Source organism: Delphinapterus leucas, chromosome 17 (assembly GCF_059928025.1).
Source record: "Delphinapterus leucas isolate spDelLeu-1000000601 "Yukka" chromosome 17, BTC_Dleu_Yukka2, whole genome shotgun sequence".
Classification (NCBI taxonomy): Eukaryota; Metazoa; Chordata; class Mammalia; order Artiodactyla; family Monodontidae; genus Delphinapterus; species Delphinapterus leucas.
The window spans coordinates 41,694,159-41,766,247 of NC_143145.1; the positions used below are offsets into that span (position 1 = coordinate 41,694,159).

The following is a 72,089-nucleotide window of genomic DNA, read 5'->3' on the forward strand; positions in this document are numbered from 1 at the left end:
CAATTTTTCTTATTATTACTTTGGCCACAGAGAGTTTTACACTCTGGGACAATCCACCAGAGTAAGGGCATACTGAGGGATAAACAGGAGTGTAAGTGAGTTCTCAGGGAGTGTTAGAAGAAAACAAATACAAGTGGAAGGAAAGCAGGGATTAGAAATTGACTTCCTTATACAAAAATAAACTCAAAATGGATTAAAGACCTAAATGTAAGACTGGAAATCATAAAAGTCCTAGAAGAAAACACAGGCAGCATACCCTTTAATATAAATCAGAGCAATATTTTTTTGGATCTGCCTCTCAAGGCAAAGGAAAAGCAAAGATAAACAAATGGGACCTAAAACAGCTTTTTCACAGCAAAGGAAACCATTGACAAAATGAAAAGACAACCTAGTTCATGGGAGGCAATATTCACAAATGATATGATGGATAAAGGGTTGACATCCAAAATACATAAATAGCTCATACAATTCAATATCAAAAAAAAAATTTAATAATAAGCAGAAAACCTAAATAGACATTTTTCCAAAGCAGACAGACAGATGGCCAACAGGCATGTGAAAAGCTGCGCAACATCGCTAGTCATCAGAGAAATGCAAATCAAAATTACAATGAGATATCACCTCATACCTGTCAGAATGGCTATCGTCAAAAACACAAGAAATAACAAATGTTGGTGAGGATGTAGAGAAAAGTGAACCCTAGTACACTTTTGGTAGGAATGTAAAATGGTGCAGTCACTATGAAAAATAGTATGGAGGTTCCTAAAAAAACTAAAAATAGAACTACCATAAGATCTAGCAATTCCACTTCTGGGTATATATATTTGAAGAAAATGAAAACACTAATTCAAAAAGATACATGCACTCAATGTTCATTGTAGCATTATTTACAATAGCCAAGATATGGGTTAAGTATTCAATAAATGGAAGCTATTATTATTATTCGGAAGACCTACTTTAAAATCCTATCTTTTCTACTGAGCAGCTCATTAGGTGTAACCTCTCTTGAACCTCCATCAAGTACCCTTTAAGAAAAGTACAGTATACACTTATTATCTGATCAAGCATTTCTATTCGTAGGTATTTAACCAAATAAATTGTTTGAGTAATTTGTACACAAATCTTCATAGAACTTTTATTCATAATAGCCAAAACCTTTGCATTGTTTCTACAATGCAAATGCCCACTGACAGGTAAGCAGATAAACTATGGTAGTCCAGTGCAAAGGAATACTATTCAACAACAGCAAGGAACAGACTACTGACATATGTACCAACATGGATGAATCTCCAAATATTAAGCTGACAAAAAGAAGCCAGACAGAAAGCGAGTAAATACTGTATGATTTCATTTACAGGAAATTCTAAAAGAGACAAATCTAGTCTACGGTGAAAAAATGCAGTTGGTTGCCCAGGGCCTGGAGTGGGAGGGCATGAGGAAAATTTGGGGGCGGTGATAGAAATGGTCTGTATCTTGCTTGTGAGTGAGTATATATGTCAAAACTCATCAAACTGTACCTGTAAAATGCATACTTCCTACCAGTAAAATGGATACTTCCTACCAGTATGTACGTTACACCTCAACAAAGTTGATTTTTAAAAGTCCACATGCCATTATCCAAGATGTCAAAATCCAAAAGCTGTGAAAATCAAAAGATTTGGTGAGTGCAAAATGTGACCTAGCCAAACATGAAGCTCTTCATAGTCTGCATTTATCCTATTGAGTCATGATATTCATGCATTAAAGTGAAAGTAATCACAGAGTGCTTCCTCAGACCTTGCAGGGGGTATACATACTACACAATATATACACTGAATTACCTTTCTAAAATCTGAAATATTCTGAATTCTAAAACAGGCCTTGACTCAGACTTTTGGATAAAGAATTGTGGATTGCTTTCTTTGTCCTAGGAAAAAGAAGAAGAATGGAAGAAAGAAAAAGGAGGGAAAGAAGAGAAAGGAAGGAAGAAAGGACAGAAGAAGGGTGGGAGGGAGGGAGTGAGGAAAGGGCATCTTCCTGGTACAAACCCTTCCTAACCAACCTTCTTGCCGAAGTGTTTCTATCTCTGCCCTCTGCAGGCACAGCACCTGCTCTGGTCCTGGTGACAGCGATCTGATGACTCCCCCAGCCTCGTCCTCACTGCCTGAGCCACTAAAATCGATCTAATTGATCAAGTGTTTTTAAAAGATTCTGAACACTCACATTTTAGAATTTGGTTCCAAGAGCAGGCGCTGTGGGCCCCTTTATCATTCCTGTCTCAGAATTAAGAACCTGGGAGAGAAGGAAAAAAAAGATGAAAGAAAAACTACCTTGAGAATTTGCCAAATAGTGAATTATTTCGCACCCCTCTCCCTCAGCCTTTCCACGGAGGGTTGGTTTGAATGGAAACACTTCAAAGTTCTTTTGATATGTTTTCCTCTGGTCCATATACCCACCACACCCACCACAGAGAAATGGAGAAAAGATCCATACTTCATTGTGGGGACTTGGAATTAATTTAAAGCAAATATTTCCCCTAAAATGCTTCAATCCACAAACTGAGATTGTTTTTCAAGTTTTTATTTTACTTATTCTGTTTCCAACATGTTCTAGTTGCAGCCTCATGTGTAAACTATTGTGAACATGTTAAATTAGAAACACATTTTTTACTGTTATCTTTACCTCTCCAACTTTTAGTCTTCCCTAAAACATCTTGTGACCTCTGTGGTGTCACAACCCTGTCACATGAATTTTATGTCCCTTCCTCCTTAATTAGTCATGGTTACAGAGCAGCAATTATGTACAGAATAGGGAAAATGCAGTATTTCCTCTAAGAAAGGGTTAAATAGACAAATGTTTGGATCAGGTTCCCCTAACACCTTTGGAATTAATTGGATTTGAGGCTAAAAATAAATTACCCAATAGGTTAAAATGAGGTAATGTTGAAAGAATTGCTTGGAAAAGAACTGCAAAAATGCAAGAATGTCACCATGAATGGTTAAGAGCACCTTGCAAAAGCAGAAGAAAGCAGGTATGTTTCTCAACTAGATAAGGACACTTCAGGATGTAGGCCAGGTTATCCCTAAGACACTGATTCAAGACAGTAATGCTATTATCTATCCCTCAGTGCTGATGGGGAAAGTAGGTTGACAAAACAGAAAAGTGTTCCTATTCTTGAGGAATTTGCCATCCTCTTTAGCATTCTACTCCAAATCTAGAGTTGCCTTTCTTCCTGTGAGATGTCCTCAGCAAATAAAATAAGTGTGTGTTGAGGCAGGGAGGAGATTGATTCTGTGGTCCAATCAGTTTGTCAGAAGATTCCTGTCCTATCTTCCTCTTGGAGATTCACTATGCCTACTTGCATGTCAAAGGCTCTCAAAAGTCCTTCAGCGAAGAAACCTATTTACATCTATTTAAAGTGTAATTTCCAAAATTTATTTGACCGTGAAATTCTCTGTACATCCACCAATAGCTTGCAGAACTAGGATTCCTTGGAATGTATTTGGAGAAATATGGTTCTAGAATCACTGTGCTCCCATGTTTTGGTGTTGCTACTCCACAGATGAAAATAAATCTTCCAGGTTTGGTCCACAAGTTTAAAATCATAGGGAAGTGTACATGATTTTGTTCCTCCAGTTCCTGTAGTTTTTTGGAAGGGGGACTCTTTCTAAAAAGGGAAGCATTTGTCCCCTTAGCACTCTTGAAGCATGTTTGCTGGTAACATATCTTGGCTACATCTGAGCACAAATAACAGACCCTGTTTAGAGTTCTGGACTTGCGGGGAATATACACTTCATGTCCAACAAAAGGAAATGAAGCAGTACTTTATTAATAGCAGAGCAAGCACACGATGGGTTCTCTGGTAAACTAGGCTAGAATCTAGGCTTCAACACCTAAGAAGAGCTTCTTCCTCTTTTTCTCATGGCCCTAAAATGACTCGGTCTATAAAGTAGAGAGAGGGACTTAGCCAGACTTACGCAGGGGGCCAAGCCCTAATCAGACCTACTTACCCATGGAGGAGATAAGACAAGAAAAATACCACAGAAATATGAAAGAGATACCACATGGATGAGAGACAGAGTAGATCAAGTGTGTGCCCTGTCCCCCGGACTCTAGCTTGGGACTCGCACAGTAGAATATCTACTATAAGGAGAATTTGTGAACATTTAATCTACAATCTCTCTAAATAATCTATAAAAATACTACAAAGATGTTTACCAATTTACCAATATTTTGAGAACAAAAATATAATTCTATAGATTACCTTTCAAAACTGGAAAGGTACTCAAATTCCCGTTATTGACATAGCCATGCCAATATTCCTCACTGCCTGGGCAGTGGGTGGGAGGGGAGCGGAATGGGAGGTGAGGAGTTCTCAGATGATGAGTGGCTCTAGGTCCCCTGCTGGAGCTGCTGCTGGGCTCTGCCTCCACCATGGCAACAGTCAACTCACTCCCTTACCCCTCAGAGAGGTGGATCTCTCTTCTTCCCTGAACCATCTTTTCCCAGTGCCCTGGTTACTGCCTTCTTACATTCTTTGAGGCACTGTCTTCAGCTTTGGTCTATACAGCTCATAGGAGTGACATGGTAGGGGAGGGGGAAGAAGTGGGGATTAAGGAACAGAAGTATAAATGTCTATGGCATGTGGGCAGGAGAGTCACTTCTCATGTTGCTGGTAAAATCACTACCATCCCTCTTTTTCCTCTCCATCCACAGCTGGTTTTGAGGCTGTTTCATGCCCACTTATCTGTGTATTACCAATCACAACTCACAAACAGAAAATTGCTACATCTTTCCAGAACCATTGAGTGGATTCTCAGGAATATTTGCTCTAATGACTAAGGATCATCTTCAGTAGTGTGACAGGGTGGGGTTCTAAATGCAATGACGCAACTTTGATTGTTCTTTTCTTGTTTACATTAACAGTTGCCTGAAAGAATCTGGAAATACAGAAAATCCGTGCCTTCATTTCCGAGAGTCACCATGAGGTCCCTGTATACATCTTCTGTCCGCAGAATGTACACGCTCAAGTCCCTGATGTGCCAATAAGAGCCAAGTCTATAGTTGAGCCCGTGGCCCTCAGACCCCCACCATGTACAAGGGATCTGCCAGCCAGTACCCAGGGTAGCTCAGTTCTTCCTTGAGAGTACCTCTGTACCATCTACTGGATAAGAGCCAGTCAGCTCCCCTCAAGTGATGCTAAGGTGCCTTACCCTAGCCCTTCTAGATGACTTCAAGGTCACTTGCCTTTCTTTCAGAATGTACACTTAGAGATTCCATAGTGATATATCTTCCTATACAGTGAAGCAGCTGGAATTGCCCTCACTGAAAAAAGGAAAAACCAAAATTAATATCTGAGAGGCTCCCTCTCTCCCATTCTAGTGTAATACCCTACTATAAAAGGTTTTTTGAGCCCTTCCCCTTTCTAATTGTGTGGCCAAGTAATTTTGACAGGGTAGAACAGCCATAAGCATCTCAGCTGACCTTGTTGCCTCTTGCTGAAAGGTAACGTTATACTCGGAGCTATATCTCTAGCCCCTAGTGCAGCGACTGGCACATATGAGGTGCTATATGAATATTTTGCAAATGAACTAAAGCAATGTTATTTTTTCTTATTTGACAGTTTTTTTATTCAGATCCTGTTTAACATTGAGGATAAACTGTTTTGCCTAAATTTTCATATTCCTTTTGCCAAGGTTCCTGCAGATTCTCTGCATATCTAAGTTTGATTGATAGTCTTCTGAATTCTAATTAATTGATCATGTTAATTACTGACTCCTGCCTCTTCCTTAGCCACCATCTCCAATTAATCAATCTGTCCTATAGTCTTAAATAAGACTTCTCATCCAGTCTCAGATATGTCACTTTTTTCCGTCTGCTGTGCCAACATCATAGTCCAAACCACCTTCATTTCCCTCCTGGACCCCTGCAACAAGCTCCTAACTAGCTCCCCTGCCTCCAGTGTTACAATCCTGTTCAAATGCAAATCTGGCCATGTCACTTCTATGCTTAAAATCCTTCAATAAGAGACACATACCAGGGGTTCTGGGAACATGTGGCCTGAGTGAAGTCCCCATCTCAGCACTCCCAGAACAAACGACTCGTTTCTCCAACAGGCAGGTGCTGAGACCTGTGAGTGAGAGTCTGGGTTCCTTACAGTCCCTTCAGAGAGAGCTAGTGAAGGATTCCCTCTTCCACTGGACTGGGCAATCAACAGCAGGGTACAGCTGGTAGCCAGGACTTATGGGTGTTGGTACACAAAACGAAGAGCTTGTCCATCAGGGCTTTGTGGATCCCAATTACGCCCTCCACTTCCTCAAAGTTGACATCAACCTAGTAGGCATGTGCAGGTCGTTCAAACCCTTCCAAAGCCAAGAGAGGGAAGACTAGGTGAATAAACCCTCCCTTCTCCTGAGTTGAGTGAGTAAAGGTTTCTCGAAGTTTCTTCCAGGTGTCTCAGCAGAATGCTGGCATCTGTCTTTGCACTACAGGCCTACAGGACCATAAATCCATTTTCTTTTCACCTCCTGTAGGATTCCCACCGTTAAGGACACTTCAACAACCAGGCCTGAGTCCTAAAGAGTAGATGGGGAAAACTAACTACCCATTTAAGAAACCCCAGCAACCAGACAGAGGAAGATCAGGCAGAACAATCAAAACAAGTTCTCAGTGAGACAGAACTGTTGGAGAAAATAGACAAAAACCTGAATAGAAAATAAGGTTAATAAGAGTTCTGAAAGCAGTTTTAAAAGACTTTACTTGCATAAAAATAAGATCTCTCAGTGGAAAATTTATTAGTTAAATTAAAGGAGAAGATGATCATTAAGATCCTAAGTCATGCTCTACAAGAGCAAATGCAAGATATACTTCAAAGTACTGAGCAAAATGATAAAAGAAATTAAAGTATCCAAGAGAAAAAGGAGAAACTGGAGGGATCAGGAGTTAATATAAAAATAATAAGTGTTTCTAAAAGAGGAAAAGGAACAGATGAAGGAAAGGCAATCATTCAATAAAGAGTAAGAGAAAATTTCCCTGAACTGAAGAAAGATCCAAATCCTCAGATTGGAAGCATATGTATGGAGTTTCAGGCTGGACTGACAAGAAAGAAAAATCACAGACAAGCAGGTTAGAATTCCTGAGCTTTAAGGAGAAAGAGGAAATCTCATAAGCATACAGACAGTTAAAAATCAACCTACCTGCTATCATGGGGGGAAAAAAAATCCAAGTTGTCACACAGAACCTAGAAAGCTAGGAGTTAAGGAAAACCATCTACAAACAACTGAAAGTAAGGACTATGAACCAAGAATTCTATACCCAGCCAAGACACTATTCTGTTGTCAGATGAGTGAAAGATACTAGAAAACAGGCAAGGACCAAAACAGGATATTACTCAAGTTCCCTTTATAAGGAAAATACTTGAGAAAAAAAAAAATGAACACTTTCATAAATGAATCAAAACAGAGACTCCAAGATGGGAGAAGATAAAAAGGAACAAAAATTACTGAGCAATAATACTTGATATGCGTGTATATGTATGTAAACTAAAATCTTAAAGAAAATGCATAGCTATTTGTGTAGTATATAGTGTATAATTTATGATAAGTAAGGACGGTTGAAAGAAGGGATATATTTTAAGAAGAAGCACTATCTCAAAAAGTAGGATTTGGAGGTGGAGGGTGGAGAGAGGAGGAAGGCAAAAGTGCTCCCAAGAGAGTAGAGAAAGGAGGAAAAATAAGCAGAAATTTAAAGCATTCGACAGAAGGAAAGGTGAATGAATAGTAGCTGTGGCAGCCATAGACGTGCCACATCTTCCTTCAAGAGAAAAATGCCATGAGGAATACAGTTTGCTGACAGCCTCCAGAGGCTGGGGGTGGGAAAAGTGACTTAAAAATCTCTTAATGGCAATGATATGACTAAATATTTGAAACAGAATTAAAAGACAATTTGGAAATGGACATAAGCTGAATATTTTAAAAACCGATGACTTTATTCTAGAATAAACTCTTAGGAATGAAATAGGGAAAATATTTCATTTTAAGAGGAATAAAAATTGTGAAATACTTAGGAATAAATTTAACAGGAAATGCATGAGAACTGTATAAAGAAAAAAAAGAGATATTATTAAAGGCAAACAAGATAACCACTCTCTTGGATGGGAAGACCTATTATCATCAAATGTCAATTCTCCCAAAATGAATATTCAGGTTATGGGGAACAGAGCACTCTCATACATTGCTAGTAGAAAGAGGAGGTTTCCTAGCATTTGTGGAAAGAAATCTTACAACATATGTTAAAATAAACAGTATCCTTTGACTCAGTAATTCCAGTCCTGTGATATACAGCACTAATGCCTGAGGACATATGTACACGATACTTATTGCAGAATAGTTTGCGGTTGCAAAAAGCTTTATAAACAAAATGAATGTTCACAAATGGGAAACTGGCTAAATATATTGTGATACGTCTACATCATAAAATAGTATATGTCTACCTAAAAGAATAAAAAAGAGCTATGCCAAGTGAGTTGGAGGGAGTTCTATGCAGTATTGAATGAGAAAAGCAAAATGCGGGAAAATGTGTATAATATAATGCCATCTTGGTAAAAAGAAAAAAGCAACCACACTACTCAAAACACATCTGTGTGTGCATATGTGTGTATAAAATATATGTTTGTACTTCCTTGATTCTGAAATGCCTATTTTTTTCACACTATAACATCTCTGAAATGAGGATGCATCTTTCAGTCACCAAATGACATATGGCAATCATTACAGTGTTGTCCTTGCCTACAAATGCACGTCAGAGCATGTGTACCCACATGTAATGGGTGTCGGGGGCTTCAAGGAACAGTCCAAATGCAACAGTGGAGCAATGTTGCATTACAGGCAATGCTACATCATTAATGCTCTTGATGGCACAGATGACAGCAGTGTGCAGAAAATCACAGACCCAAAGTCTGTGAATTGAAAAGAGATTCCAAAGAGTCAAATTCTGAATATGAAGAAGTTTTAGGACTATCTAGCCCACTTTATTTCACTTACAGTTTTCCTTTCATGTGTACAAATGAGTGATATCTAAAAAAGGCCTAAAAGAAATAATTCAATAAGTTTTAAAGTAAAAGTCACAAGGGTTAAGAAAGCATTGTGTCATGGTTTAATTGGCAGCATTTTTGTTTGTTTCAACATAGAACATAATTGTGTGTCTTTAACTGTAGCATCTTAAATTAAGTGAAATTTGCAGTATAGATATATGTTTATTAATATTAGAGCTGTACAGGACTATATGAGCAAGGAGGAAATTATGGATGAATACAATGCAGGATAGTAATATGAATGTATTAGTCTGTTAGGGCTGCCACAACAAAATTCCACAAACTGAGTGGCTTAAATAACAGAAATTTATTTTCTCTGGAAGCCAGAGATCAAGGTGTCAGCAGGTTTGGTTTCTCCTGAGGCCTCTCTCCTTGGCTTGTAGATGGCCACCTTCCCACTGTGTCCTCACATGGCCCCTCCCCTGTGTGTGCAGCTCTGGGGTCTCTCCCCATTCTAATAAGGATACCAGCCATATTGGATTAGGGCCCTACCATTATGATCTTATTCAATCTTAATTCTCTCTTTAAAAGCTCTAGCTCCAAATACAGTCACATTCTGAGGTACTGGGGTTTAAGGCTTCACCTATAAATTTGAGGTGGGAGGGGACACAGCTCAGTCCATAACAATAGGTTCCTTGGGGAGACTAGGGGAGAGAGAATAAGAGAGACCATGTAATGAAAGAAAAGAAAAAGGACCACACTTTTTTAAAAAGGTCATGCATATATAGGCACTTACACAAAATCACTCACATGTCACCCCAAAGATCACAGCAACACTATTTACAGTAGCCAAGACATGGAAGCAACCTGAATGTCCATCGACAGGCAAATGGATAAAGAAGATGTGATATATATATACACATACACACACACATATACACACAATGGAATATTGCTTAGTCATAAAAAAGAATGAAATAACGCCATTTGCAGCAACAGGTATGTACCTACAGATTATCATATTAAGTGGAGTAAGTCAAACAGAGAAAGACAAATATCATATGATATCATTAATACATGGAATCTTAAAAAATGATACAAATGAACTTATTTATGGTTACCAAAGGGAATAGCAGGGGAGGGATAAATTAGGAGTTTGGGATTAACATATACACACTACTATATACAAAATAGGTAAACAACAAGGACCTACTGTATATATAGCACAGGGAACTATACTCAATATCTTGTAGTATACTATAATGGAAAAGAATCTGAAAAAGAACATATGCATATGTATGTATAACTGAATCACTTTGCTGTGCACTTGAAACTAATGCAACATTGTAAACTACTTCAATTAAAAAAATTTTTAAGTAAAATCTTAAAAAATGAAATAAAATCATGAATGTAGAAAACAAACTTATAGTTATCAGGGGATAAGGAGGGGAGGGATAAATTGGGAGCTTGGGATTGACATATACATACTACTATATATAAAATAGATAACTAACAAGAACCTGCTATATAGCACAGGGAACTCTACTCAATACTCTGTAATGGCCTATATGGAAAAAAGAATCTGAAAAAAAAAAAATAGTGGATATATGTATGTGTATAACTGACTCACTTTGCTGTACACCTGAAACTAACACAACATTGTAAATCAACTGCACTCCAATAAAAAATTTTAAAAAGAGACAATAAAAATGAAAAAATAAAATCACGCATCTGTGTATATAAATATATAAAGATGCAAATATAAAATAATTATTTTAAAAGCATTTATTCAGTGGTTTCTCATTGTCCTTGGGATCAAGTCCAAACACTATAACACGGCTGATAGACCTTTTAGGAGTGAAACTCCCGACTCCTTCCCCAGTCTCCTCTGTCTCTTGCAGTGTTTACTTCACTCTCTCTGCTCCAGAAACCCCTAACTTCTTTCACTTCCTCTGAAACTCCTGCCCCTGTCCACTGTTCCTTCTCTTCAGAACACTCTTCTCCAAACTGCCCACTTTTGCTCTATTCAGTCTTTAAGTCTCAGTTTAGATTTTACTTCCTTGGAGAGGCCTTGTCCCACCCCACACCAACTTTCTCATGGTAGTCCAAACTTCAAGAGAATCATCCAGATCCTCGTTTAAAATGCAGATCCCTTGCTTCCACTCAGAGCTGCTGAATCAGACTACTGTGGCAGGGTGGGTGAGAATTCTTCTGCATTCTCCAAAGAAGATATACAGATGGCCAACAAACACATGAAAGGATGCTCATCACTAATCATCAGAGAAATGCAAATCAAAACCACAATGTGGTATCACCTCACATGGGTCAGAATGGCCATCCTCAAAAAATCTACAAACAATAAATGCTGGAGAGGATGTGGAGAAAAGGGAATCCTCTTGCACTGTTGGTGGGAATGTAAATTGATACAACCACTATGGAGAACAGTATGGAGGTTCTTAAAAAACTAAAAATAGAACTACCATACGACCCAGCAATCCCACTACTGGGCATATACCCTGAGAAAACCATAATTCAAAAAGAGACATGTACCACAATGTTCACTGCAGCTTTATTTACAATAGCCAGGACATGGAAGCAACCTAAGTGTCCATCGACAGATGAATGGATAAAGAAGATGTGGCACATATATACAATGGCATACTACTCAGCCATAAAAAGAAATGAAATTGAGTTATTTGTAGTGAGGTGGATGGACCTGGAGTCTGTCATACAGAGTGTAGTAAGTCAGAAAGAGAAAAACAAATACTGTATGCTAATGCATATATATGGAATATTAAAAAAAAGAATGGTTCTGACGAACCTAGTGGCAGGGCAGGAATAAAGACGCAGACATAGAGAATAGACTTGAGGACACAGGGAGGGGAAGGGTAAGCTGGGACGAAGTGAGAGAGTGGCATGGACATATATACACTACCAAATGTAAGTTAGATAGCTAGTGGGAAGCAGCTGCATAGCACAGGGAGATCAGCTCGGTGCTTTGTGACCACCGAGAGGGGTGGGATAGGGAGGGTGGGAGGGAGACACAAGAGGGAGGGGATATGGGGATATATGTATGCATATAGCTGACTCACTTTGTTATACAGCAGAAACTAACACAACATTGTAAAGCAATTATATACCAATAAAGATGTTAAAAAATTTTTTAAAATTAAAAAATAAAGTGTGCGAACCTGTGCCACGGGCTAGTTAAATCTCCATAACACACTGAACTTTCTCCTTTAAGATCCATCACAAGTGTTACTGTTTATTTAATGCAGGGATGGGCAACCAGGTAGAATATATTTTAGGCTTTACACACCAAGAGGCAAAATCAAGGATATTAACATAGGTACTTATATAACAGGATAGGAAACAAATTTTCACAAACTTTTAAATAAAATTTTTAACAAAATCAAAAACACAATGGAATATAATTTTTTGTAATACAAGTCTACTAATGAAGAAAACAGAATTTTTTTTGTTGGGATGACATTTTGCTTAATTAGGGTCGAAGTTAGTGTTTTCTAATAGTATAGTAGAAACACGGCCTTGTTCTTCTACAAAGCTTTCCCTTGCTTCTCTGCAACACAGTGTGTGAGTGGTCATAAGTCAATATCTTTTTGAAAAAAAAGGTGCTACACAGCACCTCTTTGGATCATCACACATGCACACACACACACACACACACACATTCACCAAAGATGAACAAAAGTGCCAATAAATCTACTCAAATCAGCCTCTAGAATTTCACTACTCCTTTACTTACATGCCTTCTCTGTTCTGGCAATCAATTCACTTCCCTATCCTTTACTGAGTAAAACAAAGGCAACTGCCTGTAGTCAATATATATATTTTTTAACATCTTTATTGGAGCATAATTGCTTTACAATGGTGTGTTAGTTTCCACTGTATAACAAAGTGAATCAGCTATACATATACATATATCCCCATATCCCCTCCCTCTTGCATCTCCCTCCCACCCTCCCTATCCCACCCCTCTAGGTGGTCACAAAGCCCTGAGCTGATCTCCCTGTGCTATGCAGCTGCTTCCCACTAGCTATCTATTTTACATTTGGTAGTGTATATATGTCAATGCTACTCTCTCATTTCATCCCAGCTTACCCTTCCCCGTCCCCATGTCCTCAAGTCCATTCTCTACATCTACGTCTTTATTCCTGTCCTGCCCCTAGGTTCTTCAGACCTTTTTTTTTTTTTTTTAGATTCCATATATATGTGTTAGCATATGGTATTTGTTTTTCTCTTTCTGACTTACTTCACTCTGTATGACAGACTCTATGTCCATCCACCTCACTACAAATAACTCAATTTCGTTTCTTTTTATGGCTGAGTAATATTCCATTGTATATATGTGCCACATCTTCTTTATCCATTCATCTGTCAATGGACAAGTAGTCAATATATTTTAAAGCCAACTTTCCAGGTAGAAATGGGCACTTCTTATAGTCAGAACTAGAAGCCAAATATAAAAGATGACTGACTATATGTCCATAGGAAAATGCTCAAAGTCATTCTAGGTCCTGACACTTCAAGGAAAGGAGTTGTATTCTTGCCTTCCAAATTTCACATGATTTTTCTCTTATTGTCTTCTTCAGTTTCTTGACATAGAGAGACATGGCAAAGTCAAAAGTGCATTAAGGGCTTCCCTGGTGGCGCAGTGGTTAAGAGTCCGCCTGCCGATGCAGGGGACGTGGGTTCGTGCCCCAGTCCGGGAAGATGGCACATGCCACAGAGCGGCTGGGCCCGTGAGCCATGGCTGCTGAGCCTTCACGTACGGAGCCTGTGCTCCGTGCATTAAAGGAAAATACAGATTAATAGAGTAGGGAAAATTTTCCTAACTCTGTGGTTCAAAATCCAAAAAGCTTCACCAAATTAAAAGTGAAAGAATTTGCATAGCAAAGAAAAAATACACCAACATAATATGCAACTAAAAAGACAAATGACCATCTGGACGGCTGTTTGGAAATATATATTTATATTTTTCAAAAAGACAAATGACAAGCTGGAAAAATATTTATAATTTACATATAAAGAGCCTTTAAAAATGGAGAGGAAAAAGACCAAAAACCCTATAGAAATTTTCGCTAGAGATATAATCAGACAATTCATTGAAAAATAAATGCAAATTACTCTTACTCATATGAAAAAATGCTCAACCTCTTTCATGATAAGAGGAATACAAATTAAAACTGCAGTCAGATGCAATTTCTCACCTGCCATATCGGCACAACCCCAAAACTCTGACATCATACTTTGTTGGCAAGAGTTTGGGAAACAGACACTCTCATAATTTGATGATGGGAATGTAAAATGGTATAACTCCTATGCAGGGGAATTTGGCAGTATCCAGCAAAATGTCATACGCATTTACCCTTTGACCCAGCCATCCCACTTCTAGGAATCTCTCCCACAGAAACATTGGCAAAGATACAAAAAGACACATGCACAAGGCTATTCATCGTAGCATTACTTGAAATAGCTAAAAGCTGGAAATAACCCAAAGGTCCACCAATAGGGGTCTGGTGGAATTAACTATAGTATATCCACCCTAAGGGGTTCTAGGCAGCAGTAAAAAGAAATGAAGATTCTCCTTATAGACTATACATAATATATATACACTACATGACTCAAACTTTCTCAATCCATAGTCCCCTTAGTGTCTCAATAATTTTTCATGGTATCCCTAAGCCAAAAGAAATGCCTAGTAGTTTCACTTGTTAATGGCCTTAAATCACCCACAAGTAATAACGGATGAGAGAGGGAAAGGAGGACCAGAGAGGATGATGCTGAAGAAAGAAAGGCAGGAGATGGTATCAAGAAGAGAGAAGCGAACAGTTTCTAGGGACACAGAAAGGGCAATAAAATAAAGAAAGAAAAGGGTCCCCTGTAGTTGGCAAATAGTGAATTCAGTCAGGGTGAATTTAGCGCAGAAATGAGGGCAGAAGAAAAATAGGGAGATGTGTATCCTGCATCAGAGGGAAATAACCAGATGATCAGATGATGTCAATATGACAGAGGAGTGTGGGGAATAGCCAGAAAGCATGATCCCAAATAGAGGAAAGGACTTTACCAGCGGGTTAAAAGCCATGGTTTAGAAGCACGGGTCTACAATCCCTTACGCAAAATCCCTTGGGGCAAGATTTGTTTCTGGATTCAGAATTTTTAAGATTTTAGAAAATTAATCATGGAACGCATACAGTTAATACGTAATACCTGGGAAGCACTTCATAACCGAACACACTAATATTTCTTCAGACAAAAGTATGAATATTAAGAGTAAAGAGGATGAATAGATTCCCATCAGTTTACATCTATTTTTGTCACCATATAAATATAAAAAGCTTTCAGTTCTCAATGCATTTCTTTATTTCAGAATCACAAGTAAGGAATTGTGGGCTGGTAGCAGAGAAATGCTAAGAGCAGGTCTACAACAGGTTTCTTCTGAGCAGACGGTGAAAGGGACATTCACTAAGAAGATAAGGATACAGAATCAAGCAAAAGGAGGATCAGCCAGGAGGGCAACATGGAAGAGGAGTAGAGGACTCTGCATAGAGGATTGGCATTGGGGGCAAGGATCAAGGTGCCAAGGAAATGGGGCTCAGCTGAATTGACGGTGGGCTTGAGTAAGTTAAGTTCCCAGAGATATCAGAAAGATAATAAGATTAAAAGACTGCCTCTTTGGGGACTTCCCTGGTAGTGCAGTGGATAAGAATCCACCTGCCAACGCAGGGGACACAGGTTCAATCCCTGGTCTGGGAAGATCCCACATGCCGCAGAGAAACTAAGACCATGCGCCACAACTACTGAGCCTGCGCTCTAGAGGCCGCACCCCTAGAGCCTGTTGCTCCGCAACAAGAGAAGCCCCCACTCAACTAGAGTCAAGACTGTGTTCAGCAATAACGACCCAATGCAGCCAAAAATCAATAAAATTAAGTCTTTTAAAAAAATAAAAGACTACATCCTTTGCTATTTTCCAAATGGAAAACTGAAGAGAGGCTCTTTTGGAGTCTTTTGAAGAGAAGTCTTACCAAAGAAGCTAAGGGGTGGGGAAGGCTTTCAAAACACACCCTCTCTGTGGAATCACAGCTTCTAGGGTTGACCAGGGTGCTTAAGGCTTTGGGTTTACAGCGCAGGATGCCTCCTCAAGTGCTCAGGCAAGAGAAGGCCCGTGTATCTCACAGGGCAGGGCATAGAGCTCTGCTATCCCTTTCCTGGGAACCTGTGGGGAAAAAAATTCCCCCGGGTTTCTTGCCTTCCTCCCTAATGAAGGTCATTCCTGAGGACCAGAGGTTAATGCTTTTCATGTTCTTGGAACATCCTAGATAAAAGGCATGTCTTAGGGCTTCCCTGGTGGCGCAGTGGTTGAGAGTCCGCCTGCCGATGCAGGGGACATGGGTTCGTGCCCCGGTCCGGGAAGATGCCACATGCCGCGGAGCGGCTGGGCCCGTGAGCCATGGCCGCTGAGCCTGCGCGTCCGGAGCCTGTGCTCTGCAACGGGAGAGGCCACAGCAGTGAGAAGCCCGCGTACCGCAAAAAAAAAGGCATGTCTTAAAGCAAACATGTAATTTTACATGCCTATGGAATGCCTTTTGTACCATGCAGTCGAGGTTTAACAGTATGTGTAGAGATTATGTTTGGTTTGTTCTAATAAAATTTAATACGTTCCCATCAGGCTGGAAAGACTCTTCAGCTTCAGCCAAAGTTTTTCCTTAAAGTCTCACGTGCAATGAACCCAGTGAAGGTAAGTCCCTGCCATGGAGACATGGTCAGGAGCGGAGGGGGAGACCACGCACAACAGAGGATTCATGCCAGAGTTTGAAGGCAGAACCAGACCCCAGGTACAGTCATTCCTGCATCATGCACTTCAGCTGAGTGGGCAGAGATTACTAAACATCACATTAAACCATCCAGCTCCCTTTCACAGAAGTCACAGATGGAGTGAGGGAAACACCAGGTCTCGGTGCTGGCCAGGGTCCCAGGGGAAGGCAGCGGGTCTATGAACACCTGAGAGCAGGCATGTGAGTTGCTGTTTAAACAGTTCCAACATATCATCAAGGACTTCAGCCAAGTTAATGAGAACCAGAGCTCCAGACCAAAACGCTTATTTTGAAAATACCTATTTTTCAAAGATTTTGCATTTTAAATTAAACCATATGAGTAATTGTATCCTCGCTTCATACTCCATTCTGTAAAAGAAAATTCTTGTTCCCTAACTTGGGAAAGAACGTCATGATTTTGCAAAAGGGGAAGTAAGCTCGTGGGGACGGGGGTAGAGAATAGAGCCCTGGGCTGTCCACAGCTAAGCCCAAGCAGCCGTCAAGCAACTTTGACCAACAGGTAGGCAAAGGCCGCTGGGAAGAGTTTCCAGATCACTACCTTGCCCTCCCCCAGAAATCCAAATTCACCTTGCAGGCTGATTCTGCTTCCACCTTGCTTCTATAGGAGGTGAGAACTGGTCATAATCCAGTGAATTTAAGGCATTTGAAATTCATGTAATGAAAAGACCTCTGTAAAGGCCAGGCGTTGTTTGATGGCCTTTAAATGGGACGAATTCGTTTTGTTCGAATAGGGGGATATTTGTTCTTTCTATTTTTTCTTTATTTAATTTTTGTTTTGTTTTGTTTTGTTTTGTCCTAGGAGTTATCTGACCTTTCTGGGTGTTTTTAAACTTCCAGGAGTTGTGTGTTGCTCTGAGCAGCTATTTTCAGAAAAACTGGTTAAGGTTTAACTGATGATAGGCCCTCAGACTACAAGTTCCTAAAGAGGTCCTTAAAAGACCTAATTTTATTGTTCCCTTTTCTTTGACTTGGTGATGTACCCAAAACTATTCAGTTCTAGAATAAATATTTCATCTTCGGAATCAACTAAGGAGCCATCCTGGTGGCGCAGTGGTTGAGAGTCCACCTGCGGATGCAGGGGATGTGGGTTTGTGCCCCAGTCCGGGAGGATCCCACATGCCGCGGAGCAGCTAGGCCCGTGAGCCATGGCCGCTGAGCCTGCGCGTCCGGAGACTGTGCACCGCAACGGGAGAGGCCATGGCAGTGGGAGGCCCGCGTACCGCAAAAAAAAAAAAAAAAAAAAAAAAACAACTTGCTATTTCTACAAGAGGCATTCATTCCCCCAATTAAACTGTTAAGTAAGGTGATGATGGGAGGATGCAAAGAGCACATGAGGAAACAGATAAATAGAGGGGTCAAATGGAGTCAAGCAGGGAGTTGCAAGTTCAAATCTTCCTTCTGCCACTGGATCCTGTGTGTAGTCATCTGCCAGCCTTGTGAATAGAAATTCATCTGTACAGAGCTTTGTCACTTACCAAACACTCTTGTGCAAACCTCATTTAATTTTCATTCATAAACCCCATTTTCATGACAAGGAAACTGAGATGCAAAGAAGTTAATCTGACTTGACCGATGTCTCAGAATTAGAAAGTGGCACAACCAGGACTCAAACCAAGCTCTGTTAAACTCCAAAGCCCCTTCTTTTAAGACTCAGATTTGCATTCATCTGTCGTTGGACATTTAGGTTGTTTCCATGTCCTGGCTATTGTAAATAGTGCTGCAATGAACATTGGGGTACATGTGTCCTTTTGAACTATGCTTTTCTCAGGGTATATGCCCAGTAGTGGGATTGCTGGGTCATATGGTAGTTCTATTTTTAGTTGTTTAAGGAACCTCCATACTGTTCTCCATAGCGGCTGAACCAATTCACATTCCCACCAACAGTGCAAGAGGGTTCCCTTTTCTCCACACCCTCTCCAGAATGGAAGATGTGGTACCTATACACGATGGAATATTACTCAGCCATAAAAAGGAACGAAATTGGGTCATCTGTAGAGTTGTGGATGGACCTAGAGTCTGTCATACAGAGTGAGGTAAGCCAGAAAGAGAAAAACAAATATCATATATTAATGCGTATAAGTGGAATCTAGAAAACTGGTACAGATGAACCTATTTGCAGGGCAGGACTAGAGACATAGACATAGAGGACGGGCATATGGACACAGAGGAGGAAGGGGAGGGTGGGATGAATTGGGAGATTAGGATTGACGTATATACACTACCATGCATAAAATAGATAGCTAGAGGGAACATCCTATAATGAACAGGAAGCTCAGCTCGGTGCTCTGTGACGACCTAGAAGGGTGGGATTGGGGAGGGGGTGGGAGGGAGGTCCAAAAGGGAGAGGATATATGTATACACATAGCTGATTCACTTCATTGTACAGCAGACACTAACACAACATTGTAAAGCAATTATACTCCAATTAAAAAAAAAGACTCAGATTTGCAAAGTAAGAATTATGACAAACTAGACCCCAGGAACTTAGTATTAATTCATTGATTTGCATCCAGCTGTGATATGATAGAAGGAGTAAGGCATCTGCTTCTAAATTCATACTCTTACAAGCGGTATGACCTGGCACTAGCCATCTGACCTGAGTTTCAGTTCCCTCAACTGAAAAATGAAACTAATAATTACACTTATCTCTTAGTCTTGTTGTCAAGGTTATATGAGAAAATGAATGAGGAAGCATCTGTCGTACAGGACCTCAGTAGATGTTGATTGGTTAAGTAAGTTACTCAAAAAGAAATACAGCATAGTGTCTAAGTGCTTGGCCTCTGGCTGGTTCTACAGACTCAAATCCCAGCTCTACCACTTAGTGGCATCACCTTGGGCAAACTACTTTAGTTCTTGGAAAAGTGGAGATAATAATGGGGCTGTTGTGATAACCCCTGCAAGGTCTTAGAACAGTACCTGGCATATAGTATTATATGAATTTTTTTATTAGAATTATTATTAATATGAGTGAAAGTAGTTGATTTCTTGAGCATGTTAAGTAGTTTTACTACCACACGTTTGGTGGAAAAGGAAGAACACAGGATTGCTACAGAAAATTTATATATGTTTTTTATTAACAGTGGGCATTATTATTTTTAAAGGAATGCCTCTCATGTTTCTCCTTTAATTTTATTTGGGTTTCAATTAACTGCTCTCTATTTTTATTTATTTTTCCCACATATTGACTTATCTCTTCTCTTCTCTGCCAATTTAACTCCTCCCCATTCTACAAAGAAAATCAGAAATCCCATTACTCTCACAATGTGTGTGTATACAAAAGCACGTGTAAATAAGCACCCAGCTAATCTTAATATTTTATACAGTTCACAAAGGACTTTCATATACAATACAGATTCTCATTCAATGCTCTTGACAGACTATGGGGTAGATATTGTTAGAACTTTCATTTCACGGATAAGAAAATTCAATCTTTGTACATCTGAGCAACTAGCCCAAGGACATACAGTTAAATTGACTACAGTTTTGCGTTTTAGGGAAAATATTTTTTTCTTTTTACCTTTTGACCCTCTTCACCCATTTCTCCCACACGTACCCCACCCCACTCCTGTCCCGCATCTGGCAGCCAACAATCTGTTCTCTGTATCTATGAGCTTGGTTTTTACTTTTTGGTTTGTTTGTTTAGATTCCACATATTTTAGAGATCATACAGTATTTGTCTTTCTCTGTCTTATTCCACTTAGCTTAATGCCCTCAAGGTCCATCCATGTTGTCAAAATGGCAATATTTCATTCTTTTTTATGGCTGAATAATATCCCATTGTATATATATATACCACAATCTCTTTAACCATTCATCCATGGATGGACACTTAGATTCTTTTCATGTCTTGGTTATTGTAAATAATACTGCAGGAAACATGGAGGTGCATATATCTTTTCAAATTGGTATTTTCATTCTCTTCAGATAACTACCCAGAAATGGAATTTCTAGATCATATGGTAGTCCCATGTTTAAGGTTTTGAGGAACTTCTATATTGTTTTCCCTAGTGGGTGCACCAATTTACATTCCCACCAAGAGTGTACAAGTGGTCTGTTTTCTCCACATCCTCACCAACACATGCTATTTCTTTTCTTTTTGAAAATAACTATTCTAACAGGTGTGAGGTGATAGCTCATTGTGGTTTTGATTTGCATTTCCCTGGAGATTAATGATGTTGAGCATCTTTTCATGTACCTGTTGCCCATCCGTATGTCTTCTTTGGAAAAATATCTATTAAGATCTTCTGCCCATTTTTGAATCGGATTGTTTCGGGGGTTGGTTTTGTCCTGTTTGGGTTTTTTGGCTGTTGAACTGTATGAGTTCTTTATATATTTTTATAAAAGTTTATTTGACTTACAATATTATATTAGTTTCCGGTATACAACATAGTGATTTTGATTTTCTTTTTTTTTTTTTTTTTTTTTGTGGTATGCGGGCCTCTCACTGTTGTGGCCTCTCCCGTTGCGGGGCACAGGCTCTGGACGCGCAGGCTCAGCGGCCATGGCTCACGGGCCCAGCCCCTCCGCTGCATGTGGGATCTTCGTGGACCGGGGCACGAACCCGTGTCCCCTGCATTGGCAAGCGGACTCTCAACCACTGCGCCACCAGGGAAGCCCCTTGATATTTTCATACATTATGAAATGATCATCATATGAGTCTAGTTACCATCCAACACCATACAAAGTGTTACAATATTATTGACTATTTTCCCTACACAGTACATTATATCCCCATGACTTATTTATTTTATAACTGGAAGTGTGTACCTCAATCTCCTTCACCAATTTCACTTACCTTCACACCCCCTGACTTTTTTTATTTTTGTTCTTTTGTATTTCAGATTCCACATATAAGTGAAATCTATGGTATTTGTCTTTCTCTGTCTGACTTATTTCACTCAGCATAATACCCTCTAGGTCCATCCATGCTGTCACAAATAACAGGATTTCACTCTTTTTCATGGCTGAATAATTCCATTGTGTCTTATGTGTATGTGTTTATATATATCTTTCTTAACCATTTGTCTGTCGATGGACACTTAGGTTACTTCCATACATATTTTTTGGATATTAGCCCCTTATCAGGTGTGATTTGCAAATATTTTCTCACCCATTCAGTCGGTTGCCTTTTCATTTTGTTGATGGTTTCTCTTGCTGTGCAGAGCTTTTTAGTTTGATGTAGACTCACTTGTTTTATTTTTGCTTTAGTTTCTTTCATTTTTGGTGTCAGATTCAAAAAATCATTGCCAAGACCTATGCAGAGGAAATGACTATGTTTTCTTCTAGGAGTTTTATGGTTTCCAGTCTTATGTTCAGGTACTTAATCCATTTTGAATTAATTTTTGTGTATGGTATAAAACAGGAGTCCAATTTCAATCTTTTGTATGTGGCTGTCCATTTTCCCAACATCATTTATTGAAGAGACTGTCCTTTCCCCATTGTATATTCTTAGCTCCTTTGTTGTAAATTAATTGATCATATATGTATGGGTTTATTTCTGAGAGCTCTATTCTGTTCCACTGATTTATGTGTCTGTTTTTATGCCAATTCCATACTGTTTTAATTATTATAGCTTTATAATATGGTTTGAAGTCAGGGAGTGTGATGCCTCCAGTTTTGTTCTTCTTTCTCAAGATTGTTTTGGCTATCTGGGGTCTTTTGTGGTTCCATATAAACTTTAGGATTATTTGTTTTATTTCTGTGAAAAATGTCATTGGAATTTTTATAGGGATTGCACTGAATCTGTAGATTGCTTTGTATAGTATAGACATTTTAACAGTATTGTTTCTTTTATTCCAGGTGTACAGAATATCTTTCCATTTATTTGCATCTTCTTCTATCTCTTTCATTAATGTCTTGTAGTTTTCAATATACAGGCTTTTCACCTCCTTCGTTAAATTTATTCCCAGGTATTTTCTTTTTCTTGATTCAGTTGTAAGTGGAATTGTTTTCTTAATTTCTCTTTTTGATAGTTCATTTGTAGTGTATAGAAATCCAAGAGTTTTGGGCTTTCCTGGTGGCACAGTGGTTAAGAATCCACCTGCTAGTGCAGGGGACACAGGTTCGAGCCCTGGGCCAGGAAGATTCCACATGCTGCAGAGCAACTAAGCCCGTGCGCCACAACTACTGAGCCTGCGCTCTAGAGCCCATGAGCCACAACTACTGAAGCCCACGTGCCACAACTACTGAAGTCCATGCACCTAGAGCCCATGCCCCACAACAAGAGAAGGCACTGCAATGAGAAGCCTGTGCACCGCAACGAAGAGTAGCCCCCGCTCGCCACAACTAGAGAAAGCCTGCGCACAGCAATGAAGACCCAACGCAGCCATAATTAATTAATTATTTATTTATTTATTTAAAAGAAAGAAATCCAAGAGTTTTTTTGTGTATTGATTGTGTATCCTGAAACCTTACTGAATTTGTCTATTAGTCCTAACAGCTTTTTTCATGGAGTATTTAGATTTTTCTATATATTATACCAGATAACCTGCATATAGTGACAGTTTTTCTTTCTCCTTTCCAATTTGGATGCCTTTTATTTCTTTTTCTCACCTAAATTGCTCTGGCTACACTTTCCAATACTATGTTGAATAGAAAAGGTGAAAGTAGGCATCCATGTTTTTTTCCTGATCTTAGAGGAAAGCTTTCAACTTTTCACCACTGAGTATGATATTAGTTATGGGCTTGTCATATATGGCCTGAATCATGTTGAGGCACGTATCCTCTATACCCATATTTGTTGAGAGTTTTTATCATAAATGGTGTTGAATTTTGTTAAATGCTTTTTCCACACATATCGAGATGATCATATGATTTTTATTCTTCATTTTGCTAATGTGATGTGTCACACTGACTGATTTGTGGATGCTGAACTATCCTTGCATCCCTGAAATAAATCCCACTTGATCATGGTGCATGATCTTTTCAATGTATTGTTGAATTTTGTTCACAAATATTTTGTTGAGAAGTTTTGCATCTTTGTTCATCAGGGATATTGGCCTGTAATTTTCTTTTCTTGTGGTGTCCCTTTCTGGTTTTGGTATCAGGGTAATGCTGGCCTCATAAAATTAGTTTGGAAGCATTCCTTCCTCTTCAATGTTTTGAAAGAGTTTGAGAAAGATTGGTATTAATTCTTTGAACGTTTAGTAGAATTCACCAGTGAGGCCCTCTGGTACTGGACTTTTGTTTTAGAGGAGGTTTCTGATTGTGATTCAACCTCTGTACTAGTAATTGTTCTGTTCAGATTTTCTGTTTCCTTATGATTCAGTCTTGGTAGGTTGTATGTTTCTAGGAATGTATCCATTTCTTCTAGGTTGTCCAACTTGTTGGCATATAACTGTTCATTTTAATCTATAGTTTGTACTAAATGGCCCAAACCAGAAACTTGATGGTTGGTAAAGGACACATAAATATATAGTTATGACTCAGTGAGTGTAATAGTAGATCATTTACGAAACTGATCAAAGACATCAATCTGATTTTTTTCTACACCACTTTTTGGACACATATTTTGTTCCCAGCACCATGCTAGGACTGAAAATGCAAAGATGAATGAGGAAGGATTCCTGATTGTGAGAAACTTATCATCTATGGGAGAAACAGACGTGAAAACAAATAACTCTAACACATGTACTAAAACCTACATAAAGGTTAAGAGCAAATGCAAGCAAACATGACATCAAATGGTTTTATATCCCTTAGTGATACAATTACGCATGGAAAGTATCACCTTCTTGCTATAAGACACAAAGCAAGACTATCCAAGATCATTACCAGTGAATGAGATAAACTTCTATGTAACTTATTTCCCAAATATCAAAACAAATTATATGCCAATGGGTTTGGAGGGGCTAACTAACTTTAAAGCCCACACTACATAAACAAACGTCCCCTAAATACTCATATAAAGGCATTGATTGGCCAAGGGTCCGGGAGTTTCAAGCTGTGATGACAAAGGCATAGACTCAGGGTGGGCGAGGAAATAAAGGGGAGAGAACTGCAGTGAAGAAAATAGTTTCTTGCATGGCTAACAAAAGAGAGAGATGATTACAGCAGCCAGACTGTAGGGATTCTGGCAAAATTATGGTGGTAGCGTGGCAGTGACCCTATGTTTAAGAAATTAAAGACACTTCTAATTTCAAATATTTTAAATCATTACTCCCAGAAGTATATAAATATGTGCCAAACCTACGTATCTTAATTTGGAGTTTTCAAAATACAGACAAAAGATTGCATTTAAATCTAGAAAATGATGTCCAAGGGGGGCATGTCAAGGTTAAGTTGGGCTAGTGGCTGGGAGAAAGTAGCCATGGAGTGCTGGGTTCAATCCAAGATTAGAAAAGGGAGCACCTATTTGCAGCCAATTAAGCTGACTGTGCTCTTTTCCTCCATGGAGGTCTGGCGCGCAATGGCTGCAGACTCCTGGGTAGTGTATGCGGCCTGTTGCCTGCACGGGTTGCCCTGAGGGACCTTGGAGACAGCCCTTTCCAGTGGACATTTACGTCTGCCATGCTGTCCCCAATCTAGGCTCCAGATTGGTAGGCACGGTGCCTTTGAAAAGCCCCAGGGCACAGTGGCCAGGGTCCACATTGGCGAAGTCATAATGTCCATCTGCAAAACAAGCTGCAGGACCAGGAGCATGTGATCAAGGCCCTAAGCAAGGCCAAGTTCAAGTTCCCTGGCCGCCAGAAGATCCACATCTCCAAAAAGTAGGGATTTGCTAAGTTTAATGTGGATGGATTTGAAAACATGGTGACAGAAAAGCAGCTCATCCCAGATGGCTGTGGGGTCAAATCTACCCCTAATCATGGCCCCCTGGACACATGGCAGGCCCTGCACTCATGAGAGCCTTATCCCCACCTTACGCCCACCAATAAATCCTACTTTCCTGTCACAAAGAAAAGGAAAAGAAAAGGCAGCACCTAGCAGAGGCAGCAACAGATGATCCTCCCAAGTTTCCAAGAAACCAGCAAAGGAAAACCAGAGCCCAAAGGATCTCTGTCTTCAGGCACCTGGTATAGGACAGTTTAGGATACTTCTTTTGAGCAGTTTGCTTGCTGATGACCTCTATGTTTTCTGGTCATGCTACGTATGGTGGAAATTTTCTAAGAGAAACTTCCCAGGGGCACGGCCCCCAGACCCCAAATCTGAAGTCAAAATGACTAATCGAGACAACTGCAAAGGCTACTCCACTTAAGAGTAGCTGCTCCACTGGGAGGCCAGCATGGGCAAGATCAGCAGGGAAGGGGCTGTGGAGACCACAAGGTATAAGTTTCCTGGGCCACTCTTTATGGTCGCTCAGAGCTCCCCTTGACCTCTGCCTTAGTACATATGGCCTTCTGCCCTGAAAATCACCTGGTGCGCAACTTAACTCCCCCACCCAGACTGTAAGCAGAAACAATGTCACTGTCCTTCTCAGATTGCTTGGCATAGAAAGGTACCATGGTAGAGATGAAAGAAGGGTGTGGAATTCAGCACTGGAAATACCACTTTGAAGGGATGCAGAATGGCAGAGTGGCTGAAACTATAGTTTACGAAGCCAGGTTACCTGAGTTTAAATCCTGCTTCTTCTTAGTAGCTGTCTGAGCTTGGGCAAGCTGTTAGCCATCTTGCACCTCAATTTTCCCATTTGTCAACTGAGAGTAATAATAATGCCTACCCCCAGGGCTCTGGGAATCAAAGGAATAAAAGCACTTATAGTACATACATATTTTGGTAGATCATACTATTATTTTCCATAGCCTAATGAACAGTGTATGTTCATGTGCTTTGCTAAACTTTAGTTTTCTCATCTGAAAAATGAAGGCATAAGATCCAGTCTCATAGGACTGGATATGAATTAGCTAATGGAAGTCAAAAAATACGTTGAATGGAAAATGCAATCCAAATGTTTTTGTTTGCTCTTATCATCGCACATAGTAGGCACTGGAATCAATGATTGCTAAAATACAGAAACAAAACAACCACAGAAAGGTTAGACCAGACCCCCTCAAGACTCACCATCCCGAGATCTTATACAGGAAAGTTATTTGTAAACATGAACGCCAGACAAGTGTTCCTTGTTAGCTATGCATAGGCCCTGGAGACCAGTACTGCCGTGTGGTGAGATCAAGTGAAGTGATGGACTCTGCCAAGAGAGGCTCTGAGGCCTGAGAAATTACTCCCCCCGAGGCCTCCTGTGCTGCACTGTGCCCCACTCCCGCTTCGGCCACCTCCCCAAACACCCCCAGCCCCCTCCCAACAATCCTCCAGACTTTGCCCAGTCCCCATTGGCATGGAAGTGCAGAGCTCAACACATTCCACACTTCATCCCCCTGGATTCACCCTGATTGGCTGGTTCTGCCTGACTGTCCCACACAGCATCTCTAGGAGAGTCAGAAAGGAATGTACTGAACTCACCAGTGCCAGGGGCAGAACCAAAGTCAGCATGGCCTGTCACCCTAAGGAGTTTAGCGCTCCCGTCATCGCCACAAGACAGACACAGAGCAGGCCCCGGGAAGAGCCTGCACCTTCCCCAGAGCCAGGGAGGTGGTCAGAAAACCACATGGGGACGTAGGTTCTCCTACAAAAGCAAGGCCACCAAAATCCTAGCCCTGGAAAACTCCTTCCAAATGGACACTTGACGGGTGGAGGGGAAGAGGGTTAGCATCTGCCCTGAAGCTCTTGGCTCCGCCTGGGTCTTATGTACAGTACAGAAAAGGAGCCTGGTATATAGAAAGCTTGATCGTTGATAAACCAAGAAGTTTCACCATTTCACAGTAGATCTTGATTCCTTTTCCAAATACATGAGGCTACTTCATCCAATTACCCCCCAGACTTCAGGCAGACTGAGGCCATTTGCCTACTGCTGTGCTCTCTGCACACCCCAGAGCCAACATTGCCAGGCCCCTCCTGCTGGTGCTTGGATCACTTTAACCCAATGCTACAGGTGCCCTTGGACATTGATAAATCTGTGGAGATGAACAGCATTCACAGCACTACAGTCTCACAGTTATTCAAAAACATTGATTCACTCACTTCCAACACGGAGCTCTTTAGCCCTTTCTATTTTTCATAAGCAGGTTATTTAATTCAAGTCATTCATAGCCATTCATCCATTTATTCATTCACTCACTCAGTCAACAAATACTTATTGAGTGTCTACTATGTGCCAGGCACTATGCTAGGAACAGGAGCTACAGTAGTGGTCAAAACCAGGATGATTCTTGTTCTCACAGTCTAGTACATGCATTCTCAACAGAGGCTATATTGCCACCAGGGGTGAAAAGTGGTTCCTGGGTGCTGAAGAAAATTACTCATTTTATGTACAAATCACAGATATGCATACAGTATGTGCAATGTATGCAATCATATGTATGTGTATGTATATATACATACAGACACAGAGTTGCATTTTTGTATTAGTTCCCTATTGCTGATGTAACAAATTATCATAAACGTAATAGCTTAAGATAACACAAATTTATTATCTTCCAGTACTGGGAGTCAGAAGTCTGAAATGGGTCTCCCTGGACTGGAAACAAGGTGTGGGTAGGGCTGCGCTCCTTCTCATGCTCTAGGGAAAAATCTGTTCCCTTGCCTCTCCTGCTTCAAGAAGCTGCCCATATTCTTTGGCTCATGGCCTCTTCCATCTTCAAAGCCAGCAATGGCAGTCAAGTCTTTCTTACACTGCATCTCCCTCACACTGTCCCTCCTGCCTCCCTCTCTCACTTATAAGAAACTCTGTGATTACATTGGGACCACCAGGCTAATACAGAATAATCACCTTAGCTCAAGGTCATCTGATTAATAACCTTAATTTCATCTGCAGCCAAAAGTTCCCCATACCATGCAATATAATTTATTCACAGGTTCCGGGGTGTAGGACGTGGATGTCTTTGGGGGGAGGGGTGGGAAGGGGAGGAGCCATTCTGCCCACCACAACAGTACATCTATCTGTAACATTAAAATTTCATGGGGGACGGCGGGGCTTCCCTGGTGGCGCAGTGGTTGAGAGTCCGCCTGCCGATGCAGGGGACACAAGTTTGTGCCCCGGCCCGGGAAGATCCCACATGCCGCGGAGTAGCTGGGCCCGTGAGCCATGGCTGCTGAGCCTGCGCGTCCGGAGCCTGTGCTCCGCAACGGGAAAGGCCACAACAGTGAGAGGCCTGCGTACCGCAAAAAAAAAAAAAAAATTTCATGGGGGGAAGATCAGTAAAGCATGTCTAAAAGGGGCCCTTGAAAGGTCAATAATGAAACAAAGTTTGAGAAATCTTTGTCTACTGAGAAGGCAATGCAGGGTCTTGATTCAATCTTTATACTTAGGGCAAGACTGTCTGGGCTCAAATCCCATCTCTATGCTAACTTGCTGTGTGGCTGTGAGCAAGTTACTTAAGCCCTCAAGAAGGGTAGTACTAGGACACACTTCCTCAGTTTTTGTGAGAATTAAATATGTTAATGCTTTGACAGGACTTAGAAATTGCCAAGTATGCAGTAAGTGCTTGAAAAATGTTTGCACTGGTGTTAGGACAGACACCAAGATTATTCAAATAATCACAGAAATAAATGTGTAAATTCAAATGATGATAAATGCTGAAAAGGAAAAGAATGTTCCTGCCATGCTGTAAGAGTATAAACAACGGGGTCTCACTGGGAGTAGGAGGGTAGCAAGAGTTTCCTAAGCAAGTGACCTCGGAACTGAAATCGGAACAATAGGTGGGCATTAACTAGGTGAAGTTCACGGGGTGGGTGAGATGAGGGGGCTTTGAGGAGAGGTTTCCAAGCAGAGAGAACAGCCTAAGGGTGTCCTTGGGGCAGGAGGGACATAGCACAAGCTCATGAGACTGACAGCCCGGTATGGCTGCCCCAGGGAAAGCAGGGGCTATGGGGGTGGATGCCAGACCAAGTTGGAGAGCTTGATGGAACCAGACCTAAGGGCTTGGGCCATGTTATGGATTTTTGCCTTTATCCTAAGGGCAATAGGAGGCCACAGATGTATATGAAGTAGAGAGGGTACTGCAAGCGAAATGGTCAGGACTGACTGGATAGTGGCAATAGGGGATCCAGAGAGACAAATCAGGAGGTGACAGAAATAGGACCAGGATAGGGGAGGAGATGAAGAGAAAGGAGTTACTTAAAAGGTAAAATCAACAGGACTTTTGTGGAGCACAGCAGAAAGGAGCAGGCCGTAGAGGCATACACCGAATGTCCAGTATCCCATGGACATGTCCACGCACATCCATCAATGCCCAAAGCCAGCCCCCAAGTTTGTGAGTATCCTGTTCAGGGAAAAGGCCTGCCGAAATGTCAGATCAGATGTGCAGTGACTTCTGTAGCACTCTGCACACCACTCTGTATCCTGGGTATAAAATAAACTTTAAATTGGATACAGCTTTAACAAAAAGTGGTGCTGGCAACAGCTCTTCTTTTAAGACCTCTGTTTACTGTAGAGTGTTTTAAGCATGACGTTTTAATTTCAATTTTTTTTAAATATGTATTTTGTGAGAAATAAACAGAGATGACTTAACTGGAAATTGAACCAGGGTCTCCTGGCCCTTGGCCCACATTTCTACCCAGGGACCAACTGTCTGATGAAGTATAAATCCACCTACCCAAGCTGCTGTATGACCAGCGTGAGCTGTGTTTATGTTCCTCTTAAAAGTGCACACACTTCTTGTCCAGAAAGTCCACAGGCCAAAGCATTGATCTTCTAGAACTTCTGCACCAAAGAAGCCTGATTCAATTTGAGGTATAATCATTCAAAGCCAAATCGTAGCTGCATACATTTTCCCAAAAGTTCTCTGCATTTGCCTATTCCATATCCAGGACAGAACCACAGTTTACAGTTCAACAGATCTGGGTTCCTTAAACCATTTGCCACGGCAATGGTTGGGAAAGGAATCCACTGAAAATGATGAAGTGTGGCAGAATCTAAACCATGGGAAAAAATCAATAAGGATTAGAGTGGAAGAGAGGGAAAGGAGGGATGTGCCTGTTTCTGTTATTTTAGAAACACTGAAGACAAGAGACTTGAGTTTTACTCCCACCTCTGCCACCAATTACTTATGTAATCTTCGGCAATTCAGTTCAACAAACAGTGAGCAAATGAATGAATAAATGCATCAGGCATGTCCATAAGCCAAACCCTGTGGTAGGCACTGGGTATCCAAAGATACCTAAGGCACAGTACCTACCGCTGGGGAGTTTAAAAACAAGAGTTGAACACAAATACCTATGTAGGAACATAAGAAAATGTCACAAGTGATAAGGCATAAATAGGCCCAAAAGGCTAAGGGAGAAACAAATCCCAACCTGAGTGCAAGGAAGACTTCCTTGAGGCAAAGACACCTGTGCTTATATTAAAACATGAGCAAGAATTAGCTAGATGAATAAAGGTGATAGAGTGCATGAAAGTAAGCTGTTAACAGACATGGGTAGCTCATAAAGGCTGAAGGATCGTACTGGACAATTGTCACTCCTGTGGCTCTACAGCACCCGAACTTCCTTTGTTTGAGCAATTTCCCTCTTTCTGAAGCTTTGTGGGATCCTCAGCATAGACGGAGAACATTTCTGATACTTTCCTTCCCCCTTCCTGCGCACTTAGGGACAGGCATGTGACTTAGGTTTGGACAAGCAGATACATGCGCCAAAACTGTGAGATTGGGAGCTAGGGACACAAAGAAATACAGATCACAAAAAATATCACTTCTGGCACTATAAGCAGCCATATCAAGGTCTAGCTTCCATGCACAGTGGTGCCAAAGGGAAGCCCCCAACCCCCAGGGTCAGGGTGCAGCAGAGCAGGCTGCAATGTGGAGGCTACAGCAGTGCAACCTCAGTGGACCTGCCCCAGAGCGTGATTTGAGCTTCAGTTTCAGCTGGGTAGCTTCTGACCTAGTTCTTCAGCCTTTGCAGTAATTCTGTAAGCCTCCCAATGTCCTTTTTTTTTCTTTTTCTTTTTTTTTTCCCAGAAAGAGGAAAACAAATACCAATAGCCTTTTAAGAAATTTCTCTTCTGCCTAAATTAACTAGGGTTGGTTTCATTTACTTGCAACCAAAACATCAGACTGATATAGGAATACCACACGCACAGGCGAGTGACAGTTTGGTGGTAAGGATGCAGGGCACTGCAAACAGTTTAATATTAAGGAAGCATGAAGAGTGAGGTAAAAAGGATGGGAAGTAAGCCTAGAGAGACAGGTAGGGGTCAAGTCACAGAGCGGCTGGTGCACTGGGCTAAGAAACTTGGAATTCATCCTGAAGGCAATGAGCACCTTAGCACAGAAGTGGCAGTAGCCATATTCATATTTTAGACTGATTAACCTAATTCTAGTAGAAAAAGCCAGTGTAAAGTGGGCAGGGGAAGATTAGGAAAGGCCAGACAACAGGCTATTACAATAGGGTCCAAAGAAAAGGTGAGATGAGTCTGACCCGGGCAGTGGTTATGGGGAGAGAGAGGCGGTGAAAGTCTTGAGAGATGTTTAGGCAACAAAGCAGGTGATACTTATTTTCACATTGAGATGGAAAAGTCCCTTTTACCATTCTGGGCTCAATTTCTTCAACTGTAAATTAGGAGTGACGTCTAGGTGTCCTACAAGACAGGCAACAGTCTGTGATTCTAATTATTGGAGATGCAAGTACACTGGTCTGAAGACAACAGAAACTGTCACCGGGAAGGGAAAGAAACTTCCTTACGGGGACAGGTCAGAAAGATGAAGACTGGGCAGGGTTAAAACCAAAGTCTGTGAAGTTGTGAAAGGCACAGCATATGGTAAAGCTGGGCTTGTTTACTGAAACTTACGATTCTATGCCAGAAAGCTTGAAGGGGAGGGAGGTGTTATTATATAAAAGGAAGCCTTGCTTTATACAACAGGTGCACTGCCAGGGTGTACTAACATTTGAAAATCTGATGCACTGTTAAAAAATCTCCTTTATAAACTGATTTTGTTGTACCTTTTACCCAGATGTTTTCCCATTACATAGACATGAATTCACTGGTGGATCTGAGTTCTTGAACATTTACAGTGAAAAGTTTCTTTCATGAGACTAAAACATTTCTTGAGTGACACTATATTCTTCTAACAAAACAAATATCTGAAGGTTTGGGCATCAAAACATACAGGATAGGATCCCTGTTTTAAGTGTGTGTGTAGCTAAAACTGAACAAGAAAGGCAACCAACACTAGAAGCATGAAAATGGACATTTTCACAGAATCTCAAGAGTTTCAGCATGCCAGGGGTAAACACACTTCTGCCCAAGAAGAATTTTCCTTCGCAGTGCAGAAGTTCTTTCTCAGCTAAAAAAAAAAAAATTGAGCCATGATTTTAGTTTTGTTTGAAAAATTTAAGTGAGGTCCTTTTAAAACTCCTTCTTTGAAGACTAGAGAATGAGAATATGCCATGTATTATTTTTCAGTTACTAGCTCTTCTACATTCTCCCCATTATTTCAAAGGAAATAAATAACACACCTTTGTGTCTCATGCCATCAAATGCTTGATCATCTCACCAAGCAGGGCTACCAAGTTTCTGAAGAAAGACTAGGGATGCAGTTTTAGTTTCTCTGAACAAGGATCTCTATACGAAAAGCCTAACTTAGCTGATGAGCTGCTGTGGGAAAGGATGACTCCCTCATCCCAGCCCCTCCTGGCCCCTCGTCCCCTCCCCCAACCACAGACAGAGGTGACTTTTGGGGGACTTGCTCTTAAAAGTCTTTGCATTGTCATGGTTATTTGACCCACGGAAAAGTATAAATTAAAATAATACTTATAGGGGCTTCCCTGGTGGCGCAGTGGTTGAGAGTCCGCCTGCCGATGCAGGAGACACGGGTTTGTGCCCCGGTCCGGGAGGATCCCACATGCCGGCGGAGCGGCTGGGCCCGTGACCACGGCCACTGAGCCTGCGCGTCCGGAGCCTGTGCTCCGCAACGGGAGAGGCCACAACAGTGAGAGGCCCACGTACCGCAAAAAAAAAAAAAAAAAAAAAAAACAATAAAATAATACTTATAATCATTGTCCATTCCATTTTGTTTTTTCTGTCTTTCAAACTGTGGAGTACTGAGCGAATTTCGGATAGGTCATGTACATAATAAAACCCCTCCAGACTGAACGCACACATATACACCACCACCACTACCCCAATACACATCCATCCAAATTAGGACACAGGAGAAAAATCAAGTAATGTCTTGAAATGGCAGGGAGGAGCATTTGCCTCTTTTATTCAGCTTAGGTGCCCCTTGGAGGATTTCCACATTTTGCTTTTCGCACTCTTTGAAAATTACCCTGATTTAGTGAAGAACAGATTCGTCTTTAAAAATCTATTTTAGGGGACTTCCCTGGTGGTGCAGTGGTAAAGAATCCACCTTCCAATGAAGGGGACGCCGGTTCTGTCTCTGGTTGGGGCACTAAGCTCCCACGTGCCACGGGGCAGCTAAGCCCGAGCACCACAACTACTGAGCTCGCGAACCTCAACGAGAGAGCCCACGCCCCACAACTAGAGAGAAGCCTGTGCACTGCAACAAAGAGCTCGCATGCCTCAGTGAAGATCCTGCGTGCCAGCAGCTAAGACCCAATGCAGCCAAAAAATTAAACAAAATAAATAACTAAACAAAATAAATATTTTAAAATATCATTTAAAAAACAAAAGTCAGTGGGTGGAGCTCCACAGCCCGATGGCAACAAGCCCATGTCTGCCATGAAAGGAGTGTCTTTTATAAAAAAAAAATATAATAAAAATAAAATAATGAAAATCTGTTTTAAAGCAACTAAGCACTCTTTACTAAGCAAAGCTGAATTTTTAATAGCTAAAAACATTACCATCACCCTCCCTCCCTCCCCAACGACAAAAAAAGTGCTTATTTTTAAATCTGTATTCCTGAAACTTCCACGTCAGTTCCCTCAAGCCATCACAACTTCTAAGGTGCCCCATAGCAGAATGGGTGCAATCACCCTGGCTGGTGTGGTTCTTTTTCTCTCACATTTCTAATAGTTTTCCTGAAACCCTGAACTTCAGTAAAGTTCGCTAAGCAGACAAATGCTCTGACCTTTTGCTCAAGGAGACAAAGTCGGCCATGGCCACAGGTAGACAAGGTGAGCGATCCACAGGTGTGCTGTCTGCTGGAGCAGCCCCTCACTGGGGAGCAAATCCTGCAGAGAGGGGTCTCCAGCTAAATATACTAGAAGACAGTTTCATGCTGTTAACCAGCTGACCTTTGCCATGATAATCAATTATTCAGAGGAAGAAAAAGCTGCTTTAAAACGCATTTTCTTTTTTTAACGTCAGTTTACCTAGTATAATTTTCTTGCCCCGTCCTTCCTTTTTTTTAAGAAATCTGCCCTCATTGACTGACAAGTACAAATTTCCCCCAACCCTCCCGTCATAAATCTACCTCACCCGTCCCCCTGCAGCTCCCAAACTGGATTCCACGATAAAGAAATATTGCTGCTGCCTCTGTTGTCTTTATCTCAAACCAGAAAATGAACTTGAGTTCAAAAACCTGTTCTCTAAACTCCAAGTGACTGAGACAGGAAGCGGGGGTGTTGGGGGCACTGGTGGATGGCAGCCTGTTTGTACACCCATTGGCACTGCCTCTTCCTCACGAGTGAAGCTTTCCATGGAAATTCTGGCTGCATTAGCCTTGGCTAGGTTGGGGACTATTTTTGGAAGCCTAAAAACCTCAGGGGAGTGACTTTTACTTTTATTCATGTAGAGGGTCCTTACTTTTATTTATTAAAGAAACAAAAACATGTCTCCTGCTTAACTTCAACCAGCTTTCATGTCAAGTAAAACAAAACGTGTTGGCTGGTCCAATCGGCCATTGGCCAGGGCGGAGGGGGAGCCCCTCAGACTGTGTCTGATGCATATGTGACCTGGGTGTTAATCACCTCTCAGAAAGGGAAGAGCCATGGTCTTTTGAGACTCTTGTCCCAAAGGGACAGCTTTGGGTGAGTGTTTGAGTCCAGCTGGGAGAGAAAAGGTATCTGGGCAAAATTCCAGCAAATTTGAAGTGTTACATTTAAAAGCATTTCAGGTGGAGAAGAAAAGCGATGGAAGGCTCAGAACTCTCTGCTCCCAGCGCGGTGACACTGACATCCCAGAACTCGAAAAAAGCAGCAGAAAGGATCATGGGGTGAGAATCACCCCACAGATTTAGCTGCACCCCACCCCCAGAGTCTATGTGTTCATTTTAACAAGTTGTGAAGGGCAGGCAGCCAACCCCTTGGCCTCCAGGAGACAAATTGATTCAAGGTTTTCTCCGTGAGCCCGCAGCCAGGATGCCTGCAACAATAGCAGCAGGAGAGGTGCTGTTGTTTTATCTCAGTGGAGATTTGAAACTCCCTCACCCGGGCCTAGCTGCCCACTAGGCATCTACAAATGGGAACAAGAAACAGCAAGAAAGGCAAGCAAAGTGGAAGATAAAGTTTGCCTCAGGCACTAAAAAAGCTGCTGTGAGAATCCCCGGGGAATTTGCTTGGTGGGGCATCTCCATGCCAGTATCAAGGCTGGCCCTCTATTCCATCAGCCCGCTCTTCCTTTCCTCCTGTGTCCTCTTCACTGTCCCATTTATGACTCCAGCTAGGATTCACATATCCCAACATGCCGGATGATGGCTACAAATACTTACATCACGTTGGGCAAATCACTTCAGCTTCCCTGGCCCCAGTTTCATTCTGTTAAACGAGTATGTGGCAGAGACTACCAGCTATTCACCATAAATCTGTTTCATCTTCTTCCTGGGCACAGGATGCATATATATCTCCTCGTTTCCCTTGTGGGTAGGCATGACGGTGTGACTGTCGTTCCTAGCCAACAGAATATGAGCAGAAGTGATGTGTGCCATTTTCAGGCCAAGAAGTTGACATGCCCCCTTTTTCTCTTCCCACCAGTTGCACCTGGTTAATGATGGAAGCCCAGATAGCCACGCATTGAAGAGGGCAGAGCCAGAAAATGTGTCCTAGAATCACCTTGTAAAAGAAAGCTGCCAGGTATAGATCTGGAGAAAACTCTAATTTAAAGAGATCCATGCACCCCAACATTCACAGCAGCACTAATACCCAAGACATGGAAGCAACCTAAATGTCTGTCGACAGATGAATGGATAAAGAAAATATGGTATATATATATATATATATATATATATATATATATATATATATACAATGGAATATTACTCAGCCATAAAAAAGAATGAAATAATGTCATTTGCAGCAACATGGATGGACCTAGAGATTATCATACTAAGTGAAGTAAGTCAGACAAAGACAAACATCATATGATATCACTTATATGTGGAATCTAAAAAAAGTGATACAAATGAAACTTACTTACAAACAGAAACAGACTCACAGACATGGAAAACAAACTTATGGTTACCAAAGGGGGAAGCGGGGGGAGGGATAAATTTGGGATTAACATATACACACTACTACATATAAAATAGATAAACAACAAGGACCTACTTATAACACAGGAAACTATATCCAATATCTTGTAATAACCTAAAATGGAAAAGAATCCAAAACAAAATATATGCATATATATAAAACTGAATCACTGTGGTGTACACCTGAAACATTGTAAAGCAGCTATAATTCAATAAAAAAATAAAAATTAAAAAAAAAAAGAAAGCTGCCCTTTAACCAAAATATCTTCCTTGGACTGTTTCATGAGTAAGGAATAAATATTGATCAGGCTAATCCACTAAAGTTTTGGGGAGCCTACTTGTTTCTACAGCCTAACCTACCCTGACTAATACTGGGTGAAAATAACCCCTGCCCTGCCTACCTCAAAGAACAATGGGAAGAATCAAATGAGATATGATTTGTGATGTGTGAAAAAAACTTTGAAAGTATATCACATCATCCAAGTCTAGAGCAGAAATAACACCATCTGTAGATGAGGAAGCACCCATAAATTAACAGCATTCACTGAGTCCAGGCATCCTGCTACTTAAATGCTTTATAAGGATTGTTCCATGTAATATACATAACAACACTAGGAAACAGGTGCTATTGCCATCCCCATGAACCAGATAAGGAAACCGGGGCTTACAAAAGTCAACGACTCACCTTGTACTCAATCTGGGCTAAAGACAGAAAGTCTGACACCAGAACCAACAGTCTTAATGGTGAACCTAGAAAGAAAAGGTAGCTTCAAATAAATGAATAATTGGGACTTTTAATTAAGTAAGTGAACCCTTAAAACCACTTTGCTTCAATTACCTTTTTCAAAAGAAAGCCATTGTTGGCCTACTATTTGTCACCATGCTGACCCAGTTTTTCCACTTCTCTTCCATGTACACACACATCTCTCATCTACAGCAGCTGGTGTTCTTTCAAACACATGATGATGTAGACCACTACCTAGATTCCTACCATAAGCTTGGATGCAGGATTTGACATTTACTAGGTACATTTTTAAATCTCAGTCCAGTACATTTTTATTCCCTCTAGAAACTCTTTTGTCCTCTTAAATGCATTTAATGTAAGCTAAGAGACAAGGAAATGCTGTTTAATTGGTGTAAAAGGGCAAGGGCACCTCCCAGGTATTAACTCATTTAAGAAATCATAAAGCAATGTTACCTCACGCTTCCACTATTAGACAGAGTCCCAAAGTACAATTACTGAAGCCTAGTAACAAGACCACCAACAGTAAGCCAGGCTGTTATAAAAATTTAAGAGCTATTGTGTAAAATGAGCTTTTACAGTCGGTCAGCTGAGTTACTTAGCACGTGTGTTTTCCATCCTTGTAATGCATAGGGAAAATTCACAGTGTCCAACATCTCTTAAAACCACATTTCCACCTGTGTGGGACAGTGGAATTAATAAGCATATAGAACAACCTCACAAATTTGGATCCCACTCATCTGGAATTCATGATATTTCAGTTACGCATATGTGAGCCTGGCCAGACAAAAAGGCTGGCAGGGGTGGAGGTCATTGCACAAAGCTAGAGTGAAACAAGGGCTGGCAGGGTCAAGGGGAAGAAGAAATTGGGCTGTGGCGTTCAGAGACTATTATACATACACGTTGTAATGAGCAAATGAGAATCGTATATATAAAGTCACTAACTGTGTGCTGAGGCTGAGTTTTTACCCTTTGGTATTCATGAGGGTTTGGGAAATAAATTTAAACACTTACATGAAATTGCAAGAAGAATGTTTAACCTGCTTGCTGATTAAGGCAAATAAAACATTTTCTTGCACTTTTCAGAAATACATTCACAAAAGCTAGTGGCATAGTTATTTATTCACTAAAGGATGTAAACAATGTAACCCTTAAGAGTCTTCCTGACATAAAAATAATAAAATACCAGTCTAGAGTATACAGTTCAAATTTGAGACTTGCAATAACTCTAATAATCCCCCTATAATCCCTAACCATTCCCACACATAAGACAGGGGAGACGGAATCAACATATGTTTAATGAGGATCAATTATCTGCCAGGCAATTGTGAGTAATTAACATTAGATAAGTTTAATTAATTGGTTTTTAGTGGACTGAGTGTCTCAGCCAGCTGCATTTGCAACTGATTTGTAAGTTCTTAAACACTATAACAGTCCAAATAGAACAAAATACCTTGGAGGTGAAAAGTTATGATACGGATTTTGTGGTTCCACCTGTGCGCATTTTTAAATAATATTACAGTTAATAAAATTATCACATTTTTTAAAAACCCAGCAAGATGGCCTTTCCTGGTTCATCGCAATTAGAAACAAACTAGTCCCTTTTTTGCACACCCTAACCATTCTCACAGAATTTTTTTCACACTATATTAGCATTAGCATGATAGTTATTTGTTTACTATTTTTTCCCTCTTACAAGATAAATATTCTTTGAGGATGAGGACCATGGTCAAACGGAAGAAGAAAGAAAAATTTCAGACCTTCAAATTCACTAGAGATTCGGTTTAGGTTTCTTCTGGATGCCCAGTTTTCTTCCGTGTGAATTGAAGAATAAAACAGTAGCAGAGGGCTTCCCTGGTGGCGCAGTGGTTGAGAGTCCGCCTGCCTATGCAGGGGAGGCGGGTTCGTGCCCCGGTCCGGGAGGATCCCGCGTGCCGCGGAGCGGCTGGGCCCGTGAGCCATGGCCGCTGAGCCTGCGCGTCCAGAGCCTGTGCTCCGCAACGGGAGAGGCCACAACAGTGAGAGGCCCGCGTACCGCAAAAAAAAAAAAAGAGTATACTTTTTCTAAGAATTTCAAAACATTGTCAAATTATACTCCAGAACGCTCTGGACACGCAAGTTTACTATCCTAATGGTAAAGCAGACAAATGCTCACCCCTCCTACCCGACTGACAACTCTTAGTATTAATAGACTTTTTACTCCTTGCCATTCTGATTGCTGTTCAGTTTCTGGTAAAACAAGCCAAATATTCTTGGCCATTTACATCTCTTCCTTCGTGATCTACCTATCCACTTCACACATTTTTTTCTAATGATATGCTTCTCTTTTTCTGAATAATTTTCTTAACTTTGACCTGAGGGTCTGGGACCCTCGACTACTCTGAATTTTCTCCAAAGTTGTCCTTGCCTTTGCTACAGATCTGTTCATCTCAAACTAGAGATGCCTTTCGTCATCTCTTTGCTAAATCAGTGCGCCTCTCTCCTAGCAAATGGCTTTTCTATTTTAGCTTTGGACACACTGCGTTTCTCTTTAACTTGATAAAGGGTGGAGAGAGGGGGCAGCAAATTAGAATGTTAGAGGTAATGTACGGAGGAGCTCTACTAAGGCCTAACCTCTATTTTTTCTGCTGAGAGTCTCAGACATGGGCACTGAGATGAAGTTTGAATTTTTTTTTGGCTGCATTGGGTCTTCATTTCTGTGCACGGGTTTTCTCTAGTTGTAGTGAGCGGGGGCTACTCTTTATTGCGGTGCGCGAGCTTCTCATCGCAGTGGCTTCTCTTGTTGTGGAGCACTGGATCTAGAAGCGCAAGCTTCAGTAGTTGTGGTTTGCGGACTTAGTTGCTCCGCAGTATGTGGGGTCTGCCTGGACCAGGGATCGAACTCGTGTCCCCTGCTTTGGCAGGCAGGTTCTTAACCACTGCGCCACCAGGGAAGTCCAAATTTGAAATTTTTAAACAAAGATTTTCCTTGGAGTTGCCAGGACATATTCATTGCCCCAGGCGGAATTACAGCAGAGATGCAAAGAGAACTTTTTAATGTTCGGTTCCTGAACTTCTACAGAGTTGGTTAAAATCTGTAATAGAAACATGAATGTGGAAAGCCAAACATGTTTGTGTTGTAGGAATCAGCCTTTCTGAGAGAAAAAGAAAGATTTTTGAAAATCAAAAGCTAAAATCTGAAGAAAGCAAAGCTTAGACTTTGGCCCATAAGCTGGTAGTTTTGATCTGTAAGATATGACGTACCTCCCTCTCAAGCATGATGGAGGTGGGAAGTTGGAGTGAGTTGAAAATATCGCTGGGGGTATTATTTAACTATCACACTGCCAATAGCACTCTCATTGAGAAACTGCTCAAATTAATGGATTGGAGAAAAAAATTCATGGAGAGCCAGAGAGTGGATATAGAGACCAGAGGAGAGCTGCCCAGCCTAAGAAGGGGGAAGCTTGAGTGGGCAAGGCTCTGTGGACCTATATAGAGGAGGCCAGACCTGGAGGGAGCACCCAAAAGGAGCTGGATCAGCTCTGAGAGACGGCCCAGGCTCTTGCCCGTCTGAGGCCAGTAACCAGCACCGAGGATGCACATGGTTGCCCAGCCCAGAGCTGCAGATTCTCAGGCACCACTCCCATGAACTCCCTTATCACCTGTGGCGGGCAGCATCTCAGCTATCCTCATTTCCGCCTTTCCTTCAACAGCTGCATACCACCCAAGAATCTGCCCTGCCCATCCGAACTGCCCCCCTTGGACAAGCCCTATTTAATAGCTCATCAGTTTTATAAATCTCCTGAAACCAAGGGTGGGAGTCCTGACGTTGAGCGAGGCACAGGTTAGTGTAGAGAGGTAAGCCCCACACGTGTGATCTTCGGAGGGAGTGAAAAAAAGGCCCGGGGGCTCCCTCCTCCCTCACACTGCCTGCCACCTCCACCACCTGCGACAGCTGTGAAATGCAGCCCCATAACACCCGCCTGGCCTCGCCTGGCTGAAGAGTGGGACAGACTTGCCGAGAGTCCACTTGTTGAGAGTCTTGCGGAGTCTTATGGGGAAAACACCTAAAGACGAAAGAAGCAGACACACAAAGTCTGCTCAGTCTCATGCCTCTAAATTCCTGACAGCAAGGGCTCTATCTACATATCACTATCGTATCCTAAGTATCTGGCCCAGTGGTTGACACTTAGAAGATTCAGTAAATGGTTTGGCGGAAAAATAAGTGGATGGATGGAGTACAGCAGGATGTCTCTAACTTGGAATTATCTGAATTACAAGGAGGTTGAGAGATGTTAGGCAAGAATGTACAGCTGTGTTTACTCTGAACTCTCAGTGAGAAATTGGGACAAAGCAGAACTATTGTAAATAGTACCCTCAAAGCACAGCGTAGCAGAGAAGAGGACATAGCCATGCTTTCCACTTCTGCCCTGAAAGCAGTGTGACTCTGGCACATGGAGGGCCCCAGGGAGCACAGAGCAGCTCGGCGGCTTCAGGTGACAGCAGCCCCCAGATAATGGTGGCCCCACAGATGGTGACCACGCCTGTACCCATGGTAGGAAGCCACCTAACAGATGCATCACTGGGAGATGACTTGGACAGGCTTCGTGACAAGTATGGGTCTTGAGATGACCCTTTTGTTTTATTACTTAGGTATTTTCCTGAACATCTAGTTAGCTCCAGGCAGCTATGTGCCAACCTCAGAAAACTGGGAAGATTCTGGATGAATACTGAGAATTGGAGGGGGCTCCAAATGGAGAGAACGGAGTAAAGAAAGATAAAGTAAGAAAAAGGATAATCTAACTGAGAAGAGGCATGCAATTTACAAAGTAATTTTACATATATCATCTCATTTAGAAGGGAGACAACGGTGAGCACAGTCAGTACTGTGGAAACGATAAGTCCCAATTGGGAGGTAACTGGTAAAGGCAATGAGTGAAAAATAAGGAAGTGATATATTCACTCTCCCAACAGCTTTCTGGATGGAAGCAGGCAGCTAGACATTACTTAAAATTTCCATACAATGGTGCTTCTCTTAGATCAACCAGGCAGAGGCTAGAACTCACCTGCCTTAGACAAGTTTCCAGGACTGTTTTCCTTAAGGCACATGTATTCCACACTACAGAACTTTTTAAAATAGCAAACTCAGGGAAGGTTTTCAAACATAAAATTTTTAAGTGGTTTCACGACAGTTTCAAAAACTGGACTGACAATGGATTTATTCTTCAGAGGATCCTGGGCAGTTAGAATTCCAGGTTGCTATTTACAAGACCAAGAGTTAAGTCCGCTCTTGTATCTTTTAGAGTTGCCACTGCCATATGCCCCTGGAGAAAATGCTGAATGCTATATTCATGATGAAATGAACTAAACATTTTGAAATCAATGGTAATGTGTGTTTTAATTCCCAACCCAAATTTCAGAAGCTGGTAAGGGGTGACACCTTTCCACATCCAGAGGTAGATAACATGGAAAGTAATGCCTTGTTTCCCTCTCCCCTCGGAGTGCATCTCCAAACCTATGCCCCAAACTCTTTAGCTAACACACCTCTTGAATTAGTGTGTAGAGAGTTTCCCAAGATCAACACTGAAGTCCTTCATCAAAGTCTTAATTCAAGGCTAACTGGCATTTTAAGGTAACAGAACCAGCTGTGCACACGTTTGCCTTAGACAGAGACACCTCTGCAAGATCCAGGCTTCTTAATGTAATCATTCAAGCATGAATAAGCTGGGCAGCTCCCTGGAATCTCTGACCAGATAAAGGTGGACAGGAGGCACTCCCCCTGTGAGTTTTACATTCCACAATGAGTCTAGCTGCCTTGACCCCCTGGGAATTTCTTTCTCTGTAATTCCAAGCATTTGTACCGAGCAGCTCGGTCTCCAGCAATTTGACAGTTCAATTAATATTGTCATACCTAGATAAATGGGACTATAAAACATGCATGTGTCATTACAATATGGTCTATTTTTAGAAGCCACCCAAACAAGAACAGGGTCTTGCAGGTCACTGAGGCCTTTGGGTTTACGAATTCCTGGTCCGAGGGAGGTCTCTCCCGCTCCCAGGTGCCCTCCCTTCCTGGTTCGTTCTAGAAGATGATCAATTACAATGTCATAGGTCAAAAAGGCCATCTATCTACTGCACATCCCCCAGAACTTGGTACCTGGAGACTGGGAGTGAGGGTGGACAGATGGCCCTTTGCTTCTACCGCCATTGCCCCCCTTGTCTAAAAACAGGCTCTTCTTCAGCACAAAGTGAATAAAATCAGAATATCGGGAGAGAATTCTGACATAAGACTGGCTGATTACAGAGCCTGTACAACTTTGAGGAAACACCCTTCTGAGAGGCAGAAAACCTGAACTGGGTAAGAAGGCAAAACAAGAGTTTCTAGCCTCTGGAGGCACCAAGCAGATTTTATTTCAAAGAACTGAAAAATCTGATATGAATTATTTTTCAAATAAAGTAAAATAACTTCAAGTATTTACCACATTATTAAGTTCTGAAATAATTGGAGAAATGAAATTAACTCCCATAAACTAGAAGCCTTCTGTCTTAAAATGAACAGATCATTCTATTGCTGTCATAGTCCTTTTATGTTTAAGATACGTTTTTAATTGGATTCTACCTAGTTGTCTCTGTTAGTTTATCCCTCAAAAGTGTTGCTTGTTTTGATCCAATTTCATAGGGTGGGCTAGAAGTTTCAAGATAAGCCTTGGATTCAGTTTGCTAAGTCTAAAACCTTAGAATGCACAACAGAAATTTTCCAAAAGGTTTATATTCTGTCACATTTCATGGGGTTCAACTTAATTCTGCAAAAGCACAGGAGGAGGGCTTTACTTTCCCTTCACACGGCCTTTCTGGGACTGGGAGCAAAATCACCTTTCAGCGAACCTGGCCACAAAGCCTAATAGAAGAGGATCTTTGAAATGCAGGGGAAAAAAAGGTCAAGACACTTAACAAAATAACATACCAGAGTTATGCTCTCAGAATATTTGAAAACAATCAGTTTTCTTCATGACCTCCCCTCCCTCTGTGTGCAGGACCTAAAGCACACAGAGCATCACCACCTCCACCAGCACCCAGCTCCACTGAGAGGAACAAACAGAAGCTTGGAGGAGGAACAGGGAACCTTGGGACATGCAGAGAAGACCATGAGAGAGAGGAAGAAGGGAGGGGATGACCAGGGAACAGACTTCTTAGGCCTATCTGAGGGCGCTCAGTATGGACTGGAATAATCTGGAAGAGAAGAGAACTGATTTTTACCATCTTCTGAACTCCAAACGTGGTTGATCCCCCAAGAGTAACACTTTGATCCTCCAGGAATCACACTTTGATCCTCCAATAGTAAGACCCTCCCATACTTAGGAATAGGAAGTGAAGGGCTGCACATTCCTGCCTTCCAGGGTCAAGGGCATGAGTAAGAGGGTCCACGTGGCTCATAGTTATAGAGAAGTCCCATTACACTAAGTAAGGTCCATGGTTCACAGAATTATACATTTAAAAAAATAAGAATAAGATTCCCAGGCAAGATAGCTCCGTAACTTCACAATTTGGCTTCCCCTCTCTTCCAAATAATAGATGAAAACAGAAAAAGATGAAATCATAAGACACATCTAATATAGAGATATGACTCAAAATATCTTTAAATATCTAAAATCAGGGCTGAGGCTGTGGGTCTGCTGGGTTCTCGAGTCAGAAGCAGTGGCAGCCAGGAGCTGCCGGAAGTAAGGCAGAGTAATAGAAACTAAAGGTGCTCCATTTGCAACTAGGTATGGAGCCAGGTTCTCTGCATGAAGCCATGAGGTTTGGGGTTTCTTGATTATGAAAGAAGCTAGAAAATAAAAGGGTACTGATCTCATACAGAGGGCTATAGATTCATAAGAAGCTGTGAGCCAGGGAAGATGGGAGCAGAGAGACAAAGCTTCATGACAAGGAATTAAGTTTATCATCAAAGCTCAATTTTAAGCCCTGGCAGCCCAGAGATAAAGGCAAAAAATTAAACAATAACAAAGAAAAAGAAATGATGGACATCGAGGAAGAGAAAAAAATCTAAAACAACAACAAAAGCTCCCACTTAAAATAAATCTTCAGGGACTTCCCTGGTGGCACAGTGGTTAAGAATCCGCCTGCCAAAGCCGCGGACACAGGTTCGAGCCCTGGGCCGGGAAGATCCCACATGCTGAGGAGCAACTAGGCCCGTGCCTCACAACTACTGAGACTGCATGCTGCAACTACTGTAGCCCGCGAGCCTAGAGCCTGTGCTCTGCAACGAGAAGCCACCGCAATGAGAAACCCGCGCACCACAAAGAAGAGTAGCCCCCACTTGCCACAACTAGAGAAAGCCCGTGTGCAGCAACGAAGACCTCACACAGCCATAAATAAATAAATAAACATAAATAAATATATATATATTTTTTAAAAACTTGTAAATAAATAAATCTTCAAACCAAAACTCTAAAATACAAAAAAATCTAATACCACGAAAGTTAGCCAACAAACCTGAACATAAATTTACTCCAAACGAAATAAACTGTATCGGAAGAATTTCACACAAAAATAAAATAAATATGCTTCAGATGCCCAGAGAGATAAATGAGAGAAAGATGACATTTAAAATGAACAAAAATTTATAAAACTGATAATATATAATTGTAATATCATATATGATTGTAAAAGCTTATTTGAAACCTTGGAAATGAAAATATAGTCATTGAAATAGTTTAAAGACTCAAAAGATGTGATGAACTCTAGAAACAAAGAGATAATTAGTGAAAAGAAAAATAGGGCAGATCAAGCAGGATAAGAAGAACGTTCATGCAGGGAGGCAACCTGGCCTGAGGAGTCAGAAATCAAGCAGCCTGCCCGAGGCAAGCCCGTGTGTATGTGTGCACATATACACATGTATCTATATCTATTATTTATGTATAGATATATACATACACATATTTCACAGTTCTGTCCATTGAGAAGGCCTTGGGGCAGGGACACCATAAGAAAACAAAGCACACCTAGTGCCCAAATCTTGGCTTCTAAGCACTCTTCTCCACTGCAAAATCAGAGTTCCTTAGGAAAATAGATGATTCCCAGACTGGGGTAGGGAAAGTAGAAGATGAACCTAGAACATCTTGTCATGCTGGAAAGCAAGAAAATGCTCAAAGAATGATGGGGACCTGTCAAAAGAACACAGAGGGACTTCCCTGGTGCCGCAGGGAAGTGGTTAAGAATCCGCCTGCCAATGCAGGGGACAGGGGTTTGATCCCTGGTCCAGGAAGATCCCACATGCCGCGGAGCAGCTAGCCCCGTGTGCCACAACTACTGAAGCCCGTGCGCCTAGAGCCCGTGCTCCGCAATAAGAGAAGCTTCCACGACGAGAAGCCGCGCACCGCAATGAAGACCAAAACCGCAGCCAAAATTTAGAAAAAAAAAGAACACAGAAACCAGCTTGGATGGGCCCCCACTCACCCTGGTGATGTTAAGCAGAATGTGATGAGACAAAAGCAGCAGCAGATTCTCCTGGACACTACATGGGTCCAGCCCAATGGGGTAGAACAGGATGGCAGACAGTCCTCAAGTACTTGACCTAACCGGTTTGGTTGTTTTCTTACACCTCCCGAAGTGCCCAGTGCTGGAAAGCAATAGTGTGAAATCAGTTGACTGCAGAACATCCTTCTGTCTCCCTGTGAACGCCATAGTGTGAAAATTTAAAACCTCAGATATGGACATTAATTCTGATCTTGGTGATCAGGCCAGCACTGAAATGTCCTGCTTTTTAGGGGGTCTATGACTAATGTTTTCATTTCACAGAATCATAGAAATGGAAAGGATTCATTCTATCATATTGTACTTGCCCCCTGCCTGTCAGACATTGTTCCCTAAGGTCTGTGGGCTCTGGCTGCATCCAGGCGTGCTTGCAAAACTTCAAGAAGCAAGGCTGCGGTCCCTACCTTGGGCACCGACTTCACAGTCTCATGGTTCTTTCACTCAGGAACATTTTCCCCTAGGACAATCTCACTAGTCCTTTTGTAACTTTTTCCTCTTTCATCTCCTTTTGCAGCTATAGCTTTTTTACTACTCCCCCACCGAATGGGAAAATAGCCTTTTGGTTCTACCACCCTTAAAGGGAGCTGAACCTAAAACGCTTAGTGAGAATTAAGTTTTAGTTTAACTCCAGAGGCATTTATTTTTTCCAAGTAATTTTTTTAATTGAAGTATATTTGGTAACCGTAAGTTTGTTTTCTATGTCTGTGAGCCTATTTCTGTCCTGTAAATAAGTTCATTGGTATCATTTCTTTTAGATTCCACATACAAGTGATATCATGTGGTATTTGTCTTTCTCCAGAGGCATTTCTAACATTTGCCCAGTGCCAACGATGAAAATAAACAGAAGTGGGAGGAATAAGCAGTGAGTTACGGGAATCCCAGAATATGAAGAACTTTGCATGATTCACAAGATATACATTTTGTGAGATAAGTGTAGCGCTTTCATCAAATTACCAAAGAGTAAACCCAAAATGTTTAAGAAACACTGCCCAAGAGTAAGGTCACAGAGGAGAAATGGGATGAGCTCTTGAGTTGGGAGCCAGTCAGGTATATGTTCTTGAATTTGCTGCCAACTAACTATGTGGTTTGAACAAGTCTCTAACTTCTCTGAGCTTCAGTTGCTATCTCCAAAAAAAGGAAGGCAGAGAGGAAAAGGTGACAAGAGAGAAAAAGGAGGATGAATTAGATTATTCTAAGATCCCTTTCAACTCACTGAATCCTATTTCTTGATGAACACCACCAGCCCTTAAATTCTAGTTCTGAAAGCTTCACCCATGGGCTGACAGCCTTTAGTTCATTCCAACCGGTCCCTCTCTTCCAGATGAGGATCTTTGACACAGACTTTAGATATGCAAGCAGCATCAGGAGACTCCGGCACTGATAAGCATGGCCCCTGCCCCAATCATACCCAACACCAGGGCGCTCCAGCTTGTGAATAAATTTCCTATGTCTCACTATTTGCTGCAGAATGGAGGCCCAGTGCTTTACATGAAAACTGCTTTGAAAAAGGCTATTTGAGTTTTCTTCTGTTTCTTCACTTATTCCACAAGTATTTATTGCCAGGCACTATATGCCAGGTATTAAGCTAAATTCTGACACACTGCCGTAAATGAAACCGGTCCCCAAGAGGCTAAGAATCCTAACATCGTACAAAAGTCCTCTCTGTGGAGCTGTGCATAGGCCCAGGGTAGGTACTAGCTTGATTCAACTGAGAGGAAAGAGAGGGGTCGGGGCTGGCATTGAAAAAAGGAGAGACAGAGCCTCTGCGAGCAATCACACACCCACCTATAAAGGGAAGGGGGATGCTGGCACCCTTCCAGAAGGGAGAATGAAAACTCAGTCCAAGTTGCACTATATCCCAGAGTTTGGTCAGGAAAGATGCTAAGGTTTTGTGTTTTTATTTGAGTTTTTCTTCCGCTAAAAAGAAACTGACTACCATACTAGATTACCACTTGAATATTGCTCTCCCAAGGAGCGGGATTCCATCCAACTTTGAGCCAACTGACTTCATTAGACCACACCTAGTAACACTAATCCTGGTGTTACGTTTCCCACGAGGGAAGAGCAGACAGCATCTGTCTCTTTCCTCATGGCTAATATTTCTTGCCTGTGCTCTTTTCCCTTCAAGTTCGCATCTTGTGCTGGTAGAAAAGCATTTCTCTTATTCGAGACAAAAGCCTGTCAATTATAAAGGATTCTCCCGTGACAATACCAAAGTACACAGAATTCTGTACTTAAATTGTTTACCCTTTCTTTCTGGTGGTAATACTTGCCTGGACCAAAACTGTAAGTAAGTAAGATGAAATAAAAGCAGGCTCATGGCCGTGAATGAAGTGGTCACTGAACAGAGAGTACCAGCAATCCAGAATTGGGACTTAGCACCACCATCTGCCCCAGAACTCCAGGAAGATAATTCCCCTCCCACCAGAATTCAGGGAAAAGACCCATCTCACTTAGGGAGAACACAATGCCACAGCCCCCCACCTTGCCCCCACCCCTCATGGCTGCATAGTAGTGGGGACCTTCTAGGTGAAATCCAGGATAAAAGAAGTGTCATGAGAAAGTAACAAGGATAAAACAAGTAGTACTCATTCTCTGTAAATACATTAAATAAACAACGATTTATCACTTGAGGTGAAGAGGGAGACCCCAAGGGGCACGCTTAAGTCACAATGATGGTCACTAAACCACCTTATATGGAGAGGGTCCCATTGGCTGAAGGGCCCTTTGTTTCTCTGTTCCCTTTGAAGTTAGACGCGGTGGCAGAGCTGAACTGCACGATAGGAAAAAGAGGTCAGGAGTCTGGAGTTCCTGAAATAAAGGGGAGGTGGGAGGTGGAGGGGGCCAAGGTAGTTGGGGGTAGGGAAGGAAAGAAGCAGAGAAAAGAGGAGCAAGGTGACATAGGGGACCGGGGAGAAAACAAATGCCTAGTGAGAGATTTTAAGTTCTTTATAGATGAGGATGGTATGTGCCCCCAGTTTTCCTCTAAGAAAGCTACAAAGAGTCAGCAGAACTCACTGATGTTTTTGTGCAAGTGGATTATTTGGGGTCCAAAGTGAAAACAGAGTGGGTAGTCCAAACCTAGGACTGGAGGGTGAAAGGGCATGTGGCTCGCCCATCTCCATCATACCCCCACTACCCCTCTGTCCCCCGTGAGGAGGCTCCAGGGCAGGGGAGGGGACGTCCTGCGTGGCGGCTCACCGTGCTGGGCAGGGTCTACTCTCTGGAATGCAGTTCTTGGAAGTGTCTGTCACCACACCCTTCCTGCTGGAGGTGATTGATCAAGCCCCACCGAGGAAGAGCCAGACTCAAACTCCAGGAGCCAAGGCTCACGGAGTCAGCAATGACCTTTATCTCCTGAAGGGGAGAATATGCTCCTGTGCTTACCAGAGTCAGCTTCCTGGGTGTGCAACCTGTGCAACTGCACAGGTGCCACGGTTAGAAGGGCCGTCCTTGCTTTAATGCTCTGCTAGATGTCGGTGCTCCAGCAGAATGAGGTGGCTTCTCACAGGAAGTGAGACTCAGTGGATCACACGCCACTTCTCCCCTCAGCAAGACCGAGGGTCCAGTTTGGCCTCATCTCTTTCACTGCAGAGGGTATACTTCGTCATTGAGATCTTCTTTGGTGTTTCCTACTTGCTCAGCTGATGCTTCATGCTGCTCCACAGAGCTGAGACACTCACCATTCTACAGTTACAAGTCCACCTCTTTTGATTAATCCTCACAATATCCCTGGTCAGCAATTGTTGGAATTTGAAGGGTTGGTTTTTATAGTTTGGATCGAGTTCAGTAATTTTCCGGAATAATCGTGTCTCTAAAGCAGATACGCAATTTCTCTGATATGCCAGCTTCCCATGTCTTTCGTAAAAGAACATATTGTTTACAGACAGGGGTTTGCGGTGCCAGGAACCCAGGCAGGACTACTGAGATACATGAGTGGCAGACAGATCCCCAGCACTGGGGGACTGGTTCCTGGAACAGTCAAGAAGGGCCAGCCATGAACATTTTCTCACCAGGAGCTATTCCCAGCTTTTACTGAGAGAGTAATGCACGGCATGTGGTACCACGGAGGGGGCTCTTCAGCCCATGGCAGGTCTCCAATTTGCCTGACCTGTGTGAGGACAGTTACCACCAGAAGGGCCCTTTTTAGCAAAAGTGGCACATACATTTCTTTTCCTACTCCCATGTGATGTCTTCAGAAGATTTCATTCGGATCGCTCAATAACTGAACACTTTACCTTAACTTCGCCCTAACTACCCTGATGGTTGGAATCACAAATCTGAGAAGGTTGGTCACCTTCTTAGATATCACAAGTACGGCAGAAACATTGACTGCTCACTGAATGTCATGAGCTTAGCCACATTTGCCAGACGCACCCCGCCCCCAATGGTTGGGGGCAGACCATGTGGCCAGTTCTGGCCAAAGGGCCGTGAGAGTGATACACATCCCATTTCTAGATGGAAATACTGAAGAGCTAGCGCGAGACCCTCCGACTCTGCCTTCTCCTTCTAAAAGCATTCACAGGATGTTAAGCAGCCTCCATCTCTGAGTCAAGGCCAAGAAGGAAAATGCCCTAGGGAACTGCCAGACTTTTCTTGAACACGAAGTAAACCTTTACATGCTAAGCCACTGAGACTTTGGAGTGTGTTCATCACCGCAGCAAAGCCTAGCCTGACTAATGCAAGCAGGCAACCAGAAGCACCTACTGCTCAATGGGACTCAAAGCTGCACATGGAATACAACAGCCCTACAGCCAGCTAAGGGCACTCTTACCTTTCCTCAACATTATCTGGGTCAGGAGCTACCAAAAATAGTGGCCATATAACCGGAAATAAAAGAAAAGTAGAGAAGGGAAGTGCCAAATAAAATTAGGACAGGAAATGTCAGCGAGCAATAGACGTTTGCCCTCTCTTGTGGATATACCGGTCATCCCAAAGATGCGACGCTGGGAAAGATGTTATAGCGAAGGGCTCGGGAGAGGATGGGGATGGAAGCCATACAGTACAGCACGGGACCTTTGATTCTCAGCCAGACCCCGGGCTTTTATGTCAGGCCAACAGCAGGGTAAATTAGAAAGCTGAAAACCTGGGCAGCCACAGACAAAATTGTAAAGTTTATTTTCGGAGCCTGGTATCTGCCACACAGCTGACACAATATTTCTCAAAGCGTTTGTTCATTCCCCTCACCCCATTCCCCTTTCAGTACCTTGAGCCCCATCCCTTGGCCACCCAGGATCCAGCGCTGCTAAAATCCCCAAATTCTGAAGCCACCCAGCAGCACCCCACCCCCCAACACCTTCCGTCTCCTCTACCCTGTTTGATTACCAGTCGTAAGTCCAAGGGTTTGGACAAGCCAATGCATCAACTTATATGGCCAAGGTGGTACTGGCTACTTCGGGATTAACGCCGTAAGCACCTATATAATCACATTGTAAGACTCCATACCGCTGCTGTGACTGAAAGATGTGACTGTCTGAATTTCAGCCCTCCATGTAAATGCAGGGGAGAAATCTTGCGGAGAAAAGAGGCTTTTCGAGGCTTCTCAAGTCACTTTGGGGCCATAGATGACTATGTCCTACACTCACCTAAACTGTAGAGTCAGGCATTGTGGCCACAGTGCCATCTTCCCCTTTCCTGCCAGAGCTGCAATCCCCCTCCAACCCGTCCTATCACTGACACTCCTACCCTGAACTCTCTCCCACCTCCATTTGCACGGATGACATGTCTGCATCACTCTCATTGTGACTTCGGAAGCAGAGAAAGAACCAGAGAGACACCTGGGTTTTCTGCCACTGAAACTGGAAAACAGTCCTTGAGAAAGAGATGTCAAGGTCCAGCGGGACATATTTTTCCATCCAAACACTGTAAAATGAGTAGAGGTTTCACATGACGCTCACGTCTTGGTATGTGTTTGTTGTTTTTAGAACAGCAGGCCCCATATCTGAAGCGATACATGCATATATGATGTGGGTGTTACCATGGCAAATGCCGTGCATTTTTTTGGTTGAATAGAAGGGTAAATAAAGGTATAAATATTGGATTTTCTGTTACTATGGAGACGCAACGATTTGGGCCCTCGTCATTTTGGAAAGTTTTTAAATTTTATTATTTGGGTTCACTCCCTGCTGTGAATATTCTTATCAGAAAGTCTCCAGTCCCTGCTGCTGTAATTATGCTGACCCAACTAGCATTCTTGATTTGTCTTTTCAGATGGGATATCACTGATTTCTGGGAGAGAAAATTCATTACCTGTTTTTCCCTTATTACCAGATGTGAAATCTATATTTTCATTCTTAAAAGTATTATGATTAAAAGCATATTTTAAAGTCAGGATTCTGTAGTCTACCTGGCTGTTATTTTTTTAAAAAAGGGGTAGGTCTCTTTAAAGTCTTAAAGAGTTTTTGATCTGTTTTCTGATCTAGACATTTGAACTTTTCCTGAACAAAATGTTTTCATTTCTAACCCTGATATGTCAGCATTGATAATCAGAATGTTAACCTTTGTATAGTCTTAACATCTCCATTACAGTTATTGATTTAGATGTTTATAACTCCTAACCTAGAATGTGGTTTAGCCCTGCTAAACTTATGTCTACAATGAACAAAAATCTAGATTTGGGTACTTACCTAGACTACTAATTTTTAAATATGCTAGTGTGCTTCTTACCGACTAATCAATATATTGAACAGCCACTAAAACACTTAACCAGTACTTACTGTGCAAGGCATTTGGAATTCAAAGCTAAATAAGACACAGTCCCTGCCCACAAGGAGCTTGTCTTATTGATAAAACACCAAAGTGTTATTACTGAGGATTTTTGCATTGGGTGAAGTTCAATTAAATTACCTCTAAGATTTCTTCAAACCCTAAGATTCTGAGCTTATTTATTCTACAATAAAGTTTAAGGCTAAATTAACACTAACATCAAAAATTTACAGTTTATTTTCTCAAATTATCTCACACATATATAATCAACTCTCAATTATACCAGCAGCATTCAAAATTAATTGGAACAGTTTCCAAGATGCTTGGCAGAAGTGTCAGAAGTCGTCACCAGTAACAAGGCAAATTTATTTGACTTAACATTTGCCCACTGAAGGAGGTGGTTAGGCCATGGAGGTGCAGTCAGATTACACTGTCTCTTCTCCCTCCCCCTCAAGCAGCCTCTACTAAAAATGTGACAAGAGAGACCCCCAAGATACTAGGCAGCCGAGGGCAAGGTCAGGGCAGGAAGTCTGCAGACCTGCAATGATCACCTCCAGGATAGAGTTAGCTGCACTCAAACTGTGGCCAACCAGCTTTACCCACCACACCCTACTTTCCTTTTTCTGTTATTAATGGTTTACATTCTCCCAGTCTGGTCACATGATATCACTTATATATAGAATCTAAAAAAGCCAAACTCATAGAAACATAAAGTAGAATGGTGGTTACCAGGGGCTAGGGGGTGAGGGAAATGGGGAGATGTTGGTCGAAAACCTGCAGTTATAAGACAAATAAGCTCTGGGGATCTAACATACAGCGTGGTGATTATAGTTAATAATTCTGTATTATATACTTGAAAGTTGCTAAGGCAGTAAATCTTAAGTGTTTTCACTCCAAAAAAGAAATGATAATTATGTGAGGTGATAGAGGTGTTAGCTAATGTTACGGTGGTAAATATTTTGCAATATATATATCAAATTAGCACATTATACTCCTTAAACTTACACAACATTATATATCAACAATACCTCAATCAAGCTCTAAAAATTATCTAAGCCATGGAACCAGTCTCAGAAGGGATGAGATACTGGGTGAGTCACCAAGACAAGGTCTCTGAGCTAGGAAAGCAAGACATCAGCCCTGAAGTGAAAAGTGAGACTCAGGAACAAGATGGAGAATCAGGGATGTTATTCTGGGAAAAGGTCAGGCCCAAATTAAGTCATAGGACTAGCAGACTGCCCGTCTGCTCAGGGCAAGACAGCAGAGGCCATCAGGGAGTCCCTCCATTGCAGGGAGTGGGGCTGTAGAGGTAGTGAGAAGGACGTCTGGTTTTTATTCCTAGAGCTGCCACCTTAGTTCTTTTCCGGAACAGCCCTTATCACAGAGGGTGACACCTACCTGGTGCCCAAGGTACACCGAATGAACCATGAATTGGTGTGCCAGCCTTCTAGCTGGTCTTCTTGCCTCTATACGATTCCTCTGTCAAGACATACGGTGTATCACCCATGTGGTTATCGCCCTACAATGCCACTTTCAACCTGTTCCTTCCCCGCTCAAGCGCCTTTAATGCCTCTAGCAGAGGCTGAAAACTGGAAGCCTCTGAGCTGAATCCAGCCCCAGATGGCTTTTGTTTGGCTCACACTGTGTTTTTCAAAAACTTGATTCAGATACAACATTTTAAAATAGAGATTTCATGTATGTGTCTGCACTCACTCACTCACACACACACGCACGCGCACACACACACACACACACACACACAAACACACATCCAGATTTCTGGCTTCTCTTAAAGACTCAGAAGGTCTGGCAAGTCTGGGCCCATGTTCCCACCTGGCAGTAATCAGCTCGTGCTATGAACAGCTGCCCTGTCCCTGGCATCTGCTCTCTGCTGTTCACCATATCCCCCCCAGTACCTCTGCACCTTTCCTGGCCCTTCACCCACTGCGGTTCCTGCTGGCCTGCAGCAGGTTTTAGAATTCATCAACCCTGGACCTACAGGATGAATTCTAAACTCCTAGCATTCCAGGCTCTCCTTGGTTTGGTCATAACACTCCATCTCAATATCTCCTTTCAAAGACTTCTCTGATATCCCTTAAAAATATCTTCTTTCCCACCTCCCCTCTTTAAACAAACATTACCAGCTGCTGCCATGTACTAAGGAATGAGCAAGACCCACACAGTGTCTGCCTCAAGGAAGCCAGTATTCCCTGGGGAAACTGGTATTTAAATCAGAAGGTGCAATAAGAGTGACGGTTGCTATGGGGCTGGCAGCAGAGGGGGAAAGAGGAGCTCAGAACAAGGGCGCTAACCAGACTGGAGGTTTCTGGGGGGAGTCACATCTAATACCAGGTCAGGGATGGTGAGTGAGGAGGCAGTGCCCAGGGAAGGGCCATGACAATAGCGAGGCCTAGAGGCGAGCAAAGAACGGAAAGGAGTTGGGTCTGGACACAACGGGTGGAGAGAGTGCGCGAGGGGAACAAGGAGTCTGAAAGCTGAGGTTGGAGAAGTAGGCAGGCACGATCACTCCATTTATCTCAAGGACATTTGGAAGCATCTGAAGAATTTAAAGAAAGGGAGGGACTTCCCTAGTGGCACAGTGGTTAAGAATCCGCCTGCCAATGCAGGGCACATGGGTTCGAGCCCTGGTCCGGGAAGATCCCACATGCCACGGAGCAGCTAAGCCCGTGCGCCACAACTACTGAGCCTGCGCTCTAGAGCTCACAAGCCACAACTACTGAGCCCGTGTGCCACAACTGCTGAAGCCCGCATGCCCTAGAGCCTGTGCTCCGCAACAAGAGAAGCCACCACAGTGAGAAGCCCATGCACCGCAACGGAAGAGTAGCCCCCGCTCACCGCAACTAAAGAAAGCCCATGCGCAGCAATGAAGATACAAGGCAGCCAAAAATAAATAAATAATTTTTTTTTAAGGTAATGAAAGAAAGGGAGTGGCAGGTTCAGCTTTGTGGTATAGAAGGAGCATCATGGCTACTTAGGGAGAACAGATTGGAAAAGCAAAAGAGGGAAGATGGAAGATATGTTAAAAAGACTTTTGGGAGGCCAGACACAAAAGGTCACGTATCATATGATTCCATGGATGTGAAATATCTAGAATAAGTGAATCCATGGATATAGAAAGCGGAGTAGTGTGTGCCAAGGGCTGAGAGAAGAGGAGGTTGGGGAGTGCCGACTGAACGGGCACAGTGTTTTCTCTGCGGGCGATGAAAATGTCTTGGAACTAGATAGAGGTGATGATTGCACATCACTGAGAATGCACTGAATGCCACTTTGAAATGAACAATTTTCTGTTTTATGAACATTTTGTGTTACGTGAATTTTACCTCAATTCTTAAAGGAGTATTATGGAGTCCAGGCAAGAAGCATTTGGAAGAAGAAACGTGATGACTTGAGCCCCAGCCCCCATGCCTTGCCCATACCATCTCCTTCTCCCTCTAGGTGCCCTCTCCCCTCCTTCCTTCCACCACTTACTCATCCTCTGGCCCCACTTCAATGGCTACCACCTCTAAGGCCAGCCCAGCTAGAGCTCATCACTTCCTCCTCGAATTACGGCCCTGCCTCCCATCACACACTCCGTGCCCCCTCTTTATCATTTCTTCATAACTGTATTCCTAATTTTCTCAACTGTAAAATAAGCTTGTGAACAATAGCACCATTTAGGAAATACAGGATGAGAAGTGTAGATGCTAAGCTTACTGTGTGACTTTTCAACAGCTAGGTAAGGTTTTCTGCCAACTGAATATGAGGTTGTATCATGCATGTGTATATAAATATAGTTTTCCATCACGATGCAAGAATTTTTTAGACCTAGTAAAAAATATCATAGAAATACTTGAACATGATATGCAATTTTTACATCCTGTCAAGGGGCATCCACAGAAGCAGACATTATTATAGTGTCTTTTTCCACCTGGTCTGTAAGTCTAAACATCACTGCTCCCCACTGATGGAGGTTTACCCCATAAGGAGATGACGCCCCATATTTCCAAGTTATATCATCCAGCCCCTCTATGGCTGCTCGGAAAACTGGAGTCCATCCCCATGGAGTGGCACTGTCCAAGTCCAGAAGTGGAGGGACACTCAGTGCAGATAGGGCTGGGGTGCTGGGCGTGAGGGAGGACCCGCTGGCCTGGGCCCTGAGCTCAGACTCCTGTCACTCAGGTTACTGGGCAAGGGCTTCAGAGACAGCCACACAGCCCAGAGGTAGGCAGCACCTTCAGAAAATAAGGAGACAATGAAAAGGTGTCAAGGTTTGAGCCCAACACAGTGACTCACATCAAACAATATGCTCTGAACAGTTCTGCAATATAACTGGCATTGATTTTTTCATTCAGCATACGGTTACTGAAAAGGCACCACCAACCAGCCACTGTGCTGGGAAAACAGTGAATATCAACAAAGACAGTCACTCCTGAGGCTCCAAGTCTAGTGAGGGATACAGACTAGCTAACGGGACACTATAAAAGTGTGTAGCACTAAGATAAGGACAGCACCCAGGGAAGCGAAACAGTACAGAGATTGTAAGCATGAGCTCTCAACACTCGCTACCTGAGCTCACATCCTAGCCCTGAGCGACCGTCTGAGTTAATTGGTCTAGTGGGTTGGGTAGTGACTGCACCCCCTGCCAAAAGATATTCTAAACCCAGAGCCTGTGAACATGACCTTCTCTGGATAAAGGGGTCTTTGCAGACGTAATTAAGGATCTCAAGATGGGGTCATCCTGGGTTATCCAAGTGGGCCCTAAATCCAATGACAGGTATGAGAGACAAGAGGAGACAAGACACAGACACAGAGAGGAGAAGGCAGAGATTGGAATGGTGCAGCCGGGCAACACATGCAACCTCCAGGGGCTTGAAGAGGTAAGAAAGGATTCTCCCCTAGAGCCTTTGGAGGGGAGCACAGCCTGCCCACCCTTTGATTTTGGACTTCTGGCCTCCAGAACTATAAGAGAATAAATTTCTGTTGTTTTAAGTCACCAAGTCTGTGGTAATCTGTTACGGCAGCCATAGGAAACCAATACTCTTAGCCTCTCTGATCTTGAGTTTTCTTGTCCCTAAAATATGGAAAGTAATAGTACACACCTTCTTGGGCTGTTTAAATGAGATAATGCATAGAAAGCACTTGGCCCAGGACCAGGCAGGTGGTAAGTGCTCAGTAAGGGTTAACTAATAATTTGATTTCATTACTAGTAGTAGCAGTGCAGCAGTAGCATGCATACAAGGCAAGTCTAACCAAGGTTTGGGGGAAGCCTCTTGAGAAAGTGGCCTTGAGCTGAGACATAATGGATGAGAAGGCATTAGCTGAACAAAGGAAAACGAGAGAGGGTTTAGAGGACTGGGATGGGATGGGAAGAGAGATAACGGGGGTGGAGTTTCAGAAGGACTAGCATATTGAGGCCAGAAGGTAAGAGGGACCAGGTGACATTTTGGAAGTTGAAAGCATTTCTAGCAAATGTTGGATGGCATATAGGAGCAGCTTTATTTCTATGATGTGCCAACATCATTCCAAGTTTGTGTGAGAACAATAGGGAAATTTGATTTGGTATTATTTAATATTTACTCCCAATCTGATGTCCTATCAAATATTCACAAACAGGTCTTCTCCATCTCTTCCCTGGGTGAGAGGGACAAGGGTTTTCAGAAAGCACAACTGACAAACTATTTCCCTTTCGACCTTGTACTATAATCGCAAACTCAGAACTGTCCTAATTCTCTTTCTCTTTCAGCCCTTTTACTTAAGCACATATCCCTCTGGCACACATCCATGAAATAGGTGTTTTCATTTTGTTGGGGATGTAGGGATACTTCACGTGCCAAGTCCATGGCGACTTCTAGATGATGTGCCTATCATTGATCTGTTTGCCCTTAAATTCATCCCCAACATTTCCCTCTCCTGCTCTCCACATTCCTTAGGCTTCCTTGCCCTCTCGCTGCCTGGTAAGTTTGACCAAGGGAAGATGCTTCCTTGAGCCTAAATTTCCTGGGGATACTATATTTTTCAGAGTTGCTGTAAATATTAAATGAAAAAAATGTATGTTCGGTACCTCTGGCAACAACTACTGCTGCTCACTCATTGTGTACGTTCTCTTTCTTCCACTGTAATAGCATTTATAGCTGTGCACGTGGTCATTCAGAGTAAAACCTCTATTTTCAACTTCCCTTGCAGCTAGATACGGTCATGTGCCTAAGTTCTGGAATTTGAAAAAAAAACGTGTGTGATTTCTGGGCTTGCCCCCTTGTCACCTTTCTCCTTTGCTGGGGCTGGCATGTGATGGGATGGGAAGCCACCTTGGAATGCACGGGCAAGGACAACACCCTGGGGATAGCAGAGCAGCAACATCAGAGACACGTGGGCCCCTGAATGACTTTGCAGAGCAAAGCCAACAAGCCAGCCAGACTTACAGATAGAGATATAAACCTCTATGCTCTGCAAGCCACTGTTACTTGGGGACTCAGCTGCACAACTAAACCTATATCTCATCTAATGTCGTTCCCAGCAAAGTGTCAGGTTTGCATTGCAAGGAGGTACCTGCAGAGATCAACTCTGCTTGCTTGAAAGCTGAAAAAAATTACTTCCTTCTAAAAGTAACAAAAGAGTTTCTGCCTTCTGGGTGCAGCCCAGAACTTGATTTCAAGCAGTCTATCCCTTTGTTCTCAGAGCAGTAACTTGGTTGACCCCTTTTAATGATGCGGTAAAGAAGTTATCTTAGAATTAGCTGGGGAACTTTTGATAGAAACTAATTTCCTGCAATTAAGCCAATGGGTACTCCAGACAATTAATTGGGACATTAAAAGAAAGTGCACTCTTACAGGCAGGACACAAACTAATAAGTCTGGGGATTTATTGGTTACATTAGTTGCTTCTAAACTTTCATCATGGCCACAATGGACCATCAAACATCTTAAACAGTAGCTGGATGAAATGCTTCTAAGTAGTTTCATTTAACGGCTCTTTTATTAAAAATCCAAAGCTCTTGCACAAGTTTCCCTGCCTTCTCCCAACAGGCTCTCAGTTATCTTTTCTCTCCCTGCCCCTCCATGATATCAGTTTTATGCCAAAAAGACGTCTTGTCACTTCTTTCCTCTCTTTACTGACAGCCTCACAAAACATCCTTGGCAAGCTCGATTGTGTTGTCTGTCATCTCGCTTCCCTTTTTTCAATAATCCACATTTACCCACACTCACCAAATTCCTTTCCTTTTTACTTTGCATCCAAGCACTTTCTTGGTTGATCTCTTAACACACACTCACCTATCTCCAATTGCTATCAGTAACAGTCATCGTCACTCACAATTATAATCTCTCTTTCAATAGGTACTATTTTTTATTGACTCAGCACAGTCATTAAACAGTTGACCAGGACCTTCAAGATGGTGGAGGAGTAAGACGTGGAGATCACCTTCCTCTCCACAAATACATCAAAAACACATCTCCCTGTGGAAAAACTCCTACAGAACACCTACTGAACGCTGGCAGAAGACCTCAGATTTCCTGAAAGGCAAGAAAATCCCTATGTACCGGGGTAGGGCAAAAGAAAAAACGGAGACAAAAGAATAGGGACAGGACCTGCACCTCTGGGAGGGAGCTGTGAAGGAGGAAAAGTTTCCACACGCTAGGAAACCCCTTCACTGGTGGAGATGGAGGATGGCAGGGGGGAAGCTTCAGAGCCACGGAAGGGAATGCAGCAACAGGGGTGCAGAGGGCAAAGCAGAGAGATTCGCGCACAGAGGATCGGTGCCGACCAGCACTCACCAGCCCAAGAGGCTTGTCTGCTCACCCGCTGGGGCGGGCGGGGCTGGGAGCTGAGGCTCGGGCTTCAGACGTCAGACCCCAGGGAGGGGACTGGGGTTGGCTGCATGAAGACAGCCTGAAGGGGGCTACTGCACCACAACTATCTTGGAGGGAGTCAGGGAAAAAGTCTGGACCTACCAAAGAAGCAAGAGACCATTGTTTCGGGGTGCTTGAGGAGAGGGGATTCCTTTCCTGTGTGCCCACAGAAGGCAGGGCACCACCTAAGCGAGCTCCAGAGATGGGCATGAGCCCCGGTTATCAGCTCGGACCACAGAGACGGGCATGAAACGCTAACTGCCACTGCCACTGCCACCAAGAATCCTGTGTGCAAACACAGGTCACTACCCACGCCCTCCCCGGTAGCCTATGCAGCATGCCACTGCCAGGGTCCCAAGATCCAGGGACAACTTCTCCAGGAAATCACATGGCATGCCTCAGGCTGTTGCAATGTCATGCCGGCCTCTGCCTCCGCAGGCTCTCCCTGCGTTGCAATTATGACTACTGTACCCCTCCCTCCCCCTGGCCTGAGAGAGCAAGAGAGCCCTAATCAGTCACTGCATTAACCCCCTCCTGTATGGGCGGGGAACAGATGCCTGAGGGCGACCTACACGCAGCAGGGGGACAACCCAAGACTGAACCCCAGGAGCTGGGCAAACAAAGAAGAGGACGGGAACTTTCTCCATACAGCCTCGGGAGCAGCGGATTAAATCCCCAGAATCAACTAGATGAACCCTGCATCTGTGGAATACTTGAATAGACAACGAATGCTCCAAAAACTGAGGCAGTTGGCTTTGGGAGCAACCGTAGACTTGGGGTTTGCTGTCTATGCCAGATGTGTTTCTGATTTTTCTGTTTATCTTAATTTAGTTTTTAGTGCTTGTTATCATTGCTGGATTTGTTTATTGGTTTGGTTGCTCTCTTCTTTTTTTTTTTTTTAAAAGAATTTAATTTTATTATTTTTTTCTTTTATTACTTTTTCTATTAAAAAAAATTTTTTTTTCTTCCCTTTTTTCTTACTTTTCTTCAGAAATGTGTGGCCGACAGGGTCTTAGTGCTCCGGCTGGGTTTCAGGCCTGAGCCTCCAAGGTGGGAGAGCCTAGTACAGGAAACTAGACCATCAGAGACCACGTGGCCCCACCCAATATCAATTGGTGAGAGCTCTCCCAGAGAACTCCATCTGAACACTAAGACCCAGCTCCACCCAACATCCAGCAAGCTCCGATGTGGTTCGCCCGATGCCAAACAACTAGCAAGACAGAGACACAACCCCACCCATTAGCAGAGAGGCTGCCTAAAATCATACTAAGTTCACAGACACCCCAAAACTCACCACCAGACGCGGACCTGCCCACCAGAAAGACAAGATCCTGCCCCATGCACCAGAACACAGGCACCACTCCGCTCCAACAGGAAGCCTACACAACCCGCTGAACCATCCACACCCACTGGGGGCAGACACCAAAAACAATGGGAACTACGAAACTGCATCCTGTGAAAAAGAGACCCCAAACACAGTAAGTTAAACAAAATGAGAAGACAGAGAAATACGCAGCAGATGAAGGAGCAAGTTAAAAACCTACCAGGCCAAACAAATGAAGAGGAAATAGGCAGTCTACCTGAAAAAGAATTCAGAAAAATGATAGTAAAGATGATCCAAAATCTTGAAAATAGAATGGAGAAAAGGCAAGAAACATTTAACAAAGACCTAGAAGAACTAAAGAGGAAACAAACAATGATGAACAAAATAAATGAAATCAAAAATTCTCTAGAAGGGATCAATAGCAAAATAACGGAGGCAGAAGAACGGATAAGTGACCTGGAAGATAAAATAGTGGAAATAACTGCCACAGAGCGGAATAAAGAAAAAAGAATGAGAAGAATTCACGACAGTCTCAGAGACTTCTGGGAAAACATTAAATGCACCAACATTTGAATTATAGGGGTCCCAGAAGAAGAGAAAAAGAAAGGGTCTGAAGAAATATTTGAAGAGATTATAGTTGAAAACCTCCCTAACATGGGAAAGGAAAGAGTCAAGTCCAGGAAGGGCAGAGAATCCCATACAGGATAAATCCAAGGAGAAACATGCCAAGACACATATAACTCAAACTATCAAAGATTAAATACAAAGAAAAAATCTTAAAAGCAGCAAGGGAAAAGCAACAAATAATATAGAAGGGAATCTCCATAAGGTTAACAGCTGATCTTTCAGCAGAAACTCTGCAAGCCAGAAGGGAGTGGCACGACATATCTAAAGTGATGAAAGGGAAAAAACTACAATCAAATTTACCCTACCCACCAAGAATCTCACTCAGGTTTGATGGAGAAATTAAAACCTTTACAGACATGCAGAAGTTAAGAGAATTGAGCACCAGCAAACCACCTTTACAACAAAGGCTAAAGGAACTTCTCTAGGCAGGAAACACAAGAGAAGGCAAAGACCTACAAAAACAAACCCAAAACAATTAAGAAAATGGTAATAGAAACATACATATCGATAACTACCTTAAATGTAAATGGGTTAAGTGCTCGAACTGAAGGACATACACTGGCTGAATGGATACAAAAAAACACACTAATATATATGCTGTCTACAAGAGACCCAATTCAGACATAGGGACACATACAGACTGAAAGTGAGGGGATAGAAAAAGATATTCCATGCAAATGGAAATCAAAAGAAAGCTGCAGTAGCAATTCTCATATCAGAAAAAACAGACTTTAAAATAAAGACTATTACAAGAGACAAAGAAGGACACTACAGAATGATCAAGGGATCAAGCCAAGAAGAAGATATAACAATTGTAAATATTTATGCACCCAACATAGGAGCACCTCAATACATAAGGCAAATGCTAACAGCCATAAAAGGGGAAACTGACAGTAACACAATAATAGTAGGGGGCTTTAACACCCCACTTACATCAGTGGACAAATCATCCAGACAGAAAATAAATAAGGAAACACAAGCTTTAAATGAAACAACGAAACAGATAGATTTAATTGATATTTGTAGGATATTCCATCCAAAAACAACAGAATACACTTTCTTCTCAAGTGCTCATGGAACATTCTCCAGGATAGATCATATCTTGGGTCACAAATCAAACCTTGGTAAATTTAAGAAAATTGAAATCATATCAAGCATACTTTCCAACCACAATGCTATGAGACTAGATATCAATTACAGGAAAAAATCTGTAAAAAATGCAAACTCATGGAGGCTAAACAATACACTACTTAATAACCAACAGATCACTGAAGAAACCAAAGAGGAAATCAAAAAATACCTAGAAATAATGACAGTGAAAACACAATGACCCAAAACCTATGGGATGTGGCAAAAGCAGTTCTAAGAGGGAAGTTTATAGCAATGCAATCCTACCTCAAGAAACAAGAAACATCTCAAATAAGCAACCTAACCTTACACCTAAAGCAATTAGACAAAGGAAAAAAATAAAAAAAAACCCAAAGTTAGCAAAAGGAAAGAAATCATAAAGATCAGATCAGAAATAAATGAAAAAGAAATGAAAGAACAATTGCAAAGATCAATAAAACTGAAAGCTGGTTCTTTGAGAAGATAAACAAAATTGATAAACCATTAGCCAGACTCATCAAGAAAAAAAGGGAGAAGACTCAAATCAATAGAATTAGAAATGAAAAAGGAGAAGTAACAACTGACACTGCAGAAATACAAAGGATCATGAGAGATTACTACAAGCAACTATATGCCGGTAAAACGGAGAACCTGAAAGAAATGGACAAATTCTTAAAAAAGCACAACCTTCAGAGACTGAACCAGCAAAAAATAGAAAATACAAACAGACAAATTGCAAGCACTGAAATTGAAACTGTGGTTAAAAGTCTTCCAACAAACAAAAGCCCAGGACCAGATGGCTTCACAGGTGAATTCTATCAAATATTTAGAGAAGAGATAACACCGATTCTTCTCAAACTCTTCCAAAATATAGCAGAGGAAGGAACACTCCCAAACTCATTCTATGAGGCCACCATCACCCTGATAGCAAAACCAGACAAAGATATCACAAAGAAAGAAAACTACAGGCCAATATCACTGATGAACATAGATGCAAAAATCCTCAACAAAATACTAGCAACAGCACATTAAAAGGATCATACACCATGATCGAGTGGGGTTTACCCTAGGAATGCAAGGATTCTTCAACATACTCAAATCAATCATTGTGATACACCATATTAACAAACTGAGGGATAAAAACCATATTATCACCTCAATAGATGCAGAAAATGCTTTCACCAAAATTCAACACCCATTTATTATAAAAACCCTCTAGAAAGTAGGCATAGAGGGAACTTACTCAACATAATAAAGGCCATATATGACAAGCCCACAGCAAACATCATCCTCAATGGTGAAAAACTGAAAGCATTTCCACTAAGATCAGGAACAAGACAAGGTTGCCCACTCTCACCACTATTATTCAACATAGTTTTGGAAGTTTTAGCCACAGCAATCAGAGAATAAAAAGAAGTAAAAGGAATCCAAAACAGAAAAGAAGAAGTAAAGCTGTCACTGTTTGCAGATGACATGATGCTATACATAGAGAATCCTAAAGATGCTACCAGAAATCTACTAGAGCTAATCAGTGAATTTGGTAAAGTAGCAGGATACAAAATTAATGCACAGAAATCTCTTGCATCCCTATACATTAATGATGAAAAATCTGAAAGAGAAATTAAGGAAACACTCCCATTTACCACTGCAACAAAAGAATAAAATACCTAGGAATAAACCTACCTAAGGAGACAAAAGATATGTATGCAGAAAATTTTAAGACACTGGTGAAAGAACTTAAAGATGATACAAATAGATGGAGAGATATACCATGTTCTTGGATTGGAAGAATCAAAATTGTGAAAATGACTCTACTACCCAAAGCAATCTACAGATTTAATACAATCCCTATCAAACTACCACTGGCATTTTTCACAGAACTAGAACAAAAAATTTCACCATTTGTATGGAAACACAAAAGACCCCGAACAGCCAAAGCAATCTTGAGAAAGAAAAATGGTGCTGGAGGAATCAGGCTCCCTGACTTCAGACTATACTAGAAAGCTACAGTAATCAAGACAGTATGGTACTGGCACAAAAACAGAAATATAGATCAATTGAACAGGATAGAAAGGCCAGAGATAAACCCACGCACATATGGTCACCTTATCTTTGATAAAGGAGGCAAGAATATACAGTGGAGAAAAGACAGCCTCTTCAATAAGTGGTGCTGGGAAAACTGGACAGGTACATGTAAAAGTATGAAATTAGAACACTCCCTAACACCACACACAAAAATAAACTCAAAATGGATTAAAGACCTAAATGTAAGGCCAGACACTATCAAAACATAGGCAGAACACTCTATGACATAAATCACAGCAAGATACTTTTTGACCCACCTCCTAGACAAATGGAAATAAAAACAAAAATAAACAAATGGGACCTAATGAAACTTAAAAGCTTTTGCACAGCAAAGGAAACCATAAGGAAGATGAAAAGACAGCCCTCAGAATGGGAGAAAATATTTGCAAATGAAGCAACTGACAAAGGATTATTCTCCAAAATTTACAAGCAGCTCATGCAGCTCAATATCAAAAACACAAAAACCCAATCCAAAAATGGGCAGAAGACCTAAATAGACATTTCTCAAAGGAGATATGCAGATTGCCAACAAACACATGAAGGGATGGTCAACATCACCAATCACTAGAGAAATGCAAATCAAAACTACAATGAGGTATCACCTCACAGCAGTCAGAATGGCCATCATCAAAAAATCTACAAACACTAAATACTGGAGAGGGTGTGGAGAAAAGGGAACTCTCTTGCACTGTTGGTGAGAATGTAAATTGATACAGCCACTATGGAGAACAGTATGGAGGTTCCTTAAAAAACTAAAAATAGAACTACCATACGACCCAGCAATCCCACTACTGGGCATATACCCTGAGAAAACCATAATTCAAAAAGAGTCATGTACCACAATGTTCCTTGCAGCTCTATTTACAATAGCCAGAACATGGAAGCAACCTAAGTGTCCATCAACAGATGAATGGATAAAGAAGATGTGGTACATATATACAATGGAATATTACTCAGCCATAAAAAAAGAAATTGAGTTATTTGTAGTGAGGTCGATGGACCTAGAGTCTGTCATACAGAGTGAAGTAAGTCAGAAAGAGAAAAACAAATACCATATGTTAACACACAACTATGGAGTCTTAAAAAAAAAATGGTTCTCATGAACCTAGGGGCAGGACAGGAATAGAGACACAGACATAGAGAATGGCTTGAGGACACGGGGTTAGGGAAGGGTAAGTTGGGACAAGGTGAGAGAGTGGCATGGACATATATACGCTACCAAGTGTAAAATAGATAGCTTGTGGGAAGCAGCCGCACAGCACAGGGAGATTGGCTCGGGGCTTTGTGACCCTAGAGGGGTGGGATAGGGAGGATGGGACGGAGATGCAAGAGGAAGCGGATATGGGGATATATGTATATGTATAGCTGATTCACTTTGTTATACAGCAGAAACTAACACACATTGTAAAGCAATTATACTCCAATAAAGATGTTAAAAAAAAAAAAAAGAAAAGAAAAAACAGTTGACCAGAGTTTAAAATACTAAGCTTAACTGGAAATCTGATAACCCTGTTTAATTTTTTCAAAGAAACTGGACCTTATTGAAGATCTCTTCCAGGGCAGGAATTGTGCTTACAGTTTCATAGCATAGGAAAGGGCTACCAGTTGCTGACTGGTGTTTTCTTCTCGATTTTTGATTCTAATTGCTAGAAGAAGCAATAGTGGAATAAAAGTCGTCTCCATGTTTACCCATATTCCCATTTGTTGGACTAGGTTTGGATGCTCAGTTTTAATCTTTTTCCTTATCCTCCCTCTTGACTTCCTTTTCATCCTCCTCTTCCCCCACTGCCACCATCACCACCTGCATCTTCATAGTTATTTTCAGAGGATTAAGCCCCACTCTGGAGACCCAGGCTGTGCACCTTTGAGCTCTCCTGCTGCAGTCAGATGCTCTACCCCTGAGCTGTATCCGCCCCCCACCCCCAGTTTTCCTGCTGGCACCAGCCCAGAAGGCCCTCAGGGAGGCAGTGTGTGGGATTGCAAAGGGAGTGGTGGAAGACTTCGGGGAGTCACTGCTGGGGGACTCAAAGAGCCCAGAGGCTCTGAAACGCACTGTCCATCAGCTCCTCCACTCTGGCCACAGGAATGCCTCCCCCCTCCTTAGGCAGGGAAGCATCTCTTCTGTGGCTCCTTTTCCCTTCCCACACTTTCTCTGCCTGTGTTTAACCAATTTTCTATTTGTAAGAAAACATGTAAAAGCTAGAGGGAAAGAGGCTGCATGCAGGGCACTATTCCGGCTGAACCCCCTGGAATGGATCCCTGTGGAGGGAAGGTGTGGGGAATGTGAAAGCCCCAGCAACTCTCAGCATTGCAGCTGTGTATTTGGGAGACAAAATTCACAATTCTGCCCCCATCCCTTGAGCACACAAAGTTTTGTTGTTGTTTTTTTTTCCCCAGACATTAAAAGAGGGTTATTTCAAGCAGGTTGCAAGGTTTTTGATTTAAGAAATCCACGGCCACCTGTCCCTCCCTGACCAACAGAGCAGACCCCCAGGAGGCTGACAGCTCCACTGAGGTCCAGGCGCTTTCAAGGGCACCACTCTGGTTTATATGTGTTTGGAAAATGTTGCTGCATCAATCCGTCACCCCCACAAAAGAAAACACCTATAAAAGGAGAACCTGGCCTTGAGGAGGACAGTGGAGGTGAGATTCAACTTGCACAGGGCATGAATGGAAGAATCACAATCGGCAGGAAACAGACCAGAAATAAAAATGGATTCCCACCTCCCACTCCCCCAAGTTAAACTTGAAAGGAGATGGAAATGGCCGCAGCTGGGCTGGCACTGCCCTTGGTGGTGGCATCTACCTGGCTTGCTCTGAGTCTTGCTCAGGGTTTGGCTGAGCAGGGGGTGCCCCTGCACCACAGTCAACAACACACGGAACTCTGCTTTTAGTTCCCATAATGTATACTTTGAACCTGACTCCTCTGCTGAGAAAGATAAAGTTTGAGTATTGAACAGGATTAGAGATGATCAAACTGAACAACACGCCCTGGCCATGAGGCCCGTCCTAGACTATTCAGCCCCTGCCAAGCTGCCTGCTGAGCTGCAGTTGCACGAGTGAGCCCAGCAAGACCAGACTGCCCAGCTGACTGCCACCCCATGGCATCGTGAACTAACAGTATTATTCATGATTCATTAATTTAAATGTTATTGTCTTAAGTCATTATATTTGGCAGTGATCTGCTGAACAGCGTAAACTAAATGACAGACTCCAATATGTCAGGAGAGGATTGGCTTTCCCCCTGCAACGTACGCACACACACACAAGCTATGCTTTGGGATGCCCACCTCGAGTTCTCGCCACTATGAGCTGCCTACAAAGTGTCAATGTGTTAGGTTAAAACTGTTCACTGAACGCGTAGACAGTTGTTAAACTATCTTGGTTTATTATTTAGGGTAGACTAAATGCTAGAATAAGTACCCCAAATGTAAAGTTCAACCCTAATAGTGCTGATTTTTTTATTCACATAACCATCCTGGGTGGTTCTAGATTTGGAAGAGGAAGGTCTGCTCCATGCATTTATTCAGGGACCCAAGTTGATGGCAGCTCTGTCATCTCTAACATGATGCTCCCAGGTTATCCCGGGCACTGCTCTTCCAGCTGGGCAGAAGAGGGAATGAATGAAGGAACAAACACAGAAGGGTACAGCCAGCCGGAAGTGGCCTACATCAGATTCACTCACACTTCATTGGCTAGAATTCAGTTACCTGGACACATATAACTGTGACTGAGTCTGGGAAGTGAAAGAGAGAATGACTTGGTGGGCAGCAGCAGTCTCTGTCATATTTGTGTGGCATGTAGGGTTTAGAAATTATGACCTTAGAGTTAGGGCTCTAAGACAGAGCCAGGGATCCAGGGTTGATGGCGTTCACAAGGGAGAAAAGTTAGAAAACTAGGAAGCTTCGTCATGGGCGGAGGGGTCACAGTATCTCACACTGCATCTTCTCCCAGGGAGAAGTGGGGCCAGTAGAGGTGGTGAGACTTTGTTCCATACCTGGGGTGACTTGAGAGGAAGACTGGGGAGCAGCGTCTGACAATCTGCTGATTCGTTTGCAGAGAAGGCCACTGAGGCCAAGGCTGACTGTCATGGGCGCATCCATTCCAGCTGGGGTCCTGGCCTGAACAGAGGGAAGAAAGTCTTATAAGGGCTTATGAGCAGATAATTTCAGCTCTCTTTCCCAATTACCTAAGTTCAAGATGACTGGAACGAGGAAACAGGCCCTTAAAAGCATCATATCCAGGATCTCACACAGTGGAGAGGACGTTTCTTAATACTGAGGGCTACTACCCACAGAAAAATAATCAATTGATATAAGTTATGTAAGAAAAAACTTCCTAATAATTTGGCATGTTTTAAGAAAGATAATTATATAATGTATTTGATTTTTAGATTAAGAGCAAAAAATACAAGTGGTTTGCAATAAATATCATTAGTAAAATATGTACTGCAGTTTGATTTTAATGCTAAGTAAGATAAAGAGACAGAGCAAATGTCTAGAAAGACAGAAAATCAAAAGAGACAAAGACAAGGAAAAAGGGAGAGAAACAGAATAAGAAACACTTAGAAATACATTTGAGCAAAACATATACCCTAAGTCCTTTCTTCACATTAGGTAGAGAACATGGGATGCACAGCTAGAAAGATTTACGAAGCCAATTTGTATGAACTACCAGTTCTTCCTCAACTCTAATTCTTAGCCATTCACATAGTATCTACCTGCCTCCTTGAGGCACATATTGAAACTAAAGACATAATTCAATAGACTGAAATCATCTCTGCAGCAAAGACTTCACGGGTCATAACTTCCCCCTCAAAGAAGAATGCCCTCCAGACATAAAATTCATCTGAGGAGTCCAGGCATCTCTGCAGTGAGCACTACATGCCCAAGTACTTAACAGTGATACCCAGGCAG

General features: G+C 42.2%; 1 non-coding gene across 1 annotated transcript; it reads left to right on the plus strand.

Annotated features, from left to right (window-relative positions):
* The first annotated feature begins 25,219 nt into the window (after positions 1-25,219).
* On the plus strand, positions 25,220-25,348 carry LOC115801946 (small nucleolar RNA SNORA70). The gene has a single exon (XR_004022323.1). It is a non-coding gene; the product is annotated as a small nucleolar RNA SNORA70 (small nucleolar RNA).
* The last annotated feature ends 46,741 nt before the right edge of the window (positions 25,349-72,089 follow it).